Source organism: Marmota flaviventris, unplaced genomic scaffold (genome assembly GCF_047511675.1).
Source record: "Marmota flaviventris isolate mMarFla1 unplaced genomic scaffold, mMarFla1.hap1 Scaffold_118, whole genome shotgun sequence".
In the NCBI taxonomy this organism is placed as follows: Eukaryota; Metazoa; Chordata; class Mammalia; order Rodentia; family Sciuridae; genus Marmota; species Marmota flaviventris.
In genome coordinates this window covers 109,418-181,506 of record NW_027287804.1, presented here as the reverse complement: position 1 = coordinate 181,506, position 72,089 = coordinate 109,418, and the positions used below count along the sequence as shown (strand labels likewise).

The window sequence follows — 72,089 nt, the reverse complement described above, 5'->3', positions numbered from 1 at the left end:
GGAAGTAACAGTGATGTGGATCGCTTAATCCAACACTACAAAAAAATCAAATATCAAGAGCTGACACAACTTTGCCTTAGAGAGCACCAGATTGGAGTTTGTCCTGTTGTGTTCAAGAATAGTAGAATGCTCATAAATGTTTATGGTTTTGATACTACTGAAGGCTATCACAATGGCTGGATATGTGCTGAAAGCTAAAGTTTCAATTTGTTGTTTTTTTTTTAAACAAAGAAATATTTTAAATAAAGCCTAATTCAAATTGTCTCATAGCAAAAGAATAAAATCTTATTAAGTATTAGTGTCATTATAGTGAAATGAAAATGTTGTTACACTTAATACTGTTTTGATAAATATTAGGGGTTAACCCTAATGTAACAAAAATTAAAATAAAACTTCCATCTAAAGTGTGATATTCAGAGTGCAGTGTATCAGTCCTGACCTAGCAGTGGCTATGTCTCAGCCACAGAAAATCTCTGGTCCTCTCTGAATGTAAATGTGTGGTGCGAGGCTGTGCAGTCAGGAACTGAGTGACTCAACATGAGAAGTAGATGCAAAGGGAATCTTGCCCACCCACAAGCCTATACCCATGTTCAGTCTCGGATTGGATGAGCAGACCTTGACTAGCAGAGTTACTGCTAATGAGTCTTTCTCCAAATGTAACCAGTCAGTAAGCACCCAAAGCATCTTTCACTTCACTAGAATACTTCATAATCAGTTGAAGATACAGCATCATGGCCTGCGGGAGCCATCCTGTCCTGCTACCCAGAACCAGATGGGTTTGCATGGTGCTGTGTTCTTCAGAACCTGCCTTCATAGCCTGCCATGTGTTGAAGGGGACAGAGGAATGTACAATCCCAGGTAGAACAGTGTTGGGATGGACTTATGTTTTAAGTGTATCTTTCTGATTTTTAAGCAAAATACTCAATTTTCAGCTTATTTTCTAATTTTTATTCCATGGTAATATCAAAAATTGGAAAGTGTTTAACATTAAAACTTCTAATTGCTAATGAGCACTGAGGAAATGGGAGCTATCAGTTAAAATAAAAATAAAGACAAAAGATTTTTCTTGAACATACATATGTGACAGGGTATTAAAAAGCCAGCACCGTCTGCTAACTCTAAGGGAGTTAGCTTGTTCACACCACTGCGGCCTTTCTTCATTCAGGGTAGTGTGTTTGCAGCCAACCTCCATGGTGTTGTCTGATGCTAGTCTCCTATCCTGGTAACTGCTGGCCTTTCCTAAAGGCTGTGAGGGAAATGATCTCCCTGTTCAGCCTCCTCTCTAAGGATGGTCCTGTGGATCCTGAGCAGGGCTGGCCATCCTTTCCACACTTGATCTTAGCCAAAAGGCCGAGAAGCGATGGCCATCCTTTCCAAAGCACAGATGATTTGCAAGTAACAAGTCAGGTGAAACTGAAAGCAATGGAGTCTAATGAGGCTATTGCTGAACAGTCCCAAGGCTGAATTTATATGAGGCATGTGGTCCACTCTTGCAGTACTCTATAAAACCATTTACTGTGCTGTTGGAGGCCAAAGGGCCAGGACAAATCCCTTCTCACATAGAGGAAGGAATGGTGGCCACGTGTATCACTTCTCCCATGTGCAGAGATAAGGCATTGGTGCTAAGAATGAAACCTTTGCAGCTTCTATTGGACATGCTTTCTTTTTAGGAATGAAGGAATATTCTTCCATTTTTTAGCCATTCTTTTGTAATTTCTACAAAATTGCATGTAACTGTATAAGTATTTTTAAAAGAGAGTTTTGTAAATATTTAATATACTGTTAATTTGATTTTCAATTATAAAGGTCAAGTATTCTTCTATCTTTGGGGTCTTTATGTTTTATAATACTTTGCTAAAAATGAAAAAAAATTGTACCTTTTCAGAATGTTTTAATGTGGATTTAATTTAGTGAAAATAAAAGTTTTTTAAGTGTCAAAAAATTGCAATTTAAAAAATTCAAAATAATATTTTCCATGGCAACTGCCGTATATGATTTGGTTACTGACTGTTGGAATTCTTGTCTTACTATTCTCTTCCTCAAACTTGCCCTTATCCTTCTGGCCACATTGCACTCCATTTTGCTCCTTAAACATTGCATGTGTTTTTTTTTTTTTTTTTTTTCCTCTCGGGAAGCTGCAAACACAGTGCAGTTTCTAGATATCTCAGTTGCAGAGCCCACCGAGGAAGTGAACCCAGACTGCACTTGCCAGAGCCCCTGAGGAGGAGACCCCAGCCTGCACCCACCAGATTCCATGGCGGAGGCACCCCAGGCCTGCCTCCACCTGATTACGTGCCCCAGCCCTGCACCCTCCTGAAACCACCAAGGAGGCGCCCCAGGCCTGTGCCCAGCTGAGCCCACTGAGGAGGCTTCCCCAGGCCTGCCTCCAACCAAGCCCACCAAGGAGGCACCCCAGGCCTGCACCCTCCTAAAGCCACCAAGGAGGCGCCCCAGGTCTGTGACATCCTGAAGCCACCAAGGAGGTTCTCCAGTCCTGCCTCTGCCCAAGCCCACCAAGGAGGCGCCCAAAGCCTGCTTCTGCCTGAGCCCACTGTGGAGGTGCCCCAGGCCTGCGCCCTCCTGAAGGCACCAAGGAGACACCCCAGGACTGCACCCTCCTGAAGTCATCAAGGAGTTGCCCCAGGCCTGCACCCTCCTGAAGCCACCAAGGAGGTGCTCCAGGCCTGCTTCCTCCCAAGCCCACCAAGGAGGCACCCCAGGTCTGTGCCCTTGTGAAGCCACCTAGGAGGCGCCCCAGGTCTGCGCTCTGCTGAAGCCACTGAGGAGGTGGCTCAGGCCTGTGTCCTGCTGAAGCCACCAAGGAGGTGCCCCAGGCCTGTGTCCTGCTGAAGCTGCCAAGGAGGTGCCCCAGGCCTAAGCCCACTGAGGAAGTGTCCCAGGCCTGTGCCCTCCTGAAGCCACCGATGAGGTGCCCCAGGTCTGTGTCCTGATAAAGCCACCGAGGAGGTGCCCCAGGTCTGTGCCCTGCTAAAGCCGCCAAGGAGATGCCCCAGGCCTGAGCCCACTGAGGAAGCGCCCCAGGCCTGTGCCCTCCTGAAGCCACCAAGGAGGCACCCCAGGCCTGTGCCCTCCTGAAGCCATGGAGGAAGTGCCCCAGACCTGCACCCACCTAAAAGATAACCCCAGCCTGTGCCCGCCCAAGCCCACCGAGGAGGTGCAAAAGGCTTGTCCCCACCCTAGCCCACTGAGAAGCCACTCTAGGCCTGTGCCCACTGGAGCCCACCAAGGAGACACCTCAGGCCTGCGCCCACCCCAGCCTGCCTGGCCTGGGCCCATGGAAAGGCTCAGGAGCCTGTGGCAGTGCGCTTCTCCAGACCCACCTACCTTGTTCTGGTGCTGGGAACAGGTGCAGCTGGAGCGCCCAGCATCCCTGGCAACTGGGACTGAACTTTGCAGCCCACTGCCTCTTGCTATGCTTTTGACTGATGTCTCAGGTGCCACAGGGTTTCAGGTGCCACACGGGGACCATGGAGATGGGGTCTGGACAGTTTTCCCCGCTTCCACTCCAGACTGCCAGTTCATGGGGCTGAAAAATTGATAAGGACAAACGCTCAGCCACTGCCCTAACCACTCACAGCCACCCATACCCTATGCTGAAAAGAATGAGCATCAAACCACTTGCCTGCTTAGGCATGGGCCTCTGCAGCTCGACACTCACTGCCAAATGGCTGAGAGAGGGGGAATCTGCGCTCAGACTGCCCCCTCTGCTAATCAATTTTCAAACTCACCGTGCTGCCCTCCTGCAATTTTGAGCCAGTTCCTGCGGCTTCCACGCCATTATGCCCTCTGTGGAGGACACTGCCTTGGATGCTATTTTGACATGCCCTCCAGTGGTGGGCTGCTGGGCCCAAAGTTTTCAATCTCTGGTACCAAAATTCTACTATAGAAATGAGATAATATGCACACCACTCGGTTTGAAGGGGAGAGGAAGAGGCAGCATATCAATCAGCTGATCTCAAACACTAGAGCATCTGCAAAGTCCAATTTCAAATCTCCAAGAAATAAAATGTGTGTGTGTTTTAAAACATAGTCTTCATTATTATTTAGGTATGGCAGGGCCAACAGCTCAGAGGAAGATGCCACTGAAGAGGTAGCTTCTTATGTTCTGTTTCCAGTTCTGTTTCCACACCATGACATGAGTGCCACATAGGGGCTAGGAGCACTGGCATCAGTCAAAAGCACAGAAGGAAAAAAAAAAAACACAGAAGGGAGAGGAAATGTGGGCAAGAGCTCTTGGTGTGGTTTCTATGATTAGGAAGAAGTGGGGTGGGGTAGTGAGGTTTAGGATTGTCTGGCTTAATTAATTCAGTGGGACTTGAGGCAAAGGGCTGTTCCTTATTATCTGATATCTGCTCCTGAGGGCATTAGCACAGGTGGATGATGACACAGGGAGTGAGATCTCTGTAAAGCAGGCTGTTGGGGCATGAGCTGGCTCATGTTTCAAAAGTCTACTCAGGCCCACATTGCCATCTCTAGGGATTAGCAAAGTTTGGAAGTGGAAGAAAGTCCCTAGGGTTTCAGGAAGACCCCAAATGTCAAAGCATCAACTGCAGGTGCTTCCAATTTAGCCCTTTCAATCCGTGTTTGTTATGTAATAAAAAGTCATAGTTTTATGGAGGTAGGAATGTTTATGTGAAATTGTTTTTAAACTATACCTCTTCCCTATTCATTTAAAAAACAGAAACAAAGATCGATGTTTGTCCTTTTCATCCCTGCTCTTTAATTGGAGGGTTCTTCTCTGTCAGATATATTCTGAGAGCTTATCTGATGCAGACTCAGAAGGCAAGCTGGGCATATAGAAAGACCAGTGGTTCTTAAGTCTGCAGGGCACTTGAAAGAACTTCTGAATGAATCTGGGAAAAATTATAAAGAAAAAGGGGTAGATTTTAGTAAAAATTACGTTTTTGAATATGTTCTATTGATGATGTTCAAGATATAATTATGAAAATCTCTGATTGTTGTGAAATTATGGGGGGAGGACCTGGAATATTTTCTTTCAAATATGATATTACTCTGAAACTCAGTCATGCCTACCATAGATTCAATTTGTTACATGATTACTAAATGTCTTTGGATAAATATTTTATTTCCTATAGATTTTTTTTCTAGAACATAGAGCCTTTAATATTATATGCATGTAAGTGAACTTTAAAATTTAAAAGAAAAGTAATTCACATATAAAACTACACTTCTAACAAAATTATAATTCTGCAGAATTATTTTTGTAATAGCACATTTTTAAAAAAAAATTCCATTAACAAGAGTGTATTCTCCACTTACATGTTAACTTTACATTCATTTAAAAAATACACAGTATTTCATTAAATAGATTTATTATCACTAAACAATAATAATTTAATTATTATATACTTAAAGCTTGCTTTCAATATTTAGACAATAAAATGCTGGGTATCTGTGGTATATATAGTCCCTTAATTTTCAGTCTTTAAGGTTGTTTTACTTGCAGAGCTCAGATAGAATGGAGAATAAGTATGGGTAGCAGGGTCTGGGGGTGATATTTCTCTCACTACAAGCTAATCATGTGTGAAAATGAATTTAGAGAATTGCATGTCTCCATGAACTACATCATGTACTGATTAGAGAAAAAAAGTGACCTTGACATTGATGAGATTGACTTATCTATAAATTTTGATGAGCACTCAAGATGGTTGAATGAAGTGATACTTCCTGTGTGGTGGCTGCTCTCATAACTGCATTAATCAAGGTTTAAACCATAACTTCTATAGTTCATTTGAATGATTAGGTATGTGTGATGTGAAGATGAAAATATCACAGCAGATATGGAATTAAGTAGTCAGCTGTTCAGGAATCAAGTCACAATTAACAACAAAATATGTAGAGAGGGGTTATTTATAATGTAAAAGACTTTTAAAAACTGTTTAATTGTACTTGCTAGTAAATCTCTTCATTACTAGTGCCACCCCATGTTAAAAAATAACAATAAATGACAAACTTATGGTCATCTTTTATCTACTCTCTTCTTCCCACCCTTTATCTCTCTTAGCCCATTTATCAATTACTTAAAAAATCACATGTCTAAATTATACATATATACATATATGTGATTTATATATAATTATATAATTTTCATGTAATTATATATATGTGTGTGTATATATATATATATATATATATATATATATATATATATATATATATCAAATTACACACACATGTTCATCTTCATCATTATCACCATCTCAATTCTATCATCTGTTGTATTTGTATGAATATTATGTTCCCGTAAAGATTAATGGGCTAAAATTTTGGCTCCTGGTATGGCAATATTAAGAATCTTTGAGAAGTGGGACCATGGAAGGTAACTAAATCATAGGGACTGAGTCCTCATGAATGGAATAATGCTATCTCTGGAAGTGGGACAAATCTCATAGAAGTGAATTAGTTCCCATGAGAGCTGATAGTTATATAGAAAGAAAGCCTAGGTCCTACCATCTTCCACTGGCTATCTTGCCATGTGATTTCTCTGTTCCACACCATTGTGATGACATCCACAATGAGGCCATTACCAGAAGAGAATAGATGCTGACAATATGATCCTCCACCTCCAGAGCTGAGATATATAATCCTCTTTTTCTATGAAGTATCTACTATCGAGTATGTTGTTATAGCAACACAAAAATAGACTAAGTCAGTTACTCATCTTCATTACTATTCACAAGTTTCTTGAAAGAAGTTTGCATTCTGATAATTGTGTAGCTGGGAATTTACTACTTCACTTTACAGTTAATTTGTTAGCTCTCTCTAATTGAGATTTTGACCCCCACATACCATCTGAGACTGTTTTGTTATAATCCACAAAGACTTACTTTTTTTGGTAAATCCAATGAAAAATATTATTTTTATTTTACTTCTATTACATCTAAAATCATTTAAGTTACTTCCTCTCTAAGCCATTGTGACAGTGTCTTTTCCTTATTCTTCATCTGTTCATTTTATTTTACTTCATAGTTACTTCATTTTTACTTTTTACTATACCCATATGCTCAGGGTTCTTAAATCTTTTTGGTTTTCTACTATATCAACATGCTGGTAATTCTCAAATATCCATTTGATGACCAAACCTCCTTTTCTTCCAATGTTATACCCATGTAGTCAATGCCTATTAAATTTCTTTAGCTGGATTTTTTTCTCATTTAAAAATAATTAACTGATACATAGCTCAGCTGAATTCCATAAATGTAATTAAAATGGAATGCATAGATTTCTCATCCTAAAGTTCTACCTGAAATTTGTAACTCTGAACAGCAGTGAGGAGTACTTCCAGTTCCTTAGTAAACCCACCAGAAATGGAATAATCCTTCACTCTTTCCTCCCTAGTTTTCCTCTCTATACTCTATCTTCTGAGTAGCTTTCAAATTCAAATTCATTAGTTGAAATTCTAATTCTTTCTTATGTGGATTGTTAAAATAGCCTTTGATCTGTCTCTACTCTCTATTCCATTGGGCTGTTCTTAGTACTATATCAGGACTAAGGTGCATGTATTTAAATCCCAGCATACTTTCTAATGGATTAGAGTTCACAATTAATGTACCATAGCTTTCTGAATAACACTGAATTTATTACTACAGAATAACTGACTTTTGTGACTCCGTTATTTTTTTTTTCTCTTTGCACGCATCTCTACACCCCTGTATCAAAATATTACTTAAACCCCAAACTCATGCCTCTGGGAATCTTCATTCTGCCCTTCTCACTTCCCTTTCTTTTACCATGTATACATTTCTTCGGAACTTTGGGATTATGGTTAGTTATTTCTTTCTCAAGAAGTCTTTCTCTGACTCTGCTGCCTTTGTGTATGTATTTGTTCTCTATCCCTGTGACCCAAATCACTATGAACTTGATGACTTAATAAAGAAAAAATCTTTTAAAACAATCATTCTCACAAGTCTGAAGTTAACACCCAAGAACCCCTTGTAACTTTTCTCACTACTGTAAAATTCACTTCTTTGGGGTTGCATATTTGTGGTTCCCATGCTCTTGATGGCTGTCAACTGGAGACCTGTTTCATGGATTGAAGTCCTCCTCCTTTCCTTCTTGTTTGGCTTCTTCAGTTCTCAGAGTGCCCTCGGTGATCAGTTCCTATGCTTCAAGTATATCTTATTTATGTCCCAGCCAGAGAAGGGACTCTGCTTTGAAGGGCTTATGTGACTGGTTAGGCCTTCTAGATCACTTTCCTACTTAAGGGTGATCTGTACCATAAAACATAAGATAAACTTCAGAGTGATATTTTGATATATTGACAGACTCTGGAGATGGGCAGGACAATGCTGAGGGCCTCTTTAGACAGTCTGTGTACAATCTAGTAGGATTTTTCTCCTTACATGTACTTGAAAGCTTCTTATTGGGGAAATAATATGCCACAAACCCAATTTTATGAGGAAAACTGAACCTTATAAAAGTAATGTAAATCAATGTTGAGGTGTACTAGCTAGGGTAATGTTGACAGAGATTATAAGAAAGTTGTTAAAACACTGAAAAAATGTGGTTATTTATATCTTCTTGGTATACATATATCATCATCATAAATAAGGCACTTAAATTAACATAATTTCTTTATATAATAAATTAATAATAATATCCTGATGGATATGTGGGGGAAACCCTTACCATGTACAAACCATTTTACCACATCATATAATCTATTTTGAAATTGAAACAGAAAAAGAAAAAAGGGGGAGGATATAAATATGCTAAAGTGAGGAAATATGCTAAGTTGAGGAAACTTAAAATATATTTAAAAATATAGATGTAACATACTCAGATTAAAGTTTATTTTTAGATAAAGGATATTTGTAAATGATTAATCAAACAGTTAATTACAGTTTCAAGTCTTCTAAAAAATAATTCTATTTTATGTTGTTGATACTGCTGGTTCCCAGTGACAAGTTCTGCTCCCTCATATGTTGAAGTAGAACATTAGAAAATTCACACTAAGGCAAGCATATAAAGCAGGTTTTACTTAACAAGGGATAGCATAGACTTCTCTGAGGAGGGAGAAGGGGGGCATAGATGGTGTTTCTAGAAGTGGGGCCATTCTGCCTTTTTTTATTGGACTTAGGCTTCCTTTGTTCTCCTGCTCTCTTCCCCTTATCTCTCTCCTTCCTGCTTATGTGACTAGGCGCAGGAGCTGCTCAGTGTGTTGGCCAAAATGTGAGCAGTAGATGGGATGGATTGGCCAAGTTGGAGCCATCAGGGCCGGAAGGCAATTAACAACTCCCTATAGGAAGGGACAATCTCTGGGACAGGTTAGAACAGGTGCAGGGTTATTCTTGATATGGGTGGAGAAAGGGCTCTGAAGGCATTAACATTTCAATCCCACCATTCTCTTGATCTAACCCTTGCCTATCTTCCTCTCTGATTCTTGCTTCATTGTTTATTTAAAATTTTATTTTCAGAACAAAATACTACCATTATATAATTCTGGTGTTATGTATTATACACATATATAATCTTTGAAGGTTTTTTACAAAGTTTTAAAATATTAGTGAATAGAAATACATTCTTAAAAAAAGTCACTTTGATAAAGACAGGTCATGGATTTAAACACATCAGCTGCATGCTACAAATTCCCCCTAACACTAAAATATTTATCAGGGAAAGGACCTCCTTAATGCATGCTAGTATATTCAAAATACTATTTTTACTCTCAAGTGGCATGATTAATCAGAAGAAAAAATAAGCACAATGGCTAAACATGACATTTATTTTCATCAGTGATTTCTTTTGAATTCATGCTAAGAGGAAGTATTTCATTTCTCTGTAGTTAAAAAAACAAGTATAAAGATTAACCATATGTCCACTCTCATTTTTCAAGGCATTTTTCTTTTACTGATCAACAATTTTGATTTTTGTTCTAAAATCTCCCTTTTCAACTTATATCATTATGATAAATCATTGAACAGTATAATTCCTGCCTGGAAAGGTAATATCAACAGGATCTGTAAGGAGAGTAGTCCACAATGTCACATCAACTTCTTTCTTCCCCAATGGCACTCTCTCTATCCGATCTCTTTCATTACATTCCATATAACATGTTTTATTAATGAACATCACTTAGCAAGCTGAAAGGAAAAACTCCCCTTTCTATTTTCTCTTAAATACACTGGATAGATTTAAATACAATTATTTAAAACATATTTCATTATTGACGTCATAAAATCTGAAGATGAGAGATCCACAAGGCAGATGGTTCTTTATAATTAGAATTACTCTTAGAAAGCAGGATTGGCCTACTATTACATCTGTACTGATGGCAGAATGTTGATTATAAATTCTTTATTTCACATGTTTTTTTTTTCCTCTTTTATTTTTTCCTCTCCCCGCCCCCACTAGCCACCCTCTTCTTGGATTATTGCTTTTTCACTTAGATTGGATCAGGACCATTTATACAAATCACCTGTAAACTCACATAAAGCTCTGAAACATCCAAAGCAAGATTCTTTTGCTTGCTTGTGAGAACATAAGATTTTGTTCAAGCTTTCCCTTGATTTATATCTATCAGGCATATGTTTTTAGTCCTTTTCAGCATTTCCAAGTCTTCAATTTCTTGCAGAAAACACATTGTTGGATTTTATTTTCCTTTGTGGAATTTATGGATCCTTGTCTTTTATTTGGTTACTTTAATCCATCTTCATTTGTTTTAATTTCTAACTAGGTTTTTATTCTGCCATATTATTTAATGTTCTTTCTATTTCTTGTACTTGCTGTGCTCTTTTAATTAACTTCTATAACATTTTCTTCTGGTGTTTAAAGTTTTATGCAATAATTTTATTTCTGTTTCTCTTTAGAGACACAAACAATAATTCTGTTTCCCTAATATATCAGTGGCTGTATCTTCCCTCTTAGAAAAGAAGAGCATTAGTAAACCTCATGTCTTTACCATCTCTATGATGCCCAGAATATTACTTACTTCTGGTGACATGAGTAATCTTTCTCTTTTCTTACATTTATATATTCGTGAATCATAGTTTATTATATTTATTTAAAATTATTCCACTACCTTTATTGGTTCTTTGGTTTTGGAGAAGAACCAAAGGCCAGAACATAGTGTTTAATCTCTGTAAGAAAGCTGAAGAATCTTGTGTGTGGGACAGGGCATGGGACATGGACTTTTTGACAGAAAGACCCATGCAGTGCATCATAAGACAGCTATCACTTGATTTTGAAATAGCCCAGCAGAAAATAACTGTGGTCAAGATGGCACCCCAAGTTCTTTTTTTATGTTGGAATGTAGATAGAAGACAGTTTTGCCAGGTTGCAATCTACAAACACTGGGAGTTAGATTAGAGAAGTAAACGACTGAATGCACAAAGCATGTCAGCCTCCACCTACTTTAACTTTACACAGAAGAACTCTTGCCCAAGAAGATCCTCACAGCAATGGTGTGAGGGCAAAAGGATAGACAATAACAGTCCAAAGGCAAAGAGGTGGGAAATGGGTTGGGGAGAGCTAAAGAAGAATTGGAACTGATCTTCCTGTGTTGCCTCTAGCTCTTCTCTGCCCTAAGCTGGCCACTCACTCCCTCAACAGAGCAGTTTAAAATATACTTGTTAGTGTTGTTGCTGTGTTGTTGTTTTAGATCCTGTAGTCCATTTTTCTAATCCTGTGGATTCTTGGCATCATTTTTTGAGGCAGTAACCTATACAAGTTGGACATCTTGTTGAACACCTGCTATCTTGGGGGAATATATACAGATGTGTGTGCATGTTGAACTTGTATCTATATTCAGTATGTATTAATTATATAAGGGATTTCTATATGTGTGTGTGTGTGTGTGTGTGTGTGTGTGTGTATATATATATATATATATATATATATATATATATATATATATATATATATATATATAGTTTGATACATTTACTATACTTCATGTTCTTCATTTAAGTCATTTGTTTTGTTGTTTTTTTTTTTTTTTCATTTTCTGTATTCTGTGATGGTATATATAGTTTTTTATACCTAGATAATATTGTACAGTTTAAAATCTGCTTATTTTACAATGAAAAAATTTCCATGTACAATGAAAATATACATTCTGAAAGATGACCTTATAAAATTCCTTTGAAAGGACACTTCATATAGTGTGAAAATACCAAACAAAATTTTTAAATGCAATTTTTAAATAAGTCACAAATTTCAAACATGCAGTTAATAGGCAGCATTTGGAAAGAGTTTTGAAGTCTCATCAAAATTTTTGTTCTTTCATGTACAAAATTGAATACTGGTAATTGTTACTTAGTTTATAGCCTAAGTAACCTCCAAACATCATTTTAGTTTACCAAAGCATCTTTCATTTTTATGGTGCTTGAGCTTGAACCCAGAGCCTGTGCATGCTTAGGCACATGCTCTACCACTGAGTCACCCAAAACCCCATATTGATTTGGCTAAAACAAATACAGCAATTAATGGAAAATATATGTTTGATGAAGTACATTAACGTGAGCACATTATCTTGTGTTGGTACTGCCAAAAAAGCAAATACTGGAGAAAAATTAATACTTACTCAAATTCCAGTTTAAATTTTGTAAATTCTCCTCATCCCCCAAACAACTTGTCTCAAGAAACACTGACTGTACTACTTATTGTCTCCTCTCTTCTTGTCCCATTTTACTATCCCTGATTCCCTTTTCCTTCTTGTTCCTCACCCTGCTTCTTACCTTTTTTTTTCTTTTATTTTCTGCCATCACTGTTTCCTCCCTTTTCTTCATATTTTCTCTCCTTTTTCTTATCTTCTTCCTTGGTCATCAAGTAGCAGTGGTAGTGGTTGCCAAGTTGCACGTACTAATAATGGTTGTATTCATCATTCAGTAAATGCTTTCCACGTGCTGGACATTGAGCTCAGCTTTTAACCAGATGAGTAATTTTAGTTGGTAGTTCTTGGGATTCAATGGGAAGTTCAGTTCAATTTGCATGCAGTTTGATTAAAATTATGCTCTGACATCTTTGAAATATGATTGAATTAAAAGACTAATGAATTTATATTAAAGAAGATAGACTTTAAAAGAACTCTAGAGAGGCAGACCTGCAACCACCGACAGAACAGGCCCAGCAGCCCACAGAGGGGCAGAGCCACTGCCCACACCTGCAAAGTAGGCGGACCTGCGACCCACCAGCAGAACAGGCCCAGCAACCCATGGAGGGGCAGAGCCACTGCCCGCACGTGCAAGATAGGTGGACCAGAGACTCACCTGCAGAGCAGGCCCAGCAATCCATGGAGGGGCAGAGCCGCTGCCTGCGCCTGCAAGATAGGCAGACCTGCGACCCACAGGCAGGACAGGCCCAGCGGCCCGCCAGCGTGGTAGACACATTGCCCTGGTGGGGGGAGGGGCAGAGCCGCCGACCATGCCTGCAAGGTAGGCAGACCTGCGATCGACCAGCAGAACAGGCCCAGTGGCCCGCGGAAGGGCAGAGCCACCGCCTGTGCCTGCAAGGTAGGCGGACCTGCTAAAGACTGGCAGAACAGGCCCAGTGGCCTGCCAGTGTGGTAGGCACATTGCCCCAATTGGAGGAGGGGCAGAGCAGCCGCCCACGCCTGCGAGGGATACTTTGCAACTATACAAGAGCAATATAAATATATAGGGGGAAAATTCAATAACACAACAGTTTCACCAAGCAGAAAGAAATGCAAGCAGTGTGAAAAGACAAGGAAAGATGCCGCAGTCTGGCTGGGCACAAAATCACGAGCCACTCAAGCAGGAACAAACTTTATTTTTTGAAACTGCTGCCAATGTCCGGTACGCGCCCAGGAAGATTTTGCGATCTACCCATGTGGCCTCCTCTCAGAACCGCAGTGAGCACTCCTCCCCCAGAACTCCCTCCTACTGTACTTCCCCTACCAATGGGAACTCTCCAGGAGTCCCGTAGCTGGCCTAGGTGAAAGCAGGAATCCAATATCCATATGAATGCAAATCTTAACATAATCATATCATCTCAATGGCTAGCTGGCATCACCTTTCCACCAAAAATGCCATGCATCATATACTTGGCTCTTAGCATCTCCCCCCTTCTGTTTAAGTAACAAGCAATCTGGCTAGGGACCGTGCCTGTTAGGTTTGTCCAATTCAACATATGGTTCTTACCCGTCATCGGAAAACTGACTTTTAGGCATTAGCCTACTGTCTTAGGTTGATACCACTGCAATTGGATCATACCCATCACTGACTACCGGTCCAGCATATAGCCATACTTGTGGATAGGCCTATGTACCAGTGGGGGGGTGAGATTCTTTGCCTCACCTCTGTTGGCCCCCAAATTTGGCCCTTGGTGTCAGTGGGGGGGTGAGGTTCTTTACCTCACCTCTGTTGGCCCCCAAAATTAGACCATCACTAGTAGAAGGGAGGAGGATACAGAAATGTCATGACACCAAGTCAATTAACGGCTCCTAGGAAAAATTGCATCACTGGTGACACATCAGCAAAGATACGCTAGCACTACCATAATTCGCTGCATCAACAAATAGATCACAAAGCATACAAGTGATACATAGTCCAGGCAAGTTCTGTAAGCAGTTCAAAGCAGAGGAATCTATCAATATGTCCATATCCTCCCAAAATAAAGCATACAAGTGATACATAGTCCAGGCAAGTTCTGTAAGCAGTTCAAAGCAGAGGAATCTATCAATATGTCCATATCCTTCCAAAATAAATCAACTCATTGATTGAGCATTACTTGTTGAGTTATAAATCATTGATGTATCAGTTTACACGGTTTGTTGTGATAACTCTCGAAGAAGTTGTAGTTTGGTTTTATCTTTGTCTTCACCGGCACTGGGATGAAAATAGGAATTTTGACAATGATGCTAAAAAAATATGTAACATTTCAACAGGTACTAAGAAAACAATATTTAGAACAATTTACATTATCCTGAACAGAATTATTAAATATAATGAAAAGGAAAGGTGAAAGTAAACAAACAGATCTGTTAACCTTCTATTTGTTCATATATTAAAACAATACTCAACAGCTGTTTACCCAAATTAAATTAAACTATTAAAATCAGGTGAATAATAAAACAATTTTTTTTGGATCCATGTGCATGAGCGCTCCTCATATATGATATATGGACATATGCACATACAGACATACAACACAAAACAGAAGTGTGCACACATAACATATAACACATAAGACAATAGTAAAGGCCTTGTAGCTTTACCTAGGTGAAATCTTCATTGCAATGTTCAAAAACTCCACAGTCAAAAAATAAAACTGATCAGAAAAAACATTAACCTAGGTCTGTATGAGCTCAAAAATAAAATAGAACTTTATGATGTGGGAAAAAGCAATAATAAAATAGATATTGAAAAAAGCATCCTGGTTAATCACTGTCGCAGATGTAACAATAGCCAAGCTGGAGATCTGGATATCAGCTGTTATGGATTTGAGTCGAATCATCTTCCTTTTGGTCTGTAGAAATTGTTTTAGTTAGTCTCTCTGGAATCCAAATCGGCTGCTGTTCTTCCTGTGGAAAAACACAAAAAGAGCCCCGACTCCAGACTATCACTGGGTCAGGACCTTTCCATTGTCCTGTTAGAATATCTTTCCAAAGTACCTTAGGCTTATGTACATTTTTTGGATATAAATGTCTTTCCGCAGCACTAAGCCCTGATGAATCCAAATTTAAAAAGTTTAGAGTAAAAAGGGTTATTTTAAGTTTATCTTTGGGGGATATATACCCCTTTCCAATTCCATCCTTTTGTTTTAATAAGTACATTTTAATAGTTTGATGAGCTCTTTCAACTACGCCTTGTCCTTGTGGATTGTATGGAATTCCTGTTATGTGAGTAATGCCAAATGATGAGCAAAATTGTTTTAAAGAGGTGGACACATAACCAGGACCATTATAGGTTATTAACTGTTTTGGAACTCCCACAGTGGCAAAATTTTGTAAGCAATGAGCTATAACATCTTTAGTTTTTTCTCCAGCATGAAGGGAGCCCATCAGAAATCCGTAAGAAGTATCAACAGTAACATGTAAATATTTTAATTTTTCAAATTTTGGCAAGTGTGTGACGTCCATCTGCCAAATATGGTTAGCCATCAATCCTCTAGGATTGACTCCAAGATTAACTTGTGGTAAAAATTTCACACAATTTTGACATTGTTTTATTATATGTCGGGCTTGTTCTTCAGTTATTTTTAAACACTTTTGTAAAGTATTAGCATTGACATGGAACCTTTTATGAAAATTTATAGCTTCTTCTATTGTGGAGAAAATATGTATGTCATGTGTAGATTTATCTGCTAACTCATTGCCCAAACTAAGGGCTCCAGGCAATCCTGTATGTGCCCTGATATGTCCTATAAAGAATGGATCTTTTCTGTCCCAGATTAGACTTCGTATAGTGGAAAACAAAGAGAAAACAGTAGAAGAAGGGGAAATCCTACCAGCATCTTCAAGGGATACTATAGCATTAACTACATACTGACTATCAGAAAATAAATTAAATACAGAATCTTTAAACATCATAAAAGCTTGTAATACTGCATTAAGCTCTACCTTTTGAGCTGATTGTTTGGGTACTAAAAATGTAAAAGTTTTATCAGGGGTAACTACTGCTGCTGTACCATTATTTGACCCATCAGTGAATACATTTGGAGCATTCATGATAGGGTTTTTTTTTTGTCATCTTTGGAAAAACTACAGGATGTTTAGACCAAAAAGACAAAAAAGGATTAGATGGTAAGTGATTATCAAATGAAACATTGGATTTACACATGATTATTGCCCAAGTATTTAACTCATTAGCTAACTCATCAATTTGATCCATAGTATATGGAGTAACAATTTTATTGGGAGAAATCCCAAACACTCCCTTGGCTGCTTTTATTCCTTTGAGTATTAATTGTCCCACAGCCTCAGGATATCTAGTAAGAATAGTGTTAGGAGAATAAGATAAATGTATCCACAATAATGGACCTTCTTGCCAGAATACTCCTGTAGGAATATTTTTTTGTTGGCTGTACAATAAATAATAAAGGCAAACTTATATCAATTCTATCCAAATGCATATTTTCCATATATGTTTCAATGATTTTTAATGCCTTTCTTGCTTCAGGCGTCAACATGCGGGGTGAATTTGGATCTGATGGACCTTTTAGAATATCAAATAAAGGTCCCAACTCTCCTGTTGGTATGCCTAGATAAGGCCTTATCCAATTTATGTCTCCTAATAACTTTTGAAAGTCGTTAAGTGATTTGAGTTGATCTACTCGTATTTGAATTTTGGGTGGACGGACCACGGTTGAGGATAATAAAACCCCTAAATAATTAATTGGAAGATTTAATTGTAGTTTATCTATTGCTATCTCTAGATTATAATTTTTAATAAATTTGTAAGTGTGGCATAACATTCTAGCAATGTGTTTTTATCTTTATGTGCCAATAACACATCATCCATATAGTGAAATATTTGTAGTTCAGGATTTTGATTTCTAAGTGGCTGGATTGCTTTGTTAACATAAATTTGACACATAGTTGGACTATTAGCCATCCCTTGAGGGAGTACTTTCCATTCATATCTCTGATCAGGACCTTCATGATTTAGTGCAGGGATAGTAAATGCAAAATGTGGACTATCCTCGGGATGAATTGGAATTGAAAAAAAACAATCTTTAATATATATAGCTAAAACATACCAGGTCTTTGGTAAATCAGACAATTGGGGAATCCCTGATTGAGCAGGTCCCATAATAACCATCTCATTATTAATGGCTCTTAAATCTTGCAATAATCTCCATTTACCAGATTTCTTTTTAATGACAAAAATGGGAGTATTATGGGGAGATACGGAAGGTTGTATATGTCCCTCCGCTAATTGTTGTTTGACCAGGTCATGGGCTATTTGTATCTTTTCTTTAGTCAGGGGCCACTGAGGAACCCACACTGGTCTTTCTGATTTCCAAGTAATTTTGATTGTCCCAATGGCCCTTTCTGAAAACCCAATCCATGTCTATTTGTTTCTTGATCTATTTGAGTTGGTGCTGTCATACCTTGTTCTTGTTTTCTTAATCTTTCTTCTTTCCTAAAGACTTGTCTAGCCCTAGGAGTGGGCACATTAGGATTGATGTTATTTGTTAATGTCAAACCTAATTGATCTAGGACATCTCATCCCCATAAATTTATAGGAAGATGATCCAATACATAGGGCTGTATAGTTCCTTCACATCCTTCAGGATCCTTCCAATCTAATACCATTGCACTTCTATGGGGATTAGTTGCCACTCCTAGGCCTCGAAGCGTTTGAGTGGCTTGTTGTAATGGCCAATGTTTCGGCCATTCTTGATGAGATATGATGCTAAGGTCTGCACCTGTATCAAGTAGCCCATTAAAGTCATGTCCTTGAATATTTAGTTTTAGCATGGGGCGAGAATCTAAATTTAAAGACAGCATAGCCCAATCTACACCTGTGGAGCCTAATCCCTTGGAACCTCTTTCTACAGTACGACTGGAAAATTTATCATGTAGGCTGGGTATTATTAATAACTGTGCTATTCTATCTCCTGGTGAAATTACTGATATACCTCTTGGAGAACTAGCTATAATTTTTATTTCACCCTCATAATCGGGATCAATTACCCCAGGACTTATCATAAGTCCTTTTAGTGTTGAAGAACTGCATCCAAATAATAAGCCTACTGTTCCTTGGGGAAGAGGTCCTTTTACTCCTGTGGGAATGATTTGAACTCCCATCTCTGGAGTTAGTACTGCTCTGGCAGAGGCGCAGATGTCCAACCCTGCTCTCCCTCTAGTTTGTCTGATGAGGGATTTAATGGATAATGCGTCCTGGGCACTACCTTGATGGTGCTGCTGGGTTCCTCCATTTCCCGTATATTTGTGGTTTTGGGCCCCAGAGCATTGGGCCCTCCAGTCCGTTTTTTGGCAATGGAGCCTGATGTCTTTCTCCATGATATCGTGGGTAAACACTTGGCCCTTGTCTGTTTTTTGATAATGGAATACCCTCTATGGTGGTTTGAGAATGGCATTCATTAGCCCAATGTTTCCCTCTACGGCATCGTGGGCAAATACCCGGTATTCTATTCCTTTGATACCTAGCCTTGTTAAACCCTCCTCCTATGGGGCAACTCCTTTTAAAATGTCCTGTTTGATCACAATTATAGCATGTTTTTGGCCTGGCATCTAAAGCCTGTTGTACTGCTGCTAAGACTTGCCCTTGTTCATTAATGTCTCTACATAATTTAATATATGTGTTTAAACTTCATGTTTCCATGGTCTGATGAACTCTCTGCAGCAACGATTTGCTTGGTCATAAGCCAGTTGTTTTATAAATGGCATTGCCTGTTCTGTATCTCCAAATACTCTAGAAGCTGTCTGAATAAGCCTATCTACAAATTCAGCGTAAGGTTCATTAGCTCCTTGTATTACCTTAGATAATTGTCCTTGTAAATCTCCATGCCCCTGTAAAGTTTTCCATGCCCTAACTGCGTCTGCAGCAATTTGTGCGTATACACCAGGATCATATTCAATTTGTTGCCGTTGACCCTCATAAGGTCCTTTTCCTAATAACATCTCTAGATTTCTTTGAGGGTAACTGGATGCTGCATTTTGCCTAGCTGTCTCCATGCAAAATTCCTCATTGGCAAGCTTCCATAACAAATATTGTCCTCCATTTAGCACAGATCGACACATGTTAGCCCAATCTGCTGGCGTCATGTCTAAGTTGGTAATGGATTCGACCATGCTCACAGTGAAGGGTGCTTGTGGCCCGTAGGTTGTTACAGCCTCCTTTAATTGCTTCACTGTTTTGAAATCTAAAGCATGGTGAATTTGTTGCCCTCCTGCCTGCTCAAGTACAGGGCATGCTAATCTTTGGGGTCCTGCCTCAGGATTCCGTCCATCAACTACGGGAGTTGAGGGCCGCTCAGCTGTAGATGGAGCTGTTCATTGAATTACGCCCTCTGGTGATAGAACGGGGTTAGTAGCAGCCTCCTGTTGTAATTCCCCGCCTGATGGTTGTTTTTCCTCTAAGCTTTCTTTCTTCAAATCTTCCTCTGTCTGACTAGCTTGAGAGACCTTCTCTTTCGCTTGACCAAACATGTTTTCTACCATAGTGTGGACCTCTAACAATTTACTTAACCGTCTTTCGGTTTGTTTTTTACTAGTTCCTAATCTACTATAAAGGTAACGCCACCCAATAAGATAGCATAAAACAAAACCGAAACAGAATGAAACAAAAACCGAACAAAGAATAGTTGTATCAAATTTCTTTTTCTCAGGGCCGAACAACTTAAAACCTTGAGCTAACCATTTTTCCCAGTTTGCCTGAGAAAATTCTAGGGATAGGCACCTTGAAACAAAAACAAGATAAATCAAAACGAGAACACATTGTTTTTTGAAATGGTCACCCATTTTGTTGCCTTCCCTCAGGGGCGAGCAATTTTACTCACCTCCAATCTTCAGGTGTTCCCTGTACGGGCCGCCAGTTGCCGCAGTCTGGCTGGGCACAAAATCACGAGCCACTCAAGCAGGAACAAACTTTATTTTTTGAAACTGCTGCCAATGTCCGGTACGCGCCCAGGAAGATTTTTCGATCCACCCACGCGGCCTCCTCTCGGAACCGCAGCGAGCGCTCCGCCCCCAGAACTCCCTCCTACTGTACTTCAAAACCAATGGGAACTCTCCAGGAGTCCCGTAGCCGGCCTAGGTGAACAGCAGGAATCCAATATCCATATGAATGCAAATTTTAACATAATCATATCATCTCAATGGCTAGCTGGCATCACCTTTCCACCAAAAATGCCATGCATCATATACTTGGCTCTTAGCAGAAAGAAAGGACCACAAGCAATGCAGGTCAACTCAATGTTAGAAGAGGTAATATCTGCAGCAGATGGAATGTCAGTAAAGTGCCGCAGTCTGGCTGGGCACAAATCATGAGCCACTGAAGCAGGAACAAACTTTATTTTTAAACTGCAGGAAAACACTTCACACAGCTCCCGGGGAATCCTCCCGAATGCCACGAGGCTTGTCCAGGAACCCCCAGCCAGAAACATCTCTCCCGGAAATCCCTCCTCCTGCACTTCCCCAACCAATGGGAACTCTCGGGGAATCCCCGGAAATCCCCACGAGAACTCCAAAATAGTGCGAGAACTCAAAAGTTGCAGCAGAGGCGGATAGTAATGCCTCGCCTGTCAATCAATACTGTTGGCAAAATGCCAGGGGCCATACAGACTCGGCCGTGGCTCTCAGCAGTAAAGAATTCAGGATATACATGCTTCAGATGATCTGGAGTCTCAAGGAAGACATTAGACAGCAAAATCAGACAATGAAAGATCACTTCAACAATGAATTAAATAAACAAATGCAAGAAGCAAAAGATCAACTATACAGGGAGATAGAGGTTATATAAACAAACAAACAGAAATCCTAGAAATGCAGGAAGCAATAAACCAACTTAAAAACTCAATTGAGAATATTACCAGCAGAGTAGAACACTTAGAACATAGAACATCAGACAATGAAGACAAAGTATTTCAACTTGAAAAGAACATAGACAGCTCAGCAACACTGTTAAGAAACCATGAGCAGAACATCCATGAAATATGGGATAACATAAAGAGACCAAACTTAAGAGTCATTGGGATACAGGAAGGTATAGAGGTCCAAACCAAAGGAATGAGCAGACTTGAAGAATGAGACAGAATCCCAAATCCTAGAAGCCTACAGGACACTGAATGAGCAAAATCATAAGAGATCCACACCTAGACACATTATAATGAAGATGCCCAACCTACAGAATAAGGACAGAATTTTAAAAGCTACAAGAGAAAGGAAGAAGATTACATTTAGGGGTAAACCAATCAGGATAACAGCTTATCTTTCAACACAGACTCTGAAAGCTAGAAGATCCGGGAATAACATATTTCAAATGCTGAAAGAAAATGGGTTCCAACCAAGAATTGTGTATCCAGTGAAATTAAGCTTCAGGATGGAAGATGAAATTAAAACCTTCCACTATAAACAAAAGTTAAAAGAATTTGCAGCTAGAAAACCATCTCTTCAAAACATCCTCAGCAAAACACTACAGGAAGAGGAAATGGAAAATAACAATGAAAACCAACAGTGGGAGGTAGTACAGTAAAGGGGGAAAAATAATCAAAGAGGAAAAACAAACCATGTTAAGTAACACAAATAAACAAATATGGCTGGAAGAACAATCCATATCTCAATGATAACCCTAAATGTTAAAGGCTTAAACTCACCAATTAAGAGACACAGGCTAGTAGAATGGATCACAAAAAAAGACCCAACAATATGCTGCCTACAGGAGACACATTTGATAGGAAAAGACATACATAGGCTGAAGGTCAAAGGTTGGGAAAAATCATATCACTCATATTAACTTCGGAAACAAGCAGGAGTGTCCATACTCATATCAAATAAAATAGATTTCAAGCCAAAGTTAATCAAAAGGGATAAAGAGGGAACATACTGCTCAAGGGAACCATACACCAACAAGACATAACAATCATAAATATATATGCCCCAAACAATGCTGCAGCTATGTTCAGCAAACAAACTCTTCTCAAGTTCAAGAGTCTAATAGACCACCATACAATAATCATGGGAGACTTCAACACACCTCTCTCACCACTGGACAGATCTTCCAAACAAAAGTTGAATAAAGAAACTATAGAACTCAATAACACAATTAATAACCTAGACTTAACTGACATATATAGAATATGCCACCCAACATCAAGCAGTTACACATTTTTCTCAGCAGCACATGGATCCTTCTCAAAAAAAGATCATATATTATGTCACAGGGCAACTCTTAGACAGTATAAAGGAGTAGAGATAATACCATGCATCTTATCTGATCATAATGGAATGAAACTGAAAATCAACAATATAAGAAGGAAGGAAAAATCATACATCACTTGGAGAATGAACAATAGGTTACTGAATGATCAATGGGTTATAGAAGACATCAAGGAGGAAATTAAAAAATTCTTAGAGATAAATGAAAACACAGATACAACATATTGGAATCTATGGGACACATTGAAAGCAGTTCTAAGAGGAAAATTCATTGCTTGGAGTTCATTCTTTAAAAAAAGAAAAAAACAACAAATAAATGACCTCATACTTCATCTCAAAATCCTAAAAAAGAAGAGCAAAACAACAGCAAAAGAAGTAGAAGGCATGAAATAATTAAAATCAGAGCTGAAATTAATGAAATCGAAACAAAAGAAACAATTGAAAAAATTGACAAAACTAAAAGCTGGTTCTTTGAAAAAATAAATAAGATCGACAGACCCTTAGCCATGCTAATGAAGAGAAGAAGAGAGATAAGTCAAATTACTAGCATATGGGATGAAAAAGGCAATATCACAACAGACACTTCAGAAATACAGAAGATAATCAGAAATTATTTTGAATCCTCATACTCCTATAAAATAGAAGATAGTGAAGACATCAATAAATTTCTTAAGTCATATGATGTGCCCAGATTGAGTCAGGAGGATATAGACAACCTAAACAGACCAATATCAATTGAGGAAATAGAAGAAACCATCAAAAGACTACCAACTAAGAAAAGCCCAGGACCGGATGGGTATACAGCAGAGTTTTACAAAACCTTTAAAGGGGAACTAATACCAATACTTTTCAAGCTATTTCAGGAAATAGAAAAAGAGGGAGAACTTCCAAATTCATTCTATGAGGCCAACATCACCCTGATTCCTAAACCAGACAAAGACACTTCAAAGAAAGAAAACTACAGACCAATATCTCTAATGAACCTAGATGCAAAAATCTTCAATAAAATTCTGGTGAATCGGATACAAAAACATATCAAAAAAATTGTGCACCATGATCAAGTAGGATTCATCCCTGGGATGCAAGGCTGGTTCAGTATACGGAAATCAATAAATGTTATTCACCACATCAATAGACTTAAAGATAAGAACCATATGATCATCTGGATAGATGCAGAAAAAGCATTTGACAAAGTACAGCATCCCTTTATGTTCAAAACTCTAGAAAAACTAGGGATAACAGGAACATACCTCAATATTGTAAAAGCAATCTATGCTAAGCCTCAGGCTAGCATCATTCTGATGGCAAAAAATTGAAGGAATTCCCTCTAAAATCTGGAACAAAACAGGGATGCCCTCTCTCACCACTTCTGTTCAACATAGTTCTCAAAACACTGGCCAGAGCAATTAGACAGACGAAAGAAATTAAAGGCATAAAAATAGGAAAAGAAGAACTTAAATTATCACTATTTGCAGATAACATGATTATATACCTAGCAGACCCAAAAGGGTCTACAAAGAAACTATTAAAGCTACTAAATGAATTCAGCAAAGTAGCAGGATATAAAATCAACATGCATAAATCAAAGGCATTCCTGTATATCAGCGACAAATCCTCTGAAATGGAAATGAGGACAACCACTCCATTCACAATATCCTCAAAGAAAATAAAATACTTGCGAATCAACCTAACAAAAGAGGTGAAAAACTTATACAATGAAAACTACAGAACCCTAAAGAGAGAAATAGAACAAGATCTTAGAAGATGGAAAAATATACCCTGTTCATGGATAGGCAGAACTAACATCATCAAAATGGTGATATTACCAAAAGTTCTCTATAGGGTCAATGCAATGCCAATCAAAATCCCAATGGCATTTCTTGTAGAAATAGAGAAAGCAATCATGAAATTCATATGGAAAAATAAAAGACCCAGAATAGCAAAAACAACTCTAAGCAGGAAGTGTGAATCAGGCGGTATAGCGATACCAGACATCAAACTATACTACAGAGCAATAGTAACAAAAACAGCATGGTACTGGTACCAAAACAGGTGGGTGGACCAATGGTACAGAATAGAGGACACAGAAACCAATCCACAAAACTACAACTATCTTATATTTGATAAAGAGGCTAAAAGCATGAAATGGAGGAAGGATAGCATCTTCAACAAATGGGGCTGGGAAAACTGGAAATCCATATGCAAAAAATGAAACTGAATCCCTTTCCCTCGCCATGCACAAAAGTTAACTCAAAATGGATCAAGGAGCTTGATATCAAATCAGAGACACGGCGTCTGATACAAGAAAAAGTTGGCTACGATCTACATATTGTGGGGTCGGGCTCCAAATTCCTCTATAGGACACCCATAGCACAAGAGTTAATAACTAGAATCAACAAATGGGACTTACTCAAACTAAAAAGTTTTTTTTCAGCAGAAGAAACAATAAGAGAGGTAAATAGGGAGCCTACATCCTGGCAACAAATCTTCACTCCTCACACTTCAGATAGAGCCCTAATATCCAGAGTATACAAAGAACTCAAAAAATTAAACAATAAGAAAACAAATAACCCAGTCAACAAATGGGCCAAGGACCTGAACAGACATTTCTCAGAGGAGGACATACAATCAATCAATAAGTACATGAAAAAATGCTCACCATCTCTAGCAGTCAGAGAAATGCAAATCAAAACCACCCTAAGATACCATCTCACTCCAGTAAGATTGGCAGCCATTATGAAGTCAAACAACAAGTGCTGGCAAGGGTGTGGGGAAAAGTGTACACTTGTACATTGCTGGTGGGACTGCAAATTGGTGCAGCTAATTTGGAAAGCAGTATGGAGATTTCTTGGAAAGTTGGGAATGGAACCACCATTTGACCCAGCTATTCCCCTTCTTGGTCTATTCCCTAAAGACCTAAAAAGAGCATGCTACAGGGACACTGCTACATCGATGTTCATAGCAGCACAATTCACAATAGCAAGACTGTAGAACCAACCTAGATGCCCTTCAATACACGAATGGATAAAAAAAAATGTGGCATTTATACACAATGGAGTATTACTCTGCATTAAAAAATGACAAAATCATAGAATTTGCAGGTAAATGGATGGCATTAGAGCAGATTATGCTAAGTGAAGCTAGCCAATCCCTAAAAAAACAAATGACAAATATTTTCTTTGGTATAAGGAGAGTAACTAAGAACAGAGTTGGGAGGAAGAGCATTAGAAGAAGATTAACATTAAACGGGGATGACAGGTGGGAGGGAAAAGGAGAGAGAAGGGAAATTGCATGGAAATGGAAGGAGACCCTCATGGTTATACAAAATTACATACAAGAGGAAGTGAGGGAAAAGGGGAAAAAATACAAGGGGTAGAAATGAATTGTAGTAGATGGCGTAGAAAGAGAAGATGGGAGGGGAGGGGAGGGGATGGGGGATAGTAGAGGATAGGAAAGGCAGCAGAACACAACAGACACTAGTATGGCAATATGTAAATCAATAGATGTGTAACCGATGTGATGCTGCAATCTGTATACGGGGTAAAAATGGGAGTTCATAACCCACTTGAATCAAAGTGTGAAATATGATATATCAAGAACTATGTAATGTTTTGAACAACCAACAATAAAAATTAAAGGAAAAAAAAGAATGTTCCATTATATGGATAGACCGCATTTATGTATCCATTCATAGGTTGATGGACATTCAAGTTGTTGCCACATTTTTGCTACTATGGATAATGCTCCTGTGAAAGTTGGTGCAACAGTTTTAATTTAGTGGGCTTTCCTTTCTCTGGGATAAATCCCTATGGTATCTATTTTAACTCTATTTTTAATCCTTTGAGGAATTGCCAAACTCTTTTCCAAAGAGGTTGCAACATTGTACAATCCCATCTGCAGTGCATGGGGTCAACTTTCTTTACATCCTCACTTGTACTTATTATCTGGTTTTGGTGACAGCCACCTTAATAGACGTGAAGTAGTATCTCATTGCAGCTTTGATTTGCAATTCCCAGATGACTCAGAATCATTTCATACATGGCATCCTCTTAGTGTAATGTAATAATGTCATAAATCAATAGTAATATAGATTGTCAAATGATTTTGTCTATCTAAAAAAACCATTCCAAGTAACCCATAGGTTAAGGTGAAATCATGAGGAAGATTATGAGATATTTAGAGATGGACAGCAGAGGAGGCACCACAGGGCAGTAGTCATGCCACAGCTTTGTATACATATTATAAAAGAGGACATGAGTTTTAACTTGATATTTTATAAAACTTTATTTTATTTTCATGTGATGCTGAGGATCAAACCCAGGACCTCACACATGCTAGGCAAGTGCTCCACCACTGAGTCATATCCCCATCTATAATTTAGCATTTTTTTATTTATAAACTTGCTTCGGTAATATTAATAAATAAAATAGAACTACTATTGATGTGAATTCTATACTTTGAGTAATTATAAGTTTTTAAACTTTTAGAAGGAAATGAGATTCCATGTTCAAAACTTCATTTCATAGAGGGCCATATCACAATGCCATAAACGACTTATATATCTCATAAAGTCTTTGGATCCAATTTAACTCAAAAAAATTAAAAATTTATGGACCCGGGACTCTCAGTTAGGAGATGACAAATAAGAGGATCATGATAAAAGGGTTTGGAAGCACACTGAATATTTTTGAAACTCAAATGAACATGCTAGTAATTTCCCATTCCTGGATTAAAAATACACAGGAATATAATTTAAAAGTTTAGAGGAGGAATATTTGTGTTCATTAGTTCTTTATGTATTAGTGTCACGTGTGTACATATATACATATATGCCCTTTCCAATTTGTGTCACAATGGAAATGTCAGAATCTAATTTTTCTTAAAGGAACATTTATGTCAGTGGAATGTCATCCTACCCTGATCACTGTACTTAAATTTCTGATGTTTTCACAAACTCAGTTGATTTTTAGTTTTTTTTTTTCTTTTGCTTGTTTGTTTTTTGTCTTTAGCATGAACAAATAATTTTAAACCTATCTCTGTCTCTGGTCACAGAAACACAAAGAACAAGATGACACAGGAAAGCCAAAGTTGTGGGGAAGGAAAGCAGGACTTTGATTTTAAATAACTACATCCATCAGAGGGACAGACTGCCCTGTAGGACTCCTTGGGTTTCCCAGTAATGATAGCTTGGCATGTGTGAAGAAGCACCTCTCTGGTTTCCTATTTCTTTACTGTAAGATTCAACAGATTTTAACTTTATGAACCATATAAATTTACTGACCATCAACTATTTGAAAACTCTAAGGCTAGATTCTGGGATGAGGAGTTCTTTAAGCCACTGTGCATTTTCTAACTTTCATGGTAATTGCACTGTAATTTAGAAAATGTGTGATTACCAAGAATTTCTAAAAAAAATATTCTGTATTAGAAAGAGGCATATAATTGCAAATTACTCATATAAGCATATATTACATTGATACATCTGAATAAATGAAGCAAGTGAGATCAGAAAACAAAAACATGGACCTACAACTCATCACACAGCTATGAAAAGTGCTGTAATTACAAAGCAAAATACTTGTCTTTTAGGTCCAAAGCATGTGTTTTCAAAGTCCTCTAGCTAATAAATATCTATATTTTCTTTATTCCAAATTTATTGCTGTGCTTTCATTATTATAATGTGTTTGAAGGATCATGTGTTGATCTAGTGTAGGATTTCAAACAATTCCCTTAAAAGTACTAAAAATTTTCTCTTAACACCCATCACTAATTTTATTAGTACCATAGTTATATGTGAACTTTGAGCCTACAGGAGAAGTTTACTTAAAATTCAAAAATTTTCTGTCACTGAAAAGGTAGAAGATATATTAAAGATGACTTTATTGTCTGGGAAATAGAAATATGCCAAAGGAATTATTTCCAGGAATTTGGTCATTTTGGGGGTACTGATCTGTGTATAATAAGTGAAATTTAATTATATTTGAAGATTTATGGAAATATGCTTCAAAATAAATGTGCCTTGAGAGAGAATATTAGTATACTTAGCTTCTACAACTATTTCCAGAAAATTTACATAATATAAAAATTACATGAATTATGTAGAAATGCTATTCACTGTATCTTTATAGTATTTTGAGGAGATTCATTGATTTGGTATTTTTGCCTCAAATATATTTTTTCAAAAATAAACAGAACTTGGTCATTAAGCTTTTTGTTTTATATGATATCATCAATTTATGATGACATTATTATTCTCTTTTAAGCCCAACTATATATAAAAAATAGTGATTCTTTTTCTTGGTGCCATGTTACCTTCCAAAATTCTTAGTTTTTGTGAAAAACAATGATAATTTTGAAGTGCAGAGTTATATCCATATAAAGCATATTTTCTTTTCTCCAATTTTGATTATTCATCTAATTTATATTAAAATGTATTGAACATGTTTGATTGTGTATTATAAGCCCATAAACTAAGCTAACTATTTTACTTAGAGACCTGGATCTTCAAATATACACATCTATTTTACCCACAATGTATTAAAGTAACAAAGAGAAGCATAAAATGAGATAATCATCCATAATGAAAAGAGGAGGTAATCTCCAGTGAGAAAAGACTTCAAAGAACTTCTGGAAAACAGAAAGTCTGGAAGCAGATGAAGGATGCATTTGAGTTCTAATTAGGGCTTACCAGGGGGTAGATTAAGACCATGACTAGGCATATTGGAAATCTATAAATTAGTGTGGTTCAGATCAGCACATTTGAAATAGAGAAGAAAGCAGGTTTGGGCACACAGAATATGGGGTTGCAGTCTACTCTCAGAGGAGGCTTCTGCTTACTCCAAGTGAAATTGTGGAACTATCTTGCACTCTCATAGTTGTTTCTACTTGAGACATGGAGTGTGATTTACATGAGGCTCAAACAGTCTTGAGTGTAGGAAGACTGAATGGTCATATCAAAAAAAAAAAATCTTTTCTACTGATGAAAATATTTTGAAAAGACCACTTTCAGCAATTGTCTGGGAAATGAATCCTTCAGTCCTAATGGTGCAATAAAGCACAGTTCCCTATAGTGACACCACAAAAATTTACTTTGCAGTCTAAGTTCTATACTTAGTTTATGGTACTGGTGAGACTCTATTCCTGAAGAAAACTTATAAAAAGGGAAAACATTGCAATTAATTACTGTTTTGACAACTGTGTAGACTGAATGTCAAATTAATGTTCATCTTCTGCTGTTGATTTTAGATGTCCTAAATGGACTTCTTTTGGTCTCTATAAATTAACAGATGGAGTGAAACTCATACTCATCCCCAAATCATTTGAGCCTCCTCACCATACATTTCTCAAGACACAACTACTGCATTGGTCCTTTTACAATTCCTGTAGGGCAAGTGAGTACTAAAAAGTAGAGAATTGCATAATCTGTTTTCAAATTGAATCATCTGATTTTTATCTCTATTGCAACATGGAATCAATGTCCTTCTGGTAACGAGAGTGAATTGACCTAGCTAGGATTGTAATTTTTCCTCTTGCTTTCTGTTTATTTATTACATAAAATTTAGAATCCTCAGGTGCAGTTTAAATTTTAGTTGGAATCTTGTTAGACATTCTGATGGAAAAGTGTCATCTTAAATAATTAGGATTTATAAAACTGGAGGATGCAGAGGCATGGTGTAAGAAAATATAATTGCCAAGTTGGTTAATGGGAGTGATGGTGAGGGAATACTCTTCAACTTTGACACTCTAGCTCCTGGATCTATGTAGTCTATCTCTTGATAGCACAACCTGATATAATGATGTGAAATTTAAGAAGTGTAAGCAACACCATCACCTGTTCCATAATTCTACTAGGCGAGTAGCTTTTTATTTTTATTTTGTAGTTGAAAATACAGTGAATACCATGGTCATATAATATCTTTATTTTTGTTAACTGTGGTCTGATTCAATTTTAGGCATGATCTATTGACACTTTGTTAGTGGTGCTTGCTTAGGATTTATTGTCTGTAAAAGCAAAATGTAAAAAAAAAATGCTTGAGTTTTTCTAGTTATAATTATTTCTGGGTTAAAAGAGATCCACTTGTTAATTTATTATGAGAGAATGATGAAAAGAATGATGCTGTCACAAGAACCTAGAGACAGACCTCTCCTCCTAGCTGGCAGGATATTTGGAAGAAGCATTTGATAGACAAAATTGCAGTGACTGGAAACCACTATGTTACTCAGTCCTCAATCATCCTGTGCATCATCAGAGGCTGGATAAAACAACTAGCCAAGTCAAGTTGTCAACTTGGTTGTCTTGTACAATGCCCATGATGTATGTGCTTTGGTATTTGATAGCATGAAATCCCATGATATTTACACTGCTTTGTCTCTCTCAGAGATCCATCCTGATTACTGTACCCCCCAAATTTTATCATCTTACAAAGTTCCTTATAGACAAGTCTTGATTTCTTCCTATTAGTTATGTACCTTCTTACCTGAGGTAACTTCTTTTTCCACGTGTAATTAAGGATGAAGTGTGCTGCCAAGTATTCTGATCTTTGGAAAGAGATTTTTTTTTATTTTTCAAGGATAACCCTGAAAGATACTGTACAATGGTGTTATTTTATTTCAGCTTACTTCTAAATGAAGCTAACTCACATTTATTTCTAGAAACATTTTGATAAAGGTTGGCCAATTTCCCTTCTATCTGATTCACAAAGGGACCTTTTCCTAAGGAGGAAATGAATAGGTGTTGTATTACTTCTTTGCTTTAAAATTGATTGGGGTTTTCTGAGAAAGAGAGTAACTTCATGACTATCTTCTTGATTAGTTATTTGCTTAGTTATTGGTCACACTCTACAAGTGTGACATCAGGTGAAATGTAAAGGAAGATAGAGAGTAAAATAAGTAGAAGATATCAATTGATTATACTTTTGTACTGAAGTAAGGTTTTTCAAGTACTATATGACTTGCATATCTCTCTGCCTTCCATTTAAAATAGAAATATAAAATTCATCTTTAATTTTATGTATCACAAATAAACTTCTAAAAATAAAATTTACACCTATTTTTTTCCTAATTCTGTTCATGATTTCTCTATTCTCTTGATTATATGAATTTTTTATAACTGATACTAACTTGATAATCTGTGTCATTTCCTGGTTTACAAACACTTATTGATTTTTGTCTCTTTTTACTTATAGTGGGCCTCCAGTGACTAAGGGAAAGACCTCTTCCTGTCTGCTTCTCCCAACCCTGCTCCAGCCTCTCAGCTTCCCAGACCCTCATGCAGTTGGTTGTAAATTCTTGCTGAAGCTCCTTTACTGTCAACTTTTCAGGACTAAAAAAATGAAAAATTAAAAAAAAAAAAAATCACTTTAAAAAGCAAAATGTGGAGGATGAAAGCAGCACATATTTTTTTTGTAATTAGACTTTTTAAAAATTTTTTAACATTTGTCTCTTTTTAATGTGGGTCAGCCACTGATACTTGATCAAAATAACCATTTCTTTGTTGAGTTCTCCTGACCAAGGAATAGCCACACCCTCAGAACAAAACAAAACACACACATACAGAAAAAAAAAAAAAAACACAGAATCATCTTTAACCTAATATTTTATATGTTTCAGATCCTCATAACTTTGCTCACAAGGTTCTGTGTTCAGTTGAATTGTAACTGCTTTTTGTATTTGGAGAGAGTGTGACTATTGAACTTGAAACTTTTTATTCTGGGCATCTTGGTGGATTCTGGTTAGATAAAGTGGGTGAGAGGGTGAAGGGAAAGTGGGGAGTTCTTCTCTATTATAACATGAAGTTTCCCCACAGTCTGCTCTCAGCTGCCAAACCTCAAGTTTTTCTTACACTGGTGTACTTTGATTATTCTTACTTCCCCTTTATCCATAATTTTTACAGAAGCTTATCAAATTACACTATTAAGAACAATTTTAAAAATAAAGTTATAGTTCACCTCACCATTCTGCACTTGTTATTTATGGTTTCACTCACCTGCTTGCCTGTTTCTGATGTCTGAAAAACAGACATATTACTTTCCACATTTTATCCAGTTTCCTACATGTATATACTGGAAAGAAAGAAAATAAGGTCTGGAAATATTCTATTTTTTTGAATGATATAATCAAGAAAATAAAATTTAAACATGCTAAATATATCTACAGAATTTCTCAAGTAGCTATGCTTAAAACAAAGAGAATATCCTGTAAAGAAAATCTATAGTCAGTTTCAATAAAGCAAGAATAGAACCCACGTATTTATCATTAATGATGGGCTATAGATGATACATACAGAATAACCTCAAGATTTAAAGGAAAAATTGTATTCAACCTGGTATTCTAAACTGAAGCAGACTGTCCATCAATGATAAATAAAAATAGATCTTCATAAATGATAAAATTCTAAAAAGCAATTTTCTGTGCCTCATTACAAAGAGGGTTACTAAATATAGAAGAAAAATAAAACAAAGGGAGCAGAGTTTGTGGACAGAAATAGTGGCTCTAACTACAGAGCTCAAGAAAGTTATGCTGATTCTGCAGTAGACCTTGAAAATAGTTTTTTTTAGCATACCTCAGTCCTACCTTTAAAATGATGCTTAAGCTAGTAAGTAATCAATTGATGGAATGTAGCAAAAGTTAGAAGATTCTAGTGACCTATTTTTTTTTTCACCACACACAAAAAAAAAGAAAATTAGAAAATACTGGAAAAACAAAGTGATGAAAAAGAAAGTAAAAACCCACTAAACACAAAAAATGGAAAGTCAAGTTCTGCATATGAAAAACAGTAAAATGTGCACTTTTTGTAACATTTAATGGGATAGAAGAAAGTAGTATTGATTGTTCTTGATGGTAAGGACATCCCTCCATTAGCAGCATTCATGTCCTGATACCAGATGTCAGAAACGCTAATAAATTAGAGAAAGAAATCATTCTTACTTCTGGTGTGTGTTTTGTGATGAAAACTATTTTAAAGTCAAATTTGTGAAAATGCTTACTGGTTTTTAACCTTCATAAATTTTCTGTAGACAAAGAATGCAACACATAATTATTTTTAAAAGAGAATAACTAACTGATGAAGCATGAACATAGGGACTTGTAACTATTAAAAAATAGAGTGAGGTGTGGTGGTCTGTACAGATGCTGATACTCAGAAATAATAAAGTGTCCAATGTAGATTAAGCAAGAAATCACAGAACATATATTATTATGATTATGTAAATAATAATCAATAAACACTAAAGCCTTTTAATAGTTGACTCATTAGGCCTGAAGAGAAAGAAGTGGGCCCATGAGCTAAATTGCTTTTCCTCCCTCTCTCATTGCAATTGGAAAAATAATGGGAACCCTAAAACATTGTGAAGGGTCTTCTATGTATATATTTCAAAATTATGGTCAATATCATACAACTAGTAGTAGATATGGCTAAATTTAGTTTCCTTTTAGAACTTTACATAGTTGCAGAGGCTGCTGATTAGGGTGTAAATTTTGGAAACTACTGTTTTATACAGTCCAGGTGATTGAACCCAGGGGTGAATTTTCATTCATATATATTCACAGTTCTTCGATATTTTGCTTTGATACCTGGTCTCAGTTTCCAAGGCTGGCCTTGAAGTTGTGATTATTCTCCCTCAGACTCTATGATTTTTGAGAATACAGGTATGTACCACCACATCAGGCCTGGACACTCCCTTTTAATTTTTACACGCATCTAATAATCAAAATGTTTTTTAAATATTACTGCCTTTCCTTTTATATAAAATATTCAATACTAACTTTCCAAATTGGTCTTCACCCTCACATTGTTTTTTTCAAAAGACCAATCTTCATGTTGAGTAGTTATACTTTCTTTTTTAACCATAACATGATATGCTCATTAAGTTCTATTCTGAGTTAGCAAGTCAATTTTATATATGTTTTAGAAAAACAAATTGCCATAAATTGTTCTGGTCATGCTCTTAATAGAAGTACCTTTTAGTCATCATCAAAAGAAAGATAGAAGGAAATTTGTTAAAGTCAAAAGCTAAGATCCAACAGTGGGCCAGTTCTTGTTTCAACCAGATGTTTATGATTTGATTGCTTTTTAAAAAAACATCATTCTTTGGATTGCTCTGATGGCCTTTCCTATGATATTTAATAGTCAGCTCCATTTAAAAGCAATAGTTTAGGTGAAAAGTGGATAATAAGGTAAATAAATATTTGGAAGAAATTAATAGTACTCAATATTTCTCATGACAATATACAGCTTCCTCCCACCATTCTGAGATTGCAAATCATAGAGCTTTCAATGACTTCCATTCCTCACTACCTTTCACTACTCAGCTAATGCAGAATTAATTTCTCAACAAATTTGCATTAAATAAGTAGCAATTTAGAGAAAACCAGATATAATTTACACCACTGAAATTAAAACAATATATGTGGCAATTTGCCAAATACTTGGCATATTCAAAGAATAAAATGAAGAAATTTAACAGAATTGTGGCTTTCCTTTATGTGATAGGGGAAAGTTTATTGTCATGTTGTTTCAAAAAGACATTGACCACTTCCTTATTAAAAAAAAAAAAAAGTTGTTATTCTTTAACATGGATTTTCTTGATTTTTTAAAGTTTTTCCCATTTTTCTTGCACACTGAGAAGGTATTTGCTGGGGTCAAACACAGTGTGATAATGATCAATCAATTGAATTTTCAACTAATATTATAAAATGCATCTCTGACACATTTGCAATTGTTTTCATGTTATATAGTAGCCTCATGCACATTCAGCATGAGAAGAGGTTGTTCATTAATTTTGGTATCAATACTGGGTTAGGTACATTGAAAAGATGTTGAGAAAATTACATCTATAATAATGGAATCTCCCAATTCACTTTCTGGTTAAATCTCCCTGTCCTCACTCAGGACAGTTTCTATGTAGTTTTTTTTTTATGTCTCAGGAGAAATATTGGTAAAAAATGTATCTTTCACCTGTAGCATAAAAATAAGTGGTCATGTCCTTCATCTTCCTGAACTGAGGACAAGCATAACTCTGAAATATGGTACTGTGAACAGAGATTTTCTGGAGTCAGTCTTGACATAGTTTTGAGGGTGCTGTTTCAAAAATTTCAAAATTTCTCTTACACCATCGGTATTGGATTACTAGGGATCTTACTACATATTCAGAACAGTACATAAGTGAACAAATTTTTTGTTAAACAAAAATGCCCTGTGCAGCCAGGGATGGCTGAAATACTGATTATACTGAGACTCTGGAAATCTCAGTTATTTTTTTTTTACCTCTAACTACTAAATTTTTCTAGCTCAGTAAATCTCTCTCTATTCTTTTTCTTGCTTTTAAAACCAGAGGAGCAATATTTGTCTTTTTTAAATTTCTGTATTGTTTCCCAATTTGACTGAAATAAAACATGTAGAAGTCTTTTGGAATATATTACAAAGCATACAAATGAAAGTCAATAATCATTGTTAATTTTGTAGGGACTCTTTTTCTTTCAAATGCTGTCCTAGCTCAAAGTTAGTAACATATCTTTCTTCAATTACCTCTGATTATATATCCATTCCCCCCCTAGCATTTGGAAGCCACACTTAATCCACTATTGGTCTTTTGCTTATGTCTTTACAAGATTTTATTTGTATGCTATTGTGTGTTGAACCCATTGATTTTTCTTTCATTTAGTGTAGTTTCATGTATAATTAAATTGTTATAAATGTCTATATTAGAGAGTGTAAAATGTCCCCAGACCTTATTCTTAACCATATGTTGTTGTAAACTCAGTTCTTCATGAATTATATGTAATATCAATAAATTTTTGAATGATATTCAATATGATTTTTTATGGATTCCATGAATAAGAAGACTTTATCCTATTGTAACTGGTAAGACAACATTTTATGATAAGAAACTTAATCTTTACATACAACCTTCTCAGTTTACCTTACTAACTGGTCCATAGAAAATAAGACTATGAAACATAGCTCATTGATTATTCCTGCCTTGATACAATACTACCCATAGAATAGTAGTGATGTCAGAATTTACTAAAGTACATGAAAACACTGATCATAGAAAACAAAACATTCATTCACAGAAAAATGAAATGGCCCCAATGAGGCTGAAGTCTAGAAGGCCATTATGCACACACAAGAAAGATAAAGCTCTTCTCTCCACAAGAGCTATCTTTACATTTGTGGAAATTCAGTCTCTTCAAATCAATAGGAATTGTTAAAATGTTAAAATTTGTAATTCAAGATATGAAAATCTGGGGCTTTTTTTATATCTATGTCCTTCATAGAACACTTAATTTCACTGTAAATACAAACAGAGAAAATTATAATGATCTGACTTATGCAATTATATTCCATATTAAGTTTTATTAAAATGTGTAAAAGTATTGAGAGATGCTAGAGTATTATTTATTCAACAGTATGTTTTACTGTTGCATAAATAATTTAGTCAAGTGGAACACTTTGACATGATGCAATACATGAGTGTTAACATATAAACAAATATTCAGTTATAAAGACATATTGCATACATAAGGTAAATATAGGTAAAAAAAATGCACTGTAAAGTGAGCATGATGGTCCTTGCTTGTAATCCAAGCAAATTGGGAAGCTGAGTATTTTCAGAAGTTTAAACTCAGCCTCAGAAACTTAGTGTGATTTCAAGCAACTTGGCAAGACCAGTCCCAGAATTTGAAATAGTGGGGAGAGGGCTTAGGAATGTGGCTCAGTGTTTAAAAATCCTTAAATTTAAACTGCAATACAAAAAAAAATAAAGTGTAAAGTATTACAATTCAGTGTTAAACATCAAAAGATAGATCTCTTATAACTGTTTTCTCTAATATTTAAAAGTGAAAATAGTAATACTTTATTTAGAAGAAAATTATATGCTTTCAAAGATAAGGTTTCTGCACCATGCATGTATGATATTTATGACTGATATTACTACCAAATAACTTGATAATGCTTAATAAATTTAAACAAAAGTTAAACACAACTACTTATATTCTATATTTAAATGAGTTGTGTCTTTTACTGATAATCATATATATCAAGGTTTAATGTATAGATAATGATTTTACTCTCATATTTGTCAGGGTGTTTACTATAAATGTTTAGTTGTTGTATAAGGCATATATTTTGTACAAAATATTTTCAATGTTCACTACTGGTATGAGTTTTCAGATGTTCAATGAATTTAAAATTTGATTAAGTTTTGGAAATATTATTTAACATTTTAGAGTTTCTGGGGACAGTGAATTCTACACCAATCAGTAGTGTTTAACAAACATGTGGCAATGAAATGTTTTATCCCCCATTTGTTTTCTCTCTTACCAGTATGTATCCACAGGTGCTGAGTATTGGTGAATACATTTTGGAGGCATTGTCACATTGTCAATTTTCACATTTCAAAACTTTCTCTCTGCTAAGATTATTGTGGTAGCGATTAAATTTTTACCCTTTCTTAGAGGAATGGTTCAATGGTCTCATTTATAAAGCTTCACTCCAGCATATTTTATCTGATTTCTAGTAATGTACAACATATAATTTAAAATATTTCTACATTCTCTATATTCATATGTCTTCTTTTCAGAATAAATAGCCTAGTGGTGAAAAAGAAATGATTTCTTATTAAAAGCTTTGATACATTGTTTTCATTCATAGGGGTTCTTTCCTGTATAAATTCTGTTGTTAATGAGGTTTAGTTTTTCTTTAAAAGTATTATCACTTTATTTACTTTTCATATTCACCATTGTGTCTTCTGCTGTGGTGAATAAAGTTTTATTTTTTATTAAAAGTTTTGCCACTTTATTCACATTTTTAGGACTATTCTCCAGAGTGAGTTCTTCTATGGTGAATAATGCCTGTTTTATTCTAAAAGATTTGCCACATTCCTTACATTTGTAGGGCTTCTCTCAAGTGTGAATTCTCTGTGGCAAATAAGGTGTGATTTTCGACTGAAAGCTTTGCCACATTCTTTGCATTGGTACGGCTTCTCTCCAGTGTGAATTCTGCTGTGGCGAATAAGGTTTGATTTTTGACTGAAAGCTTTGCCACATTCTTTACATTTGTAGGGTTTCTCTCCAGTGTGAGTTCTACTGTGGCAAATAAGGTGTGATTTTCGACTGAAAGCTTTGCCACATTCTTTACATTTGTAGGGCTTCTCTCCAGTGTGAGTTCTACTGTGGCAAATAAGGTGTGATTTTCGACTGAAAGCTTTGCCACATTCTTTACATTTGTAGGGCTTCTCTCCAGTGTGAGTTCTGCTGTGGTGAATAAGGTCTATTTTGTGACTGAAAGCTTTGCCACATTCTTTACATTTGTAGGGCTTCTCTTCAGTGTGAGTTCTGCTGTGGCGAATAAGTTGTAATTTTCGAGTGAAAGCTTTGCCACATTCTTTACATTTGTAGGGCTTCTCTCCAGTGTGAGTTCTGCTGTGGCAAATAAGGTCTGATTTTTTACTGAAAGCTTTGCCACATTCTTTACATTTGTAGGGCTTCTCTCCAGTGTGAGTTCTGCTGTGGCAAATAAGGTCTGATTTTTTACTGAAAGCTTTGCCACATTCTTTACATTTGTACGGCTTCTCTCCAGTGTGAGTTCTCCTGTGGTAAGTAAGTCCTTCTTTTCTACTGAAAACTTTGCCACAATCTTTACATTTGTAGGGCTTCTCTCCAGTGTGAGTTCTGCTGTGGTAAGTAAGTCCTACTTTTCTACTGAAAGCTTTGCCACATTCTTTACATTTGTAGGGCTTCTCTCCAGTGTGAGTTCTGCTGTGGCGAATAAGGAGTGATATATGACTAAAATCTTTGCCACATTCTTTACATTTGTAGGGCTTCTCTCCAGTGTGAGTTCTGCTGTGGTGAATAAGGTCTGTTTTTTGACTAAAAGCTTTGCCACATTCTTTACATTTGTAGGGTTTCTCTCCAGTGTGAGTTCTACTGTGGCAAATAAGGTGTGATTTTCGACTGAAAGCTTTGCCACATTCTTTACATTTGTAGGGCTTCTCTCCAGTGTGAGTTCTTCTGTGGTGAATAAGGTCTATTTTGTGACTGAAAGCTTTGCCACATTCTTTACATTTGTAGGGCTTCTCTTCAGTGTGAGTTCTGCTGTGGCGAATAAGTTGTAATTTTCGAGTGAAAGCTTTGCCACATTCTTTACATTTGTAGGGCTTCTCTCCAGTGTGAGTTCTGCTGTGGCAAATAAGGTCTGATTTTTTACTGAAAGCTTTGCCACATTCTTTACATTTGTACGGCTTCTCTCCAGTGTGAGTTCTCCTGTGGTAAGTAAGTCCTTCTTTTCTACTGAAAGCTTTGCCACAATCTTTACATTTGTAGGGCTTCTCCCCAGTGTGAGTTCTCCTGTGGTAAGTAAGTCCTACTTTTCTACTGAAAGCTTTGCCACATTCTTTACATTTGTAGGGCTTCTCTCCAGTGTGAGTTCTGCTGTGGTGAACAAGGTCTGATTTTTGACTAAAAGCATTGCTACATTCTTTACATTTGTAGGGCTTCTCTCCACTGTGAGTTCTGCTGTGGCGAATAAGGAGTGATATATGACTGAAATCTTTGCCACATTCTTTACATTTGTAGGGCTTCTCTCCAGTGTGAGTTCTGCTGTGGTGAATAAGGTCTGTTTTTTGACTAAAAGCTTTGCCACATTCTCTACATTTGTAGAGCTTTTCTCCAGTGTGAATTCTTCTTTGGTAAATAATGTTTAATTTTTGACTAAAAACTTTACCATATTCTTCACATTTGTAGGGCTTCTCTTCAGTGAGAATTCTGCTTTGCTTAATAAAGATTGATTTTTCTTTATAAACTTTATCACATTCTGCCCATTGGTAGGGCATCTGTCCAGTGTGGGTTACTCTGTGGTTAATAAGATCATTTATTTTACTAAAAGCTTTGCCACATTTTTTATATTTGTAGGGCTTCTCTCCAGTATAAATTCTCTGGTGGTGAACAAGGCCTGATTTTTTATATGATTTCTGGTGTTCACTCTCACTTGTGGTTTTCCATATTTTCTTTTGTTGTAAATAGTCAAGATCACAACTTCTATATTTCCCATTTATCAATTTGTGAAATATATGTTTTATGCCCTTCTCTGGTGAATATTCTTGGGTATCATGTGGAGTCATGGCTGAAATAAACAAAAATTAAAAAAAATAAACAATAACTACTAGACAGGGATAAATATATTTTGCATACATAACATGAAATTAAGGTAGAATAAATACATAAGGAGTGTAGCAGATTAGTAAGTCCAAGTCATCATAAATCAAAATATATATCAGTTCAATAAAAATGCACAAACAAAAATACCTTGAGAATATTACTCAAATTTTTGTAGAGACCACAGCATCCAAGAGGAATACATCATTAAGAAGAGTTATATAATAAAGAGAAGGTAAGTATGTTACTTTTATCATCCACAGCCATTTGTTCTCTATAAGATAGCATTGTGTATTTAGGAAATATCTATCAGCTACCTTCACTCTCAGTAGAACAAGAGAAATGTAAAACATACAAACATTTGTGGCTTTTTCAAAGAGTGTCTAAAAACTGGCTTTGGTCTACCATGACATACAGACATGAAAATAACTAGTATATTTTGAGTGATAATACCACAAATATTCAACAAGATTAAAGAGGCTATGGACTATTAAAAAGAAAAATGAACAAAAAAATTACTAAGAAATATACACATATATGTGTAAAAAATTTTCCATTAAAACATTTTAAATGACTATAAAAACCTTGGATAGTCTATGGCCATAATACTTGGATGAAGACAATGCATAACAATCAAGTATAATAAATTGATTTTTATATTTTTAAATTTGTGAGATATGATGATTTCTTTCATTGACAAATACACCTTTGTTTATTTCCTAAATATATCATGGTATTTTATACTATATATACAAGGTAAAATGACTAAATAGAATGAATTAACACAAAAAAAGAATGAATTAACACAATTATTATTTTAGATAATTATCAGTTTTGTTCTTACAAGGTATTGTATTTCTTCTATTAGTATTTATGAAGAATATAATACACTCACCATGTGGTAAAACAAAACTCTTGACCCTTTTATGCTCAATAAAATAAAAATATGTGACTTTGAGTATAATATCAACCCTACACAAAACACAGTACCTGGTGAGCAAAATTTTACCCACTAAATTTCTGATTCCACATATGAATCAAATGTTCCTGAAATTAATCTCTGCATGCCACATTTCTCTTAATGCAAAGTACTGCATACTGAGAACAATGTGTGCACTAAATACAAAAGCAGAGGTATCTCTTCAGTTTTCTGATTTAATTATTCATGGATACATATTTAGCACTGGCATTTCTGGAACTTTAGGTCATCCAACTTTTAATTTTTCATGTGTGGTGCTTGAGATTAACCCCCCCCCCCAAATGTTATATCACTGAACTACAAAACAAGTCTTTTTAAAATTTTTTGACTCATGCTGTTTCTAAATTTCTATGACTTCCCTCAATCTTGAAGTACTTTTTCATGGCCTCCCAATTAGCAAATATTACAAGGATGCAGCACTGTTCTTGCCTATTTTTATTTATTTAAGAGTTTTTTTTTATACTTTTTTTCCAAAAATGAACTATATAATCTACTGTTGGCTCCTTTAATAAAAAAAAAAAAGTAATACAGCAAATATAAACAAAGAGAAGCATGGCTTAATCCAAGAGACAAGAAAAAAAAAAAAAACAATAAAAACTGAAATTTAGGATACTGGCAATTATGAATTACTCAAAGAACACTAAATAACGATTTAAAGAAAGTTTAGAGAGTGAAATTGAGACAAAAATATAAATATAAATAAGCACAAATTGTGTATGTGAATAATTCTTTAAGGAAAAAAATGAGAGGGGCATTCCTAAGTGTGCAAATCTGAAATTCTACCAATATGGGAGAGGCTTATCATGCAGGACCAAGTTTAAGACTAGTCTAAGCAACTTGTAAAATACTGTAAAAATTAAAAACCTATAGGATATATAAAAATAAGTGGGATACACACACACACACACACACACACACACATTACACTTGAGGGGATATTATATATATATATATATATTTGTAAAAAATCCAATCATGCCACAATGAAAAGCAATGATCTAGAAATTAAATCATTAATCACAATAGAAAAAATAAGAAATATAGAAAAAAAGCTTACAAAGCAGAAGTATAATGAGTTATTCACTTCAAAATATTTATGATTATTAATGCATTATTACAAAACCCAATAAAAATTTACTAACAGAATTAAATCTAAACAAAGAAACTTCTAAGTCAGTACCAGCAGAGAGCATTAAAAGAAACCAAGCATGATCTGCTCCTAGAGGGCCTATTTGTTTAAAGATGGATAATGCCTCTGCCTTTATATCTCATCCTTTTGCACAATTTTTAATGAATGAGATATAGTTTTAAATTATGAAGTTTCTCATAATCGTTTTGGACAAGCTTTTGTTGAATGAATAAATTATATCCCGATCCTTGCCTTTTCAAACAGAAACAAACAAAAGATCTAGCCTCTCTCATATTAAAATATACATTAAATAATGTTTTATTTACACTTAATGTGCTCAATATACAACATAAAATTAATACTCAAAATTGGTCATCTGCATTGAATAGGCATTTTATTTTCAAACATCCATTATCTATCTATCTATCTATCTATCTATCTATCTATCTATCTATCTGTATATATAAGATTCCAGCTTATCAGCATGGCAAGGTACTATGCCTTTGATCATGTGGGGAAAAGCATAGACTGTTAAAATTATGCAAACATATTCTTTTTGATGCATGAAATATAGCAATTATAAATGTACATCAGGTACTTGACAAGCTGATTAGTAAGATTCATTTAACCCTGGAAGAGAAGAGTCCCTCCACACAAGAGAATAATCATTCTCCTCAAAAGAGGAGAAACATTAAAAGAGGAAGCCAAGATACTATAATTCCAAATACTTGGGGGGATATAAAATCATTAATAACCTCAGCTCCAAAGGAGTTGGCTCAAATAGGGTAGAATGTACTATGGATAACTTAGTTACTTCTTTGGTTGCTAAACTCACACAAAACTGTTAATGCTTTGCTCTGTTTTTGTACACCACTTGTGGGAAATTCAGTACTGTCAGATCCTGGACTTCTACAACCCATTACAATATCTTGACTCACTTGGATGAAATTGTTATATACCTGAAAAAATATCTCATGGTATTCATTGTTGTGTTAGCAGAATAACTGTGTCCTTACCATCCACATAGTATTTAATAGGTCACAATCCTGCACAATTATTCATAAAAGGTCTATTCCTCTTGATAAAAACTGTGATAATTCAGTGAACCTTCTTTCTAAGGCAGAATTTGATGCTCTGACATTTTCCTTAGTGGGTTTCCCTGACTAGCTCTATGGGCTTACAAAACTACTATGAAACTCACTTATGCTATCATAAAAAGTATTAGTCATGCCTCCATGGCTGTTAATATGCTTAATGAAGAACAAAAACAACATTGTGAAGCCATACTTAAAATTCATGATTGCAATTGATTATCTGGTATTGTTATATCATAATGGATATCATAAGTTTAATTACATGTGTTCCTTCAATTTAAGTGATAATAGTAATTTGATTTCAAAAGAGTTAGATTAGCTTAAAGATATGATTAAAAAGGTACAACAAGATGATTGATGATTGACTTGTTGGATTGGCTAACGTCATGTTTACTCAATTTCATCTGCATCAAAAAATATTCATAGGTGGATGTTTACTGATGTTGGTACTTGCTGTTGTCTATGGCTGTCCTATTTTTTGCCCCCACCAGCATTAATGAGATAAGTAATATTATTTTTTCAAAAGGCCTTAAAAAAGAGTGTGGGGGGGGGCTTTAGGTATTCTGACCTTGGAAATAGAAAGTGTGGGGGTGATGGAAACTGGCACCCTGAGTCCCACAATTGAAATTCCCAGCAGTTTCTCTCTGAAGCTATTAAGACAACTCTACAGGTGCACTATCTAGTTTCTGTGGTAATGTCCTTTGGGAGAAAAGACTCTATGTTTGTATTAACTGTACGTTATCTTGGTTAGCTAACACTTGGTGTTAAAATAATACTAGGTTAGAATGTAGTCATTGCAACAGAAGCTATGTAATTTTGGGGTATACTATGTACAGCCATGAAGAGGAGTGGTCAGTTTTTTTAACTTTTCACTGAGATTGAGTCTCTCTCTTCTCTTTGCTTCCTTACAGGTTTCCTCACAAGAAGATTTGTAACACATCATGCTGGCCCTAACAATAAAACGTAAGTTTTGATAGTTAATCTGAATAAACTGGGATATCACTAAAGAAGAAAATGGAGGATCACAAAGAATTTGAAAATGTGATAAATGTAGGGCAGTATGTGTTCAATGATTAAAATCAAAAGAAATAAACCTAAGCTTCTGAAATGTTTTTTTCTGCTAAATAACTACTCTACCAACATTTTTTATATTGGTTTTCTCCATTTGAACATCTCGCTGTGTCCCCTGCTCTGTGTAGGCTACAAGAGTTTACATCATTAAAGTATGCTAGGAACTATTTATCTAAAGTGGAGAATGTATAACATACCAAGAAAGAGAGAGATTAAAGAGTAACATAATATATATTAAAGAGTAAATTATCTGTATTAAAAATGCCCTTTTTCTTTGAAACACAAATCTGAAACTCATTCTTACAGAGAAGTTCCCAGAAGATACAACAGAAGTACATCAAATAATAACTATTAATTAAAAATTTTAAAGGGAAATTAAACTTACCAAGGAAGGCAAAGTTTCTATAGTTCTCTAACATCACATCTTTATATAAGTTTTTCTGAGCAGGTTGAAGGCATTCCCATTCCTCTTCAGTAAAATCAATGGCTATATCCCTGAATGATAACAGTAACTGTAAAAAGAATAGATAAGTAAATAACACATTGACAACATGAACATTTGCACAGTCTGTAAGGTAATTGAAGTTAAAATGAGAATTAGTAGACTATCATGTAGGTGGTGTTTTGGAACAAAATGATACTATTATCTACTTCTGCAGAAAAAGTGATTTAAGTTCATATATATATATATATATATATATATATATATATATATATATATTCCACATTTGTTAAACACAATATAAAACTCAGGCATTACCACAAAAATATACATTTTTTGATTTTTTATATCATGATCTAAATTATGTATATTGTTCAGATGAAAAAATTATTGTAATTAAAAAAGGGAATCCTCAAATTTTAATTGTACAATCACTAATCAGAAATTTACTAAAGTGTAGAATCTTATTTGTTATTTCTCTGATAGAGCTGGATTTTCTGAATATGTAGTGAGATCTCTAGTAATCCCAATACCAATGGTATAAGAAAAATTTTGAAATGTAACAAAGTAGACAGACCACTTAATGGAAATATTTAATAGTGAATTTAAGTTCAAACATTTTATGGTATTTATGTATGTTATTAATATAAAAAATAACAAAAACAATCCTGTTTGCATTTTCCGTTTTATAATTTTAACATACAAAATAATATATGCATAATTAGATTGATGCATATATTGTAAGATGTTTATAATAGAATATAGATATATCTTTTCAAAAAATATATATATTTTTTGATTCTTTCTAGTTCTACCTGAGAGTAGAATCAATTTTTATGGTATTAATAAGCACGGGATATATCTTATCCTAATTAGAATCCTGTTCTTGTTGGTGACTATGATGGTAGGATTTATATATATCTTTAATATTTCTATCTCCTTCCTTTTTATTTATTTATTTATTTACCACTGTGCAATCTACTGTTCTTGTTTTCTTACCCTTCCCCACTTTATGAACTTTAGATTTCACATATCAGAAAAAAAAAAAAAAACATTCAGTTTTAAAGAAATGGTTTGTTTTACTAAGCATAACATCTCCAGATCCATTCATTTATTGGCAAATATCATAAAGTTATTCTTCTTTATGGCAGATTAATAATTTATTGTGTACATAAGCAACAATTTTTTATCTTGTCATCATTGAATGGACCCATTCCTCATTGAATGTTTGGTTTTATAGCTTAGCTATTGTGAATTGTACTGCTATAAACATTAATGTGGCTGAGTCAATGTAGCATTCTGATTTTATGTCCTTCGGGTATATACAGTACAGTAAAAAACCTGGGTTAAATTGTCTTTCCATTTCTTTAAACAATATCCATAGAGGTTATTATGTTTCACTTAGACCTCTATACAGCTGCAAAAATTAAAATTCAACTAAACCTGAGGTTGAAAATAAAACATACAGAAAATAATTAGTAAGCCATAAAATGACTAAGAATTTATTATCAAATCCTCAATCCCAATGAAAAGTAAATTTTATAAACTAAAAGTAAAGAAAATCTTAAGCAAAAGAGAAAAATTAGAAGATATTAAAGATGAACATAACACAGAAAGAGTTACCAATATCAATGTTGGTGCTTTTAAAAAGCAAATGAGCAAGGTCTAGTGATGGACAACTGTAGTTCCAGTGACTGAGGAGGATGAGGAAAAAGGATCATAAATTTGAAGACAATATTATATATAATATTGTCTTATATATATATTGTATTGAGCAACTTAATGAGGCACTTGACAACTCAGCAAGACTGATAAAATAAAATACAGAAAGGACTGAGGATGTGGCTTCATGGATAAGCACCCCTGGGTTCAATTTACAGTACAAATAAAGAAAGCAGATACAATTAAAAAAGCAGTAGCAAATTTGAAAATTCAACAAATAATAATTATTTTAATTATATAGTATATAATTGCAAATATATGCATATATAATGATTTCTCACTTGATGGAAATACACTCTGATGGAAATTTTATCCTAAGAATATTCTGCAATTTTTCATTTCTCTGAGTATAATGACAAGAATCTAGATGGTATAGACTAGTTCATGGCTAAGATATTTGCTATATCCACTGTTGTACATAAAGTCTACTGCTGATGAAAATATCATGATGCCACATGATTGATGCTATGAAGTTAAATCAATCAGGGTAAACCTCATAATAAAATAAATGGTGGAATTACAGAAAACAACAACAAAAACAAAACTCTTTATAAGCCTCTTGTTATTTAGGCAGTGATACATAATGAAGATTGCAGTGCAGGGAAGAGGAAAAATGGCATTCATTCCAAAGAAAGATGCTAGGATATTGGGAAAACAGTGTGATAATAAAATGCTATTTTATCCCTAGACTCATAAAACATAACAACATATTGACACATTAAATGCTGAATATAAGTTATTAATAAATAATACTGAAATATATAAAAAATACAAAGCTTAAAAATTTACATACAAAAGATAGAGTACATATGGTGGTGAAGAAAACTACTCCATTTACAATAACTTCAAAAAAAATAAGATACTTGTGAATCAACTTAATGAAAGAGGTGAAAGATCTATATAAGAAAAAACTACAGAACCTTAAAGAAAAAAATCAGAAAATACCTTAGAAGATGGAAAGATCTACCTTGCTCATGAATAGGCAGAATTAATATTATCAAAATGACCATGCTATCAAAAGCACTATACAAATTTACTGCAATTCTGATCAAAATCCCAATGGCATTCCCCATAGAAATAGAAAAGCAACCACGAAATTTATCTGGAAAAATAAGAGACCCTGAATAGCTAAGGCAATCCTTAGCAGGAAGAGTGAAGCAGGTGGCATCACTATACCAGACCTTAAACTATACTACAGAGCAATGGTAACAAAAACAGCATGGCATTGGCAACAAAAAAGACTGATAGACAAATTGTACAGAATAGAGGACACAGAGACTAACCCAAAAAATTACAATTATCATATATTAGACAAAGGTGCCAAAAACATGCACTGGAGAAAATATAGCCTCTTCAACAAACCCTATCTCTCACCATGCACAAAACTCAACTCAAAGTGTATCAAGAACCAAGGAATTAAACCAGAGATTTTGCATCTAATAGAATAAAATGCAGGCTCTAATCTTCATTATGTAGGATTAGGCCCCAATTTCCTTTACAAGACACCTATAGCACAAGAATTAAAACAAATAATCAATAAATGAGATGAAATCAAACTAAAAGTTTATTCTCAGCAAAAGAAACAATCTGTGAGGTGAAGAGAGAGCCTACATCCTAGGAGGAATTTTTTACCCCTCACACATCAGATAGAGTACTAATCTCTAGGGTACACAAAGAACTCAATAATCTAAGCAAATAATAATAACAACAACAACAAAAACAACAACAACCCATTCAACAAATGGGCCAAGGATCTGAACAGACAATTCTTAGAAGAGAATATACAATCAATCAACATTTTTTTCTATATATCTTATAGGTTATGCTGCTCCCTTTTCAGGACCAAGCATACTTCTTATTCAGTTTCTAAGGAAGGAAGACATGAACCAGAAGTATTTTCAACTCTCCTTTATAAATTATCAAATACAATTTTCTATGTCATTTTCTAAACATAGCTGGACATGGGAAATAGAGACATGGAGCAGAGAACATTTTTATTAGAAATACAGTGTAAAAGAAAGACAAAAAAACCCATAATTATTTGCACCACTTTGAAGCACAAGAGAAAAGGACCCTGGAATTCAGAAAAGAAAGATTCATACTTTTATACTAGGGAATGTGGATGACATGGATGCCTAAAGTGAAAAGGTTATTACAAGCTTTTGAAATAAATTTTATGTGAGTGGCAGATAATCATTAACCAATTAGTATTTGCACAGTGTTTTCCAGGGGCTTTGTCAGCTGTGCACTACAGAACATACAGGTATTCATAGCCTCAATGAAGAGCATTATTCATCTGTATCCTCTAAAATTATTCCCACAGTACAGATAAAAAACCATGGGTATTTGTATATTAAATGGCAATTCAGCAGCCCACATCACACTACCCAGAGACAGAACTGTATGAAATTTCTTCAAAGACCATCAATGTATTGTTAGCTCCTGACACAGGGATGTCAGTCTGGGGAAATATTATTTTCTTTCCATTTTGAAGAGAGTGCATTGACATTACATTTCAGGGGCAACACAAATACTTTTTTTTCATGTTAAGAAACTCTTCAGAAACAGAGCTCCCAAGACAGATTTCTTAGAAGCGTAAATGCCTGGAGATTACAAAATGAAAAAAAAAAAAAAAATCAGTGGCCCTGAGAGACTCAGTAAGGCAATAAATCTAAAAGGCTTATTAGAAACTGAAAAGCAAAAAAGTAACTATTTCTAAAAATAAATATGCTCATTAGTTGCTATCTCCTCAGCATGTCATTAAGTAAACAACAAATTATGTATGAATATTTCTAGGATTGGCCAAATTTTATTCCATATGAATTTATATTAAACACCAAAATCCAAATAATAGAATTCATGATTCACTGCCAAAAATATTTATGAAAAAAATTCTTTAAGGAGTGGATGTTTAGTAAATATGTCATTTAACAATTTAATTACCATATGATTTTGGGGACATTTACTCACTTTCCTGCAGCCATAGTGTTGAGATATTTCTTATTTATTTTTCCTGTAGTAACTTCCAAAGATAAGCCCTAGAATCCACTTTAAATAACGTACACTTACAATCACAAAAGAGACCTATAATAAATGATGAGGATAAAAAAGGCAATTTTAAAAAATAATTTAAACTTTTTTCTTTTTGTTGAAATCAAACTCTAGCTGCATTTTTGGATCCATTTTCTCATCTTTTAAGCCAGAAATCATATAAAATATAAAGGCCAAAAATTTGAACTGCAAATTTATACATGAGTTATGTTTATTAGATTTAAAAATTCAAAATTTTTAGAAATTAAAGAAATGCAAAATAAAAACCCAATTTGGGAAAAAATTAATAATATTGATAAACTTTAGAACAAATGAATAATAATTAACTCAAAAGGAGTTTAAATTAGTATCTATTTGTGGAAAATATTTTGCTATTGATTATACATGATACTTCCCATCATAGAGACTAAGTGAAATTAGAGCATATGTAACCATGATAACATAAAATTATGCAATGGTACTCATCCAAACACTTTAAGTCCAAGGGCATGGCTCAATACAATACACATCTTGGAAGAGGTGAATAATAATTTGTAGGAAAAATGGTCACTAGGCCTGTCACATTTCATAACATATCCAGTTTAAAAAAGAGCATAAAACACTATGTATAAATTTTACATAGGTGCCTTATGAAAGTGGTATTTTACATATGTAAATTTTTAGAAACAAAATATGTAGAACTTATAAGAAAATAAAAATTATGAGAAGCACATCAAAGACTGAATTATTCATCCCATGTATAGATGATAAAACTCATCATTATAAAGGTGATCATTTTCCCCCAAATTAATCCCCAATGCATCTCACCAAAATTGCTATGTACAAATATAAATATATCACAGTGAAGTCTACTTTTATGTGTATTCTATAATGTAATAATTTTTAAAAAACTATAAATAATTATACAATAGAAGAAAGTAGAAGAATAGGGAAAGGGGAACTACTGGATACTGATGGGTAGCAAATTATATTTCATGTGTTATGATTATGTCAAAATAGTCCTGACTATTAAATACAACAATAATGAAATAATAAAAAAACAAAAAGACTTACTTTAAATGAAATAAGTAACCAAATCACAAATTTTAAAAATTAATCTACAAAATTATATGTAACTTTAGCCAAAAACCTTTTCAATTATAAGAGCAAAAAAATAAATAAATAAATAAATAAATAAATAAAAGAACTTATCATGGCCTACTATTCATATATATTGAGAAATCATAATATTACAATAATCATCAAAGTATCACAATATAAATAAAATCCCCATATGAATACATTTGTATGTAAAACCTGTATGCTTTATTGTGATAGCAAAGTCTAGATAAATCAACCATAACAAAAATAATCTCAGCAATTTAGCTATGACCTTTCTCAAAATAAATTTAAACCTACTATTAGGGCTGTTTACCGGTGACAAGTCCTTGCCTCTGCAATGCTGAAGTATAATATCAGAAAAGCATGCCAAGGCAAGTTTAGAGTGGAACATTGAAGCTTTATTAAAGGATAGTAGAAAAGACTAGAGGAGGAATCCATGGAAGGGCAAGATCTTATCTGTTTTATAACTAAGTTCTTCCTTCATCTTTCCCACATTTCTGTCCTTTGATCTGTTATCTTGCAGTGATGGAATGTACATGAGAAGGCCCAAAGGCTGGGGGACAGGTGGGCTGAAACAGTAATCTGGGCAGGAAAGGCTTTTGGATTATCATCTCCCTGTTTGCTGGGAGCTGCTTCATTAACATTTCCTTAGGACAGGCTCTGGGCCTTGGGGACATTTTCAATTCCCCTTTTCCTGAACTCCATTCTAATATAATGTTCATTCTTCATTTTACTTGATATGAGACCTGATTTACCTAATAACACTAACTACCTAAATAATAATAATAATAATAATAATAATAATAATAATAATAATAAATGTAAAAATAAAAGAAAGTCAAAATAAAAATTAGCTGGCTCAAGAGGAAATTAGGTGCCCCCAAACAACAGGTCCTTTCCTTCAAGAAAATGGCCTGTGGAGATTTGATTTTGATAATTATTCCACCTGTCAATCTCCAGCATCTGGTAAGACACTGGGCTGCAGGAACACACCTGACACATAGTATTTTAGGCAGATACTGAGGATGCCCTTTAAGCATAAGGAAGACAGCAAAGAGTCTCTTCCACTGACATATTCCCCACCTGGTTGGCCAGTAGGGCTGAGGACATAGTGGCCCAGTGGAGGACTTAAGCCTGCAGAGACTGCCCAGAGTCCCAATCTGCTAGCACCTGTTTTCACCACAGCCAGTCTTGTGGTTCCAATAAATAGTCTTTCTCCCCCAGCCTCCCTCACTAGGCCAATGCACACTCACCATTTCTTGGTTCTCCGGAGTTGAGCCTGCTTGGGATCCTCAGTTTCTGCACAGCAGAGCAACCTGCAACTCTGAAGTATGAGATTAAATTCCAGCCAAATGGGAAAAAAAAGAGGACTTAGAAGAAAAGAAGTAACAGTGAAAGCCCACCCTCCTCCTCCCTGATAACGCACAGGATTGGACAATTCCCACAAAATGCTCTTGATTAGAAGGGGCTTCAGATCATGCACATTGAATCTGAGACCAGTGAGCCCTTTTTTTGAGTGACAGGGAATATTATCCAATCTAGACATGAATAAGGGTTAGAATCTCAGGTTGTTGAGCCCTGCTTTTTTTTTTTTTTTTTTTTTTTTTAATCTTGGAAATATAACCCAGAGCCTCAGGCTGCTATTATTTTAAGGCAAGTTGTTGTTGTTTTTTTTTTTGTTGTTTGTTTGTTTGTTTGTTTGTTTCCCAGAAGTGAGATCCTAGCTCAACCAACAGATTATTTTAATTTAAACTTACATATAAATTTATTTCAGTTTATGAATTATATATGCTTGTATATTATTCAGGAATTAATATAAAACAATGACAATCACTATCAAATTTTATTTAAATTCTTTTGATCTCTGTTCTTTTTAGGTGACAGATTGAACTTTGAACTGGAAAGAAACCCTCTAAAGTAAAAATGCCCAATAAAAACAACACATAAGATGCTGGGATTTTGGCTCAGGGGTAGAGCACTCACCTCGCATGTGCAAGACCCTGGGTTCAATCCTCAGCACCACATAAAAATAAATAAGTGAAATAAAAGTATTGTTTCCAGCTACAGCTAGAAAAATACATAAAAAACATAAGATACAAGGTGAGAAACCAGCCTCTATCTCAGAGAAAAGCCTGTCCAAGGAAGGGGGCATGACCCTTGTCCTTGGAAAGACCCACAGAACACTCCTAGGCATATACCCACACTGCTGAGTTGTTTATCTACAAATAACAGGAGAGATCTGCTGAGCCAGGTGTCCTTGACTCAGTCAGGCTAGCTGAGGACCCATAGCAACCCCCTAGCAACCACCAATCAGCATGAGATACGGAAAGTACCTGGGATGCCAGATGACCCTCCCAGTAGTTTAAGGTGGTTGGAAACATGTTAGAAGACCACATAGTTCAGCAGGTACATCCCTCATGGCCTAAACAATCAGTTCAAATGAATCCCCCTCTTCTACTAACCAATCACCCTTACCCAACTTGTTCCCGCCAGTAAATGTGCTAATCATGTTTTAGACTCATTTTATGATTTTCCCACAGTGTGTGATGATTTGCTAAGAGATGCTATGATGTATGTGGGGTCCCTGGCTTCCCCAGAGAGTGTATAAAAATACTTCAAACCCTGTGCTCAGGGCCTCTCAGCATCACCAGTTGATGTGTACGTGGAGGACTGAGCTAGCTCACAATGAAAAACCAGCCTCTATCTCAGAGCAAAGCCTGTCCAAGGAAGGGACATGACCTTTGTCCTTGGAAAGACCCACAGAGCACTCCTAGGCACATTCCCACCCTGCTAAATGGTTTATCTACAAATAACAGGAGAGATCTGCTGCACCAGCTTTCCCTGACTCAGGCTAGGTGGTGATCCATAGAAACCCCCTAACAGCCACCAATCAACATGAGACAGGGAAATACCTGGGATGCCAGATGACCCTCCCAGTAGTTTATGGTGTTGAGAAACCATACTCAGCACATACTCCCCTCTTGCCTTAAGCCAATCAGTTCAAATGAATACCCCTTTTGTACTGACCAATCACACTTACCCAAATTGTTCCCGCCAATGAATGTGCTAATCATGTTTTAGAGTTGTTATTTGATTTTCCTGCAGTGTGTGATGATTTGCTTAGAGATGCTATGATGTATGTGAAGTCCCTGCCTTCTCCAAAGACTATAAAACTGCTGCAAACCCTGGGCTCAGGGCCTCTCAGCGTCACCAGTTGTTGTGTGTGCACACACGGAGGACCGAGCTAGCTTGCAATAAACACCTCTTTGCTGTTTACATCGATCTTGGTCTCTGGTGGTCTTTTAGGGATCCAGAATTCAAGCATAACAACAATAAATGCATCTTTGCCGCTTACATAAATCTTGGTCTCTGGTGGTCTTTTGGGGGTCCCAAATTTGAGGATAACAGTTTCTCCTGAAACCCATGGGAATAGAAGACAGCACTCCAGCTCTTTTGGACTGCAGTTTTATACCACAAAAAGTTGCAAAAGGGGGGTGTCTTGAGAACTTAAAAGGATTACAGGATTTTGACAAACAATACAAAGGCAAAGAGTAGGTTAATTGTCTAAATGGTTCAGCACTTAGGGAATAAGTTTAGATCACAACATCAGAATTTATGAGACACAACTAAGGTTTCAGAGAGGGTTATTATTGGTCAGGAAAAGCCAGCCAAATGGCAAAAATGGAGGACTTAGGAGATAAGAAGTAACAGTAAAATCCCACTCTCCTCCTCCCTGATGACACACAGGATTGGACAGTTCCCACAAAATGCTCTTGACTGGAAGGGGCTTCAAATCATGTATATTGAATCTGAGACCAGATAGCCCTTTATGAGTCATCACTAAAGTTTCAGGGAGGGTTGTTATCAGGGAAAACAACCCTGATTTTTACAAGCATAATACAAAGGCAGGTACAAGGTTAATGGTTTAAAATTGTTCATCACTTAGGGAGTAAAATTAGATCACAACATCAGAAATTATGAGGCACCACTAAGGCTTCAGAGAGGGTTGTCATTTGGTCAGGGAAAGCCAGAATTTATGAGTCATCACTAAATTTTCAGGGAGGGTTGTTATCTCATCAGGGAAAACCAGGCATGGGTGAATTCAAGGCACTGGCAGGCATTTCAAGCAAGTTTAGATATCACAGTAATTTATAATGAAGCAGAAATTAACTTTTCATGGCTGTGTGATGAGATGGCTCCCAATCTTAAGAGCAATTTAGACTGGATTTTTCACTTGTGATAGCCATAGCTTTTAAAGTATATATTTCATACTTTAACAAGTTTTAACACTAAATTATTAATATGAATTACTACTAATTTTTTTCTTAAAAAACAATTAAAATAGAAATGAAGGTATTTGTTATTAAGTGGGTAAAAATTTTGATTAATATATTGATGATATAAACAAGGAAAATTGTGACAATGATAAAAAGACATTTAATATAATGGCTTCAATATTATAAGTCCCTATGATTAATGTTCAGTGGGTTAGTTCTACATTTTTTTTTTATTCTTTAGGTCATTTTGAATTACAGTTTTGTAAATGTTTGTTAAGTATACAAAGTTCAGATTTTGTAATTTGTAAAGTAGGAAAATGGCACATTTGATCCCCTGTGAGGATTTTAAAACTTATAAACCATGTGGGGCATCTTAGCACATTTTTTTTTTTTTTTTTCATATTTGCACACAGTACAATTCTAGAGAGGAATGAGTTGGAGATATAGTCTACTGTCCTGAGCAAAAGAGAAAATTGCCTTAGGCTATTTCTAAAGCTTTTAACTTTTCTAAATTTTCAGAATTTTTGGTAATTTGAAAAAATATTTTAAAAATGAATTGTTTGAAATTATTTATTTATCTTTCCTGCATTCTTTTTCACTTTTATTTATTTTTTAGAAGAACTAAGAGAACAGAATTCCAAAAATGTTCCATGTGAATATAAAGGTATGTTTCTAATGATCAAGATAGAAAGCAGAAGCAAAACATCATCTAATTTGATGGGTCTGCCTCAAACTAGAGAGTTACACATCTATATCTGCCATTCTTCACTAGGCTCCTGCAGTTGAAAAAAAAAACACCAGCCAACAAAGAGAAATGTCTTTTTCAGTTTGATTGTTTCTCACAAATAATTCAAGCTAAAATACACTAGTATCACTGTAGTTTCAGAACAAAATGTATTTTTAAATAATAAAAATAATATGTATACATAAATATATAAATAAGTATAAAATAAAATATAATGTTAGATAGATATTTTTTGCCTGGATAATCTTCTTGTACATATTTCCCTTTAGACACAGTTCTGGGAACAAAGTATCACAAATAAGACATGGATCCTACATTGCTACACAGAGTAATTAAGGCACATACTAAGAGCTTGGTATAAAACTTGGCATAGAGACATAAATAAGTAGAGAACACCATAGAAAATTATATCTAAATGCTAAGCAGCAAATTCATAATCTATAAGTACATGAAGAGACAAGTTATCATAGTATATTTTATGACTGAGTTGCTGCTAATATACAGAGATAGAGATATTTATTAAGAGATGGTTTTATGCATATTTTTGGTTTAAAAAGGGAAGGATCAAATAATGTAGGTGATTTAAACATGAGCAACTAATATTTTTCTGTGTTCAGTACCTTTTTTAGCAGATATATAAATTGTAATTAGTTCCAACCAGTAAAATGGAGAAAAGGTATAAAGATTACTCTCTATGAGTAAAACTACTTAAAAATAGTACCAAAACTTAAATTCATGTCCAAATGTTTATTCCTGACAAAAAACTGCTTCTTTTGAACCATTTCTGTAGATATGATTTTTTATAATAAATATTTTTGTGATTTTTTGCACATTACTTGATATAGTTATGCTTCACATTTTCTCTTCTGTGCAAAACATAGACCTGAGAAAGACTCAATTCTCTGCTGCCTCCTCTGCAAAGACTTTTGATTTCTCCCAGCACATGTTCCATCTACCTATTTTACCACCTATATTCTGAAAGAAAAAAAAAATTCTAACTTCTAAACTTCCTTGATATTTGAGCTATCTTTTAATTTTTAAGCTTATATCATTTCTATAATCAATATGGTGCTTTCAGTAAAGAATGGCTATTATTATGCACCTGGTTCATTTACAGGAGTTTTGTTTTGTTCTTTGGTTTTATTTACAGTGAAGTTTAAAAAAAGGTTAATGTTGAAACAGAACACAAAGAAAAGACTACCAACTCCGATTTGAAATCAAATTAAATCAAGATTGTATTGTGTACACAAAACCTGGACAGAACTCTCTCTTACAAAACTCCATGCTAGAGATCACCCCCTGATCTTCAGGAAAAAGTTTTTACAGCACAAAATGTTACAAAGAATGTCGGTGTCTCTGGTACTATACAGATAACAAGATTTTGACAAGCATAAAACAAAGGCAGATAGCAGGTTAAGGATCTACATGTCTCAACATTTCAAGGTAGGGAATAAATTCAACTCCAGACATTATAATTTATGAGCTGCCACTGAGATTTTGAGAGAGTTGTTATTTGGTCAGTGGGAGCCAGGATTTATGAGGCACCAGTAAGGTTTTAGAGAGGGTTGTTATCCGGTCAGGGATAGCTAGGCATAGGTGAATTCAAAGCACAGGTAGAAATTCCAAACAAGTTTAAAACATCAAAATATTGTCAGGCCAAAGAGAAATTTTAGTTTTCTTACAGAAAATAAAAATAAACTTTTTATAGCTTTTTGACAAGATGTCTCCCAATCTTATACTGGAATTAGGCTGCGTTCATGATTAATACTGTTCAGAGTCAAAAGATTGGTTTAAAATCCCAGGCCTTTTAAATATTTTTTTTTATATTATGTCATTGAAATATTCATACCAATGGTGACCACACCAGGTGAAAAGATTAATAATTGAAAACAATTTCCAATACAATAGTAAATATAAAATTGTTTTTTTTCTCTTTAAAAGTTCTTTAGCACAGTTCATGTTACCAACATTTGTTGTATATTTTCTATCTAGTTTTAACATTAAGGCTTACATTTACTTTGATAGGGAAATTATGTTAAATTTGATTTCTTCAAATGGTCAATGTCGAGATTCAATTAGATATTCCAGCAGAGTTTGGCATGAAGCACTTGTGAAATGTTTAAGGCAGACCTCTATAAGACTACAGCTGCTTGTTCATGTGATTGCTTTTGTTTTCCTAAAATAAGTGAAGTTTTGTATGGTAAAACAATAAAATTATCAAAAAAGTAAGATACAATTTGAATTTTGAACTGGAAATATATAGCTCACAGTCATACTTTGTTTTACTCACCTACAGACAATATGTTACAAAACAAATATTTTGCAAAGTTCTGGTAAATGATATATAAAAACATTTTTAAAACTCAATGATAAAGAGGCATAACCCATTTCCTAGAGGTGTGCAAAAGATTAGAAAATGGTTCTTAAAAGAAGATGTACAAAATATCAGTAAGAACAAAAAAGAAACCAGTCTTAAGATAAATGTAAATTAAAATCTGAATGACATATTGTTACATATTTATTACAGTGGTTAAAATACAAAAGGCTAATAGCCCCTCATGTGGGCAAGATTGCAGAGGAACTGGAAATCCTCTGTGATATTTCTGAGTATATATAATGGACCCAACATTTTGAAAAACAAACTTGTATTTTCCATTTTTGTTTCTGAAATTGAACATAGACACCAAATGTGAGTCCCCAAACCTCCACTCTGAAGTTTTACCCAAGAGAAGTGAAGACACACATCACAAAAGTAGCATTTAGTAACATTTTATTCATAATACATAATATTTGTAGTTTGGAGTCTACAAATAGAAAATTAAATACACTCTGGCCAATTTACCTATGCATTGAATAGCATTTAGTAAAGTCCTTCAATGCCTTACTGTTAGATGTACTATGAATTAATAATAAAACAAGATAACTAAAGTTTATTTAAATAAAAATACATAAACTCTTGTGTTTTATATAAAATTCTAATGCAGACTATAATCAGTTGAGAAAATATAAAAATAGTGATTGCTTCTGGTGTGATGGAGTTGAAATTGACTATTGTAAGAAATTTGGGGGTTTTGGATGCTTATAAGGCATAAAAATACAATTATGGGAGAGGGTCTCATTGGAAAAAAAATCTATGTTTCACTGTGTATGGTGGTTCAAGCCTGTAATTGTAGCAGCTTTGGTGAATGAGGCAGGAGAATCACATATTTGAAACAAGACTCAGCAACTTAAAGTTGTAAGCAACCTAGAGGGACCATGTTAAAAAAAACAAACAAACAAGTAAAAAAAAAAAAAAAAAACCTGGGGATGTGGCTTAAAGGTTAAGCATGCCCTTGAGTTCAATTCCTAGTTAAGAAAGAAAGAAAGAAAGAAAGAAAGAAAGAAAGAAAGAAAGAAAGAAAGAAAGAAAGAAAGAAAGAAGAGAAAAGAAAAGAAAAGAAAAAGAAAAAAAATAACACCCTTCACAGCATGAAACTGTCCAGGGAATTATGACAAAGAGCCATCATCCAAAAGTTGAGAATTTCAAGTGAACTCATGGGGAAAAAGAGAGTCAGAGAAAGTGTCTCTGGAAATTATTTGCCCAGGTAATATAGCTAGAAGTATGGCAGGGGTTATAAAAATCTGAAGGGTGGTATCACCTTGGGGTCTCTTAACCACACCCTCTTTTAATTGGACATTAGATGCTAGGTGCCCAAAGCAGGTGGGATGTGAATGGTGAGAATTTTTCTACTTTCATCTATATTTTTAAAATAATTAGGGGTAAATAAGTTTGGATTTGGCATTCATGAGCTTTTGAACTAATGGTATTCTGTCTTTAGTGAAGATGTAATTTAGGAGCAAACACATGGAGCAACCATGGAGTTATCTGATGCCACTCAAGAACAGGAAAAATTGAAAATCAGAACAAGGAAGAGATCTGCTAAGCAGGGTAACAAAGGCCTGCTCGAATGCTGGCAGTTATTTTGCAAGATTCCAGGGTCCTTGGATGATAAGACATGACACACCACAGGGACATTTGGGACATGTCAGTTAGAGCCTCAAGGGAGAGAAGGTGCCCAGCAGGGACACACGGGGCTGCACCCACAGAATAGGACATAGCAATCAGGGGTACTAGGGGCAACTTATGTATGCACAGTGGAGTGGGATTAGCTGAATTTTAAGGGCTCCCTGTGGATTGACATTTTGATCATCTTCTTGGACTCTTGAATATGGATAAGTGCTGTCCAGGGTGGCAGGGTCTCTGGACCTGGTAATCCCATGGAGCCCCTGCCTGGAGTTCCTGGCCTCCTCATCCAGGACTGTCCCCCTTGATTAGCTTTCTATGTTATCCCCAGGGCCCTTGTCATTCCACTTCTCTCTCTAGAACTTTCCCGTCCCCACTTATCATATGGACTACCCACTCACTCCCTCTGGATTTTGCTTGGACATGAGCTTTTCAACAGTCTGGAGGTTCCCCCTCTCATCCCTGTCTCCAACAGACAATCTCTGTGCCCCCCACATTGTGCCCATTGCCTTTACCTTTCCTGATCTACTCTATATTTTTTTCTCTCTCCCCTCTCAAAATTATAAGCTCCAATTACATTCTATCCCCAATGCCTAGAACAGAGATGCTCAATAAATGTTTGCTCAGACAAATCCTGAATCAACATCTGCCACAGGAACTCAGCACACACCACCCAATTTCACAGTCCCTTTCTCCACCTAAACCTGTTTCTGAAGAGCTGAGATTTGAGGCCATGTTTCCAACAGAAACCGTAATGTGTAAGTGGAATCTCATCATGCCTCCCAAAGAATCCACTGTCCACTCTCTTTCACTGGTGAAACAGATCACATGACCAAGTCTGAGGGCAACAGAATCTAGGCTGGACTCTGCCCAATGGGAAAGATAAAATAATCTAATTCATGTCAGCTGCTAACATTCATCATTTTCACATGGTCATCATCCTCTTCATGACATCATTCCCATCAACATTATGTCACTATCATTGGCATAACCATTGCTGTTTTCACCATCATAATCATTGTCATCATTATTGCCACTGCCGTCATCATCATCACCACCACCATAATCACCACCACCACCACTACTATCATCACCACCATCATTATCATCACCATCATCACCATCACATTTATTGTCATCATCATCATTGCCATCATCAGCATCACCAGAAACTCTGAGGAGAGACAACAATTCATAAAGTCAGCCCCTTCCATCAAGTTCATAAGCAAAGGTGGCACAAGAACTTTTCATGGCTAAGAATCTAGTGATGATGTGGTTTTGTACATCCAGGAAAGATGGGTGTGAAGTTCATGTGTGAGCACATGAGGGCCTGGTGAGCACATCATGATAAAGCCTGAGAGTGACCTACTGTGCCCACTGAGGCAAGTATCTTTCTCACTCGAAAATCAATCAGCCTGAGGAAGATAAATGCAAATTATGGGTAAAATACAAATGTGAGATTGTGAAGAGTAGAGCAGTAACAAATTTAGTGTCAGGCAGTAAACTTCATTCTGTAATACACTCCAGTTTGAAGAAAAACATAATTAACAAGGTTGCATGTTTCCTAAGAATGTTTTTAACCTGATATCCTGGAATAATGACTGTCATCTCTATTTCAAAACTTACTAGGTAATCCACACTAACTTTCATTGTTTCATGGGGAAAGAAATCCATCAGTTTGTTAAAGCTAACAAGGGCCATCGATTTTACATATTATTTGTAGTTTCTTAACTAGTTTTTGCTTTGGTCTTTTTGGTGTCTCATATTTTCTCATGGAGATGAGTTATTGCCCCCACAGGTAGCTGTCTTGGAGGAGATGCCCAGTAGTGAGTCAAAGTGATGGTCAGGATAAAGAATAATGGGACATCAGATGTCTGTGGACCAAACACAGAATTAGCCTCACTGTACAAAACAGAGGTGCTCCTCAAAGGTGCTGCCTGGAGAATCCCCTGAATGGGTCGTGGTTTGGAAAAGATCACCTTGTCTTTTAAGTTTCTGTCCTCCATTTCTCTTTGGCCTCCAGTGGGCAGAGGCCCCTGCCAAGTGAGCATGAAGTGCATCCTTTCCCTGGCTATTAGGAAGGTGGCTTTGCCCCCCACCACCCAATTCTGCAGAAAGAGACATCATATGAAATGCTTTTTGAGACTGCCATATGGCACTCCACCCTCTTATACACTCTGCAATAAGTAGGCTTTCCCAAAACCAAGGAGGGACATGGCAACAGGGTAACACAGGAGAAAGAGAGTGGGCTCCATAGCATTCATGGCTCAAATCACAGCTGTCTTTTCACATGGCCTCTGCATTTTGTTTTAGTGTCCATGCCTCAATCTCCTCAAACTTAAAATGAGAAGAGGATCCATCAGCCAGGATGATGCACTTGACACTGGCAGGGCAGGTTTTCCATGAAAATTACCTTGTGTGTTCAGATGTTTAAAGCTGGATATGACTGCCTAGGTGTGCCAATGAGACACAGATCCTCATGTGAAGTTGAGTGCAGTTTTGCCACATGGAGTTGGTCCAAGGCTCCTCAGCATTGAGGCCCTGGGTCTCAAGCATGTGGTCAGCCAGGATACCACCGGTGGTGAGTGGACTTAACTGGACTGCTTAACGACCTAAGCACAGGACCACAAAGCACCAGTTCCCAACCACCACTGCCTGATCTCAGCAGCAGCTGTGAAGTCAGATTTGTTCTCTCCAGAAAGAAATGGAACACGAGTCCAAGAGGTCAGGCCCCTCCTCCCACACGTAGCACTGTTTAAGGACCAAATCCAGATTGATAGTCACACTTCTTATCCACAATACTTGGAACCTCAAAGATGCCTCCTTCATCTTTTCCAGGTAAATTCAGGCAAGAGCACTGGGCTTGTGATCCTCTCAGCAGGTCTTTGACCACTGATTTCCCAAACAGAGCCTTCCTCCAGTCCAAGTGAACTTTGTCCAAGGCCATATTTTCATGAAATACCAACAGCATTCCTTCTTCTGACTCTGGGCAGACAGTGCCAGCCTCACGAGTACCAAAGGTCCCATGCCCAGAAGGGCCTCCAGTTGTTCTGCTGTGCTGTGTTCACCATCTTAAAATCCTCAACAATTTCATCCTTGAACCTGTGCTCTGAAAGTGCAGCCTAGTGAAACAAAGGCAGTCCACAAGCATAGAGTGCCTGCATCAGGCATGGCCATCCTTTCTCACATTCCCAGTCACCTGCAGAGCCTGCAACCACCAGGAGCACATGAGGCTGGGGCTGGCAGAATGCCTTGTCAGTCAGCAGGATGCATAGTGAGTACCACAGGTGCATCATGAGGAGGCCGGGAAGACAAGCTGCCTCAACAAGTTGCTTAGCACCTAACCACAGCTTGCTTTGAATGCAAAAAAAAAAAAAAAAAAAAAAGAGCAGCAGCATTCTAAGAAATATGACTGACCAAAGAGCTGCCTAATGGATTCCTGCCTCTTGTTACTCATCAGCATACAGAAAATCTTTCACTGTAGCAAACTTACTCATGTAACTGCTCCAAATACACCTTTTCCTTTGACCTTTACTCTATGTAAACATGACTGTAAAAGAAAATTACTAGTGGATATAAAAGTGAAGAAATTGGTCTCCCTGGATTGCACAGTTGTCTGTTTACTGGTTTCAAATGAAGTCTGAATGTTTAGCTAAACTATCAGTACTGAAGGCTCAGTCACTGAATACTGAAAATATTACTTTTGCAAGCTGCCCTAAAGCAAATCTCTAATTCAAATAAATATTTACTGCACATAGCACTGTTGAAAGTGCTGGATTTCATGCAGAATAGACAGTACCAAATTACAAAGTTATTCCATGTCTTCTTTTGGAATAATTTGTAAAGTTTAGCAACACTTAAATCACATGATGAAAAAATAGCAATGGAAACATACCACAGCATAGAACAGTGACTCTTCTAATTAAAGGTTAAAATATTAAATTTCAACAATAACAAGACTGGAGAACTGTATCCTAACACTTTAGAATTCCAAAATGACAAGTATATCTCATATCTTAAGTGAACTCAGAAAAAAGATTAAAAATTATTCCACACACAGCAAGTATTGAGTCTACCAGCTCTAAGAGGTCATTCTGGCTTAGAAATATAAAAGAATGTGAAGACTGACCCCAAATGATTTTTTTTAAGATACCAATAACAAACTGGAAATTTTAAGTAAATATTCTAATAGCGGGTATTAAATATAACACTCTAACAGCATATTCTTCATTACTGAACTCAGCTAACTGGACCAAGAATAGAAATTACTATATCTTATAGAAGATACAACCTTAATTATTCATCATAAATATAACCATCCATAGCTCTGCCACAATATTCAAGACATTTTACAGCTTAGTAAGGATGTCCCTTTGAAAACCATCCACTATCTTTTTCCCTTGCAATGATACTACCCTTTAAGGTTGTTTCTCTAAAAGAACCCAACACCTGCTACATTTGTGTACAATGTATAACTACTCTCATGTATAACTGATTAGAACTAGTGAATATTTTTTTTTAAAGAACCCAACAAACTCATACCATGTACACCAAAATATATAAAAATCACTTGTCAGTGATAACTGGATGGCATGTGCTTCGAATTCCCTTAGAAAGTTACTCTTCTAATTTTTTCAGGTTCTTCAGAAATGTCATGTTTTGTGTTCTAAAAGGTACAATTTTGCTAAACCATAAGCTTTTAGTGAATTTTGACTGACATGATTACTCTGACCGTGTTCCAAACACATCATACCCAAATTCATATCTACATTAAACACTACTAATCCTGAGTGTTCAGTAACCATGGAACCTAGACCATGAGCTCTGCAAGCACAATATCCAAGTATTCTCATCTTCACTGATAAGCAGTGTCCACTAAACAAAAGATGAAACAAACCATAGTATTCAGTTATTTCATCTTCTATTTATTGATTTTTGGAGTTTTACAAATGAAAATGGCTTGCTTTAGGTAAATTTGTGAAAAAAAGCACAAAAATTTAACTGATTATAGCTAAAATTATGAAAATTTACATCTCACCTCTGATACTGATTTTAATTAAAATTGTGAAATTACACCTGCTACAGCTTGAGTTCCACTGAAGCTAAGAGCCAATTTGTGGTTACTTCTGATACCTCTGATGTCAGTTACTGCCCTCCTTTTGCATTTTACTTTGAAGAAAACACTGTTGTGTGGAGTAAGATCTACTTGTAATTTGAAATGTTCTTGGCACTGTGCTTACCAGTTGATATGCAGCAGCTCTGCTCATCATCACAACAATGCTATAATGGAGAATATTATAGACAGGTAGAGTGTCACTGACCTTAATATACTTGTCCAAGGTCACTGAGCTACTTCCCATTACTAACAGCACACAGTATATCTTGAATATTTTATCAAGAGGGCCCCAAATAGGACCACACCTGCCAGAGAATATGGATTCATCCCACCATGAGTACCTCCCATTTAATCTCAGCAAATTTATTTTTCTCGAATTCACCTTAATCTGACCATATGCCTTGGCATGGAGGAGAAACAACATAGTGGCAGAGCTGGTGTGGGCAACAATTTATCTTCCAAGTATTAGCATTCAGCTAGCCTTCATTGTCATATCTTGCAAAGCTAGGAAAGATCAAGATCTCTTAAGTAAAATGACATCTATGAAATGGCCTTACCTGCAATGCTATTTTCAATACTGACCATGTATAAAGTGACTTTAAATATTCAAAACAATTCTGATCTTATATGTAGCAGTGTTTATCACATAAGCAAATGATTTGTGTCATGTTATAACACATAAGATATATAAATGAGTAATTTATCCTTCATTCCTCCAAAAATGACTTTGTATTTCATTAATGAAAACAGAACAATGAGTTGTCTGTGGAACTGAGTATCAAACCCAAGGCCTCACACATGTGAAGCAAGCTACATCCCCAGCCCAAAATTCTAGTGTTTGAATGATGCTGTTGGAGTAACAGTGTAGTGCCAGGCCAGCCTTCCACTGTTCTCTGACCAAAATTCCTATTTAACTGCTACACACACTGATGTTTCATGGATTTACATCCAGAAAAGAAGTTCTCAGAAACCATATAACTTCCACCCTTTTAGAGTTGCTGTACAGTATATTGTACTCTTTGAGATGCAGAAAGAAATTTCAATTCAGACTTCACTAACATAGGAGCAAGAACAGTTAAACAGCATCTACTGTTCTTTGTCCATTAAGAAAGATTGCTCAGCCAGCTTGGTGACACACACCTATAATCCCAGTGGCTTGTAAACATGAAGTAGGAGGATTGCAAGTTCAAACCCAGCCTTAGCAATTTAGTGAGGCTTTAAGCAACTTAACAGAACTCTGTCTCAAGAAAAAAGAAAAAAAAAATAGTTGGGGATGTGGCTCAGTGATTGAGCACCCTGAGCTCAATTCATGGTACAAAAAAAAGAAAACATAAAAACAGAATAAGCTGCACTGTATAAAATAAATTTTAATTACTTTATCTAAGAGCTAATAAAGGTACCTCTGAAAATCCATGCTAGTCTCTGGAAAGTCATAGCAAAAAAAATAACCAAACCCTAGAGAGGCTTCTATTAGTGAATGAAGTCAAGTGAACTGTCACTGAAACATAACATCTTGACAGGCACATCCCAAACTAAGCTGGTCTAAAAGTGAACTCTGTTTACTTCCTGCATTCTAGTCTACTCACTTGTGAACCTTGTTCTTGCACAGAAATGCTGTCATCATGGTCTACTAGGCCACAAACTTCTGAGGCATTCCTAACCTTCCCCTTCAGATCTTAACATCTGCCCAAGCCAACTTGAATAACCAAAGAGGAACAGATGGCTCTGCTCCAGAATCCTTCCCCGCTTTTGGGAATGCTAGTGATGAGGGTGCAGAGGTCCCAGCAAAACTTCTGCCTGAGCAGGGTCACAAAACCCAAGGCTAAGAGTGCTCTTGGGGGCTGGGGTTGTGGCTCAGTGGTAAGCAATGGCCTAGCTTGTGTGAGGCACCAGGTTTGATTCTCAGCACCACATAAATATAAACAAAATAAAGTTCATCAACAACTAAAAAAAATATATAAATTAAAAAAAGAGTGCTCTTGGGATTTTAAAAAGCACAGCTGGAAGGAGACCCTCTTTTCTCCCTCTTGTGTGAGGGCCTGAGTATGGCCCCTGCTCTGTCCCTTAGCCCCTAAGGGCCTAAAATAATGATGGCTTCTGTGGAATTTCATTCCTTTGAAACTTTCTTCAGAAGTCTTCTTTCTTCAATAATCCTCCTTTTAACTTATGATGGTTGATTGCAGCCAAGCATTCTGACTTGCACCTTCTAAACATTTCCAATCTGTGTGTCCACATCTATCAGCAGTGCCCTAGCTCAGGTCCTCATTGGCTCTCATCTGGACTAGTCCCACGGCCCCACAAATCTCCTGTCTCTAGTCCACACAAACAGCTTCTGTGGAACAGATAACAGGAGGGACCATGTTCCCCACACACAACTAAACTCATCAATGGCTTTCCATTATTAAAGAAAGATCTAAATTCCTTAACAGGTCTCACCCAAATATCTATATACAATCTTCCCTCCAGTCAAACAGCTGTTCCTCCTTGACTCACATTTTAGCTCTGACTACCCAAAATTGCTTGGGTTTGGTCTGGAGCTCAGATACACACACACACACACCACACTGAATTAATTAGTAAGTAGGAAGTTCCCATTCTTGAAAACCTGAAGAAATCAAAGAAATGTGGCTTTATTCTGGCTTGCTTCTAGGTATCAAAGTCATCACATTGATGTCTACAATTCATTACATCAATATCCCTAAATATTGCTGTTACAAATAACTGGTGCCAATGTACATAACACACAGCAGCAGCAAATGTCTAAAAGGAAGAATCATAGGCTATAAGAAAAGATTCTGATCACCAATGAATCTCTGCAGACAGAGCACCAGCACAGACTCCCTGAGAGGCTTTCTCACCCAGACAGTGCCCCTCTTTCTCCACTGGTGCCACTACTCTCTGTAGAAATCTGTAGCGTGGCACATGACCTCTGGTTCCTTAAGGACAGGAACATGTTCCAAGCATCCTTGGATCTCCAAGCCCAGTCAAGTCCTCAGAATACATTAGACACCTGTAAATATTTACAGAATAATGTGTGCATTCTGAGCTAAGCAGATTTTTAAAAAGTGCACTGGATATCAAGTTAGAAAACTTGGGCTTCTTTCATTAAATGTGATGAAAATATTTGAAAACAAAAAATATTTTTAATATCTGTAACCCATTGTGTAGTTAACTAAATAATCATTGTTTGTGTAGGAAGAAAAATTAATGGAAGATGTTGAGAAATAAGGTCTGTTTTTTTTTTTTTTTTTTTTTAACTTATGGAAAAATTTCAGAGAAAACTGCATAAGCAGTCAAAAAACTGGTAAATTGGACTTGAACAAAAAACCTATTGGCCTTATAAGAATGAAAAGACTATAGAATAAGAAAAAAATATATATATATACTTCATATATCTGATAAGTGAACATTTGTGTATATCCAGAATACAGAAGAACTATTAAAACTAAACAAGAAAAGGACAGCTCAGTTTTTAAAATGGGTAAAGAATCTGAACAGGAATTTGCCTAACAAAGATAAACAATGGCTAACAAGTACACAAAGTTATTGAATATCATTATTTATCAGGGAAATGCAAATAAAAACCACAATGCAATGCCACTTCATACCCATTAGGATGACTAATATGGAAAAACACCATGTCACAATGTTGGCAAAGATACGGAGAAATGAAATCTTCAAACATTGCTGATGGGAATATAAAGTGGTTGAGTCACCTTATAAAACAGTCTGGCAGAGTTACTTATGGCCCATAAATTTCAATCCTAAGTATCTACCCAAAAGAAAACAGAAGTCAACTCAAAAACACAAATATTCACAGCAGCATGATCATAAGAACCACAAAGTGAATGTCACCCAAATATCCATCAACTGATAAATGGATAAACAAACTACAGTGTATCTATATAACAGAACACTATGTAGCAATAAAAGGAATGAAGTTCTAATATGTGCTACCTAAAAAACAGGATAAAAAAAAAAAAAAAAACAAATACAAAGGGCCATATATTGAATGATTACATTTATATATCATGTCCAGAACAAGTAAATCCACAAAGAGAGAAAGAAGATTCATGCCTACATGGAGCAAGATTGAGTGGAGACTGACTGCTAAAGGGCATGGGTCTTCTTTGGGTATGACAAATGTCTTTCCATATTAGATAGCTGGATAGGCACACAACTGTGTGAATATACTAAAACTCAGTGAATTGCACTTTTAATGAGTGACCTTGATGGAAATGTGAATTATATATCAATAAAGCTGTTATTTTTGAAAATGGCTGCCCAAATCATATACTAACACCTCTGCACAAGGGTCTGGTTGAATCACTCTGCCTGTGACAGAATAAGCTGTCAGAAAAACACACAATCTGTTAAAATGGGAAAATAATCTATGTTCCTACCAATAAATCTCTATTTCAACCAACCATAAAACCAGATCCAAAGTAGACAGAGCAAAGAACAAAAAAAGCATGCAATTCAACAATTAGCTGGAAGGTTACAGAATGAAACTAACCAAAGATTGTCTACCCCTCTTTCCAAACAAATGATCACTTACTCTGCCAGTCTAAATTAAACTTTATGCCTAATATAGAAAGAAACTGTTTCAAATACAGAAAATCCCACCCATTTAATATGTAATAAAGTCTTTGGGGGGGTAGTTGTTGATGGACATTATTGCTTTATTTATTTATTTGTCTGTCTGTTTGTTTGTTTGTTTTTTTATTTATTGTGGTGGTGATGATCAAACCCAGTGCCTCACACATGCCAGGCAGGTGCTCTACACTGACCCATAATCCCAGCCCTGTAATAAAGTCTTAATATTTATTTAAATGTAGTATAAAAATTTTAACAAATGCAGCTAACAGGAGAAATAAAGAAAAAGGTCTTCATTTTTATTACAAATTCTGTTTAATCCCTCACATTCCAGGAATATTTTTAGTAGGTTTTAGGGCACAAAATTAAAGAAATTAACTCATAAGTAAAATGAAAGGCACTGTATAAACAAATCCCTGTACTTTCACAGAAAAGTTTCAAAAACCTAAAACTTCAATATTTTAGAAAACAAATAAGATTACATCATTAGCCACAATAAGATACCAGAAGGAAAAGTCCAGGAAAACCTCATTAATTTGGCCCAATAATGAAGACTCAGTAATTTCAAGTCTGCCTTGATTTAATTTCAGACTATGTATTAAGAAATATTTGCTAGGGGCTGAGGTTATGGCTAAGCAGTAGAGTGCTTGCCTCGCACATCAGGGCCCTGGGTTAAATACTCAGCACCACATATAAATCATACAACTAAAAAATAAATATTAAAAAAGAAACAATTGTTAGGCAAAATAAAGTGCAAATAAAACTGGATAGAGTATTATTTAATTGATTTTAAAAATTTCACATGCAAATGACTTCTGCAAAAATAATAATTAAAACAAGTTACATGTATTCTTTAGAATCCTGTACTCTAATAGAAATATTAAAATAAAGTATATAAAATAGAGACTAAAATACTTCTTAAATCTATTAAATCTTTAATTGTTCCATTTCTATTTACTTTGGCTGTGAAAAACTGGTTTAGGAGTCAGAAAAGCTTCACAGGCAAGACTCAGACAAAAATTTATTAATTCTACTCAAAGTCTGGCAATCTAATTTTCTGCTTTTATTTTAAAAAATGTGAACCATACAATTATATTTACTTTATTTTGGGGGGCATTTACTTTATCATTATTTTTAAACAACATATTTTATAAAATATTGCCATGTCTATACTGAGAAACATAAACAGATCTTAAACAGGAACCAGCAGCATACTCAGTTTAAATACTTACTCTGCCCTTTAAAAAAAGATTTAAAATACAGGACACATGTGATTATAAAAATTAAATAAAATATAGTCCACATCAAAATTTGAAATAAAGTAACCATTGAATGTTATGGCAGCAAGTGCCATACAGTTATGCACATCGAAATTTAAAAGAAACCATGTTAGTTTTCTCTAAATTAAAATGTAAACTATTCTCTTTTGCATCTTTAAATAATAATGATAATATGCATCAACCTTTGGGAGGTTGAGGCTGAGGCAGAAGGATCCTACATTCAAGGCCAGTCTTAGGAACTTAGTGAGGCCCTAAGCAACTTAGCAAGATCCTGTCTAAAAATTTTTAAAAAATAAACAAAAGGGCTGGGGATGTGTTTCAGTGGTAAAGTGCCTCTAGATTCAATTCCCAGTACCAAAAAATTAAACAAAGAAGTAAATAATGATTTTGATGTCTGTGGATGCCTAGCATTTAGGTAGGTATTCAGTGCTGAATGAAAACTGGTGAATAAATCGCCAGTTGATCCATATTGTCCCAGCCTTGG

General features: G+C 35.7%; 1 protein-coding gene across 1 annotated transcript; it reads right to left on the bottom strand.

Annotated features, from left to right (window-relative positions):
- Window positions 1-38,437: 38,437 nt before the first annotated feature.
- Window positions 38,438-63,560, bottom strand: LOC139703739 (zinc finger protein 420-like). Its single transcript, XM_071607185.1, is given in 7 exon segments — window positions 38,438-38,533; window positions 38,693-38,766; window positions 38,769-40,779; window positions 54,866-55,002; window positions 61,318-61,479; window positions 61,591-61,787; window positions 63,400-63,560. Coding segments are annotated over 7 exon segments (2,838 nt in total).
- Between the last annotated feature and the right edge of the window lie 8,529 nt (window positions 63,561-72,089).